At 41.8% G+C, this 72,089-nt stretch overlaps 2 protein-coding genes across 2 annotated transcripts; both read right to left on the reverse strand.

Annotated features, from left to right (window-relative positions):
* Positions 1-1,588: 1,588 nt before the first annotated feature.
* Positions 1,589-51,102, reverse strand: CYP4X1 (cytochrome P450 family 4 subfamily X member 1). Its single transcript, XM_003585903.6, has 12 exons — positions 50,703-51,102; positions 29,499-29,640; positions 28,274-28,318; positions 26,689-26,816; positions 23,645-23,772; positions 23,405-23,559; positions 11,750-11,856; positions 10,916-11,103; positions 5,593-5,726; positions 4,145-4,209; positions 3,308-3,387; positions 1,589-2,485 (listed from the first exon to the last, which is right to left on the reverse strand). Exons 1-12 carry the CDS (start codon positions 50,907-50,909, stop codon positions 2,317-2,319), a joined length of 1,548 nt encoding a protein of 515 aa, XP_003585951.3. The 5' UTR covers positions 50,910-51,102; the 3' UTR covers positions 1,589-2,316.
* Positions 31,285-32,747, reverse strand: LOC784358 (glutathione reductase-like). Its single transcript, XM_059885145.1, is given in 4 exon segments — positions 31,285-31,527; positions 31,529-31,599; positions 31,601-32,650; positions 32,652-32,747. Coding segments are annotated over 4 exon segments (1,443 nt in total). The 5' UTR covers positions 32,733-32,747; the 3' UTR covers positions 31,285-31,286.
* Positions 51,103-72,089: the final 20,987 nt, after the last annotated feature.

Raw genomic sequence — 72,089 nt, forward strand, 5'->3', positions numbered from 1 at the left:
AGACTGAAGGAGCCTGGATGCCTTGATGGTCTTGTAAAGCAAACCATGCTACCAACTCTGACCACTTGCCTCCCTGAGATTTTAATGTGAGAAAGAAAGAAATTTCTATCTGGTTTAGGTCCCTCTATTTGGGGACCTTCTTGTTAGAGTGGGTTATTACTGATGTGATCAGTGCTTTCTTTCCATTTACTGTCTACCCATATTGTCAAGAATACTAGTTTGCTTTTACTTGGCAGGGATCATGTTTAAGGGCTATTTAAACTGTCCATCTACTTGCCATAATTTTGCTGCTATGAGGCACTTGAGGAAAAGGAGGGCTAACTTCCATTACCATCCTTCAGGTTTCATCTTGTTTGTCACCTTCTCAAAGAAGATGTTCTAGACAACCCCATCTAAAGTAAATTCCCCTTAAAAGCAAATACCATATGACATCACTTACTGTGGAAACTAATATATGGCACAAATGAACCTGTCTACTACACAGAAACAGACTCACAGACAGAGAAACCAGACTTGTGGTTGCCAAGGGGAAGGGAGGGGGAGAGAGATGGACTGAGAGTTTGGGTTGGGTAGATGCAAGCTACTACATTTAGAATGGATCAACAAGGTCCTGCTGTATAGCACAGGGAATTATATCCAATCTCCTGGGATAACCTAACTGCCATCCCTTAATGACACCCCTACACAGCTTGAAGGGGCGTCCCTGGTAGCTCAGCTGGTAAAGAATTCATCTAAGATGCGGGAGACCCTGGTTCAATTCCTGGGTTGGAAAAATCCACTGGAGAAGGGATAGGCTACCCACTCCAGTATTCTTGGTCTTCCATGGTGGCTCGGCTGCTAAAGAAGCCGCTTGCAATGCAGGAGACCTGGGTTCAACCCCTGGGTTGGGAAGATCCCCTGGAGAAGGGAAAGGCTGCCCACTCCAGTATTCTTGCCTGAAGAATTCCATGGACTGGAGAAGTCCACGGGGTCACAAAGAGTTGGACATGCCTGAGCGACTTTCATTTCATTTTCCTGGGATAAACCTGGGAAAAGAATTTTAAAAATAATGTATATATGTGTAAAGCTGATATAGCAGAGATTGGCACATTGTAAATCAACTATACTTAAGTGAAAAAAAGTAAGTTCCACTGGATTACTGTCTAGCTCAACCACTCATTTCTTTCATGGCACTCAGTATTAATACAATTTGTATTTATCTATTTGGTATCCATTTTCCACTTTAGAAGCTCCATGAAGGCAGGGACCATGTATATTAATCCACTGAGTATCTAATATGTATCAAATATTTGGCACTTACACATCAAGTAAGTGGTGAATCTTGAAATCATTAAGAAATTCCTGTTCAGGCTTCACAAGAGTTGTTAGCATCAGGAAACTATATAGAATGTCTTGAAAATATTCCAAACAAAAGCCTTCTTATCCCAGACTCAAACCCCACAGACCACAAAGACAAGTTTACATACCTTACTTTGTGAAAATTTAGAAGTCCTGTATGATAAAAGACACCATAAATACAGTTTTCAAAAAGTAAAAGAATGGGGGGAAATTACAAAGAAAAGTTATAATCAAGGATTATTATCCACAATATGTAAAGAGCTTACATGAATCAATAAGAAAAAGATAACTTCATGGAAAAATAAACATAGATGACATATGCATTACAGAGAACAAAACAAAGATAAACATAAATGGCCAATAAGCATGTTTTGAAAACTAAAAGTAATGTCTCCAATAATAGGAAAAGAGCTAAAAAAATTATAGTATATTCACATTACAGAATTTCATGAAGTCATGATTAGAAATGAGATGTATTTTTATTGAGTGAAAAAAGGAAGAACAATACGGATATGATCCCATAGACAAGAATACGTACATACATATGCATATATGAAATGTACAGGAAAAAGTCTGAAAGAATGCATCCCAAGCTATTCTGTTTTTAGGAAAAGCAGTAGGATCGGGCAGGGAGGTGTGGCTATGTGAAATGGGATTTTTACTTCTTACTCCATAGCTTTTCTAGTGTTGTAAATCTTTTACCGTGAGCATACATTCATCTATTATGAGTGCAATTCTGAAAGAGATTTTAAAACAGCAGAAAATATATGGAAGCCACTTAGAAAATTCTTGATATTTGGCATTAGTAATAACCAGAATCAAACAGAAAAGATGAGAAAATCTCTGAATCATACAGAAACATATCAAGGTGACACCCTATGTCACCATACTTTGATTACTCTCTATTTTCCTGGACCTTGAGCTGAAATTTAACTTTAAAACAAAATGTATAAAATCATCATGTCCTAGGCTCTAACATTAGGGGAGTTTCTTCAGGTGCAAGTAGATCCCCTTCTTGGGTTTGATGAAAATGTAGGGCACGAAGACAACAGGCTTGGTGGGCTCTACTCTCATCTGGAAGCGGAGCAGAATCAAGGCAACAATCACCTTTATCTCAGCTATGGCAAAATTCTGCCCGATGCAGTTCCTGCAGACACCAAGAAAAAAGAGACTGGAAGAACTGATACTTCTTCTGATGCTTTAATAAGATACTAGAAAAACAAGTCTGATGTTAACAATACATTTGCACATGAAATTCCATACCAACTTTTGGACTTTGGACTTACCTTGTTCCCTGTAAGAATGTGAGCTGGAAGGTTCAAATTGATGCCCTTCCAAAACAGGGTGGCACTTGGAGCTGCTCACAGAATTGTTCCTCCCTCCACCCCCTCCCAACCCGCCATGAAGTTCTAATGTATAATAAAACATGATGACCATAGTTGGTAATACACTGTATTGTAGAACTGAAATTTGCTAAGAAAGAAGAACTTAAATGTCCTCTCACACACAAAAAAGGACAGGTATGTAAGCTGAAGAATATGTTAATGAACTACATGGGAAGGAATCTTCTCACAGTGTATATCGACTCATCATGATGCATATATCAAGTGTCTTACAATTTAAGATTCTAATATAAAGATGAAATAAAAGATGAAATAAATTGTTTTTCTGAAAAAGAATCATCTCATCTTTATTGGGAGTGAACCTGCATTGAACCCATGAGCAACAGCTTGCCTTGCTGTTTAGCCGTCTGAGCCATGGCTGTATAGGATGCCGTAGCAAACGGTGTTGCCCTTCGTGAAACTAATTGACACTTTCAGTGGCTCAAACAGGCACTAAGATCTACCTCATGGTCAGGTGAGAAGATAAGTTTCCATAGAAGAACTTATAGAGCTGGGGGGCTGAAGCGAGAAGGCTGTTTCCAGGTAAACATTTTTATGTGTTTTTAAAAACTTCAAATAGTCCTCACCTTGGTCCAGATGAGAATGGTAAGTAAGCATGGGAGTGTCTTTTATTACATTCCTGGGAGAACCTCAAGGGGTCAAAGACCTGAAATGAGAGGGTAACCCCACGACCATCCCCAAAACACCATTAACACATTTCTGAAGCTACTGATTAGCACTGATCAACAGAAATATCCATGCACCACATATGTAATTTCAAATGTTCTGGTATCCACATTTTTACAAGGGGTAATGAATTTTCTAATATAATTTATTTAACAGAAAATATGATCATTCCAACATGAATTCATATACATAATTACTTCAAGAAAATATTTCCTATTTTTTGTACTACAGCTGCAAAATTTTACTTTCCCAGCACATCTCAGTTCTAACCAGCCACATTTCAAGTGCTCCACACCACATGTGGTTAATGGCTACCACCCTGGACAGCACAACTGTAGACCTGGTGACCTTGTCTGGTCTCCCAGGTGATTAGTCTGCTACCCAGACTAGGAAAGAGGAAAGCAGAAATACCGTGGCTGGTGGTAGTATTTGCACTTTGAAGGTACAAGTGCATCTACTTAGAAGTCAAGCCAAGATGACCTACGTGATCAGTTGTCCAACTTGCCGTTACACATAACGGGTTTGAAACTAGCAGCGTATAAAAAAGGAAGTATCTGCACACGTGTTTAGAGTTTCAAGAGACTCAGGTATGCTCCAAACCTTCTTTTTGCCTCTTCAAATCCTTTCTCCTCCCTTTCCCACCTTGCTCTGGGCTCCAAACTGACCCACGGGGTTTCCTGTTGGGTTTGACCAATAAAAGGCATTGAAAGGAAATCTGGAGAGTGGGACAGTCATACCTCTGGGTTTTCCCAGACGGCGGGGTTGTGGTGGAGACCCCAGATACTGAGAACCACAGTCATTCCTGAGAAAGGAAGGAAATAAAAGAGATTGCAGAAAAAAGAGCAAGTTGTGAGCTCCTTTTATACTGCTCTTCAGTAACACTTTTCTTTTTGAAGGGAAAGACTTAGTTCCTGGCAGAGTTCTGTGGGCTGTAGCTGATGCCAGCCGTGAAGGACCCATAAAAAGATGGGGTCTGGTGGCACCTCAGTTTTCAAATCAATGATCTATTTAATACCTGATTCTATCTTAAGGCACTCTTGGTATCATGTCAAAATGATAGCCTATGTTTATGTTTTCCACTATCTCTAGAAATTGTTTATGCATCTATTCATGGACTATAAAGTATCCAGACACAACAGCTTAGGTACATTTAGGAACAGAATTGTACTTCCACTCTGCAGATCCAATGACAAGTTTCTGTTGGTGCAGGTCATACATGGAAGTAGGGAATTTTGGCAAATGTTCATGTAGTATGAGGATTTTAAAAAAGACAGAAGAAAAATAAATAAAATTTAAAAAACAAAAAAGGAAAAAAAGAGGTGAGATAATTTGAGGATTATTGGGTTATCAGAAATAATTTTGGTAAAGTAATTCTAGATCTGTCAACAAAGGGACAGTAAGTGACAGGCTGTTGGTACTGATACAAGCAATCCTGTTGGCTTGTTCCTAAGGGCAAGAGTTAATTGAACACTGAAGCAGATTAAGTGGAGCGTATCTCATGTGATCTCTCTGCCTCCCACTTGCCCTGCTCAGGTACTTGTGCTGTTCTGAAAAGCACTGGGCTCCAGACATGGAACCTCTGAGCAAGTTCTAGCTCTGCTCAATGCACTTTGGGATCCCCCAGTGGGTTTTTGGCTACACCAAAATTATCTGAAAGCGCTCTGTAAACTGCAAAACACATATAAGCATCTGCTAAGAGCGTGTTCCAAGATGAAAAAGATGAGATAATCTATTTGAAGGCTCTATGTAAACTTTTAAGTGCTGCATACTTACTAGGGTAATATTACTATGATGATGAAGACAAAGACCCTCTTTGGGTCTTCTAGATAAAGATAAAAGTGTTCATCTCCCATGAAGTCTTGCTGGGTGTCAAATGCAGCCAAGCCAGGATTATCTTAGAAACAACATCCCATAATGGAAGAAACCCTGAGTTGGGATTCTGGTGATATAGGTTCTGTTCATAGCTTTGCTTCAAATGACTATATACCTTTGGGAAAGTCTCAGAAACCCACATCTGGTCAAGGCATTACCCACTGAGAACTTAGCAGGTGCCCAACCCTAAGCCAGCTATCCCGAAGTTTGTCTTTTGACTCTTCCAAGAGTTGAGAATCCCTCTGGTCTTTTTCACTGTGGTCCCCAGGATTCAGTGATCTTTAGAAACTGCTTAGGAAAAGAATGCAAAGACCTGCAGGCAAAGACCGTCCATCTGGAAAGGTAATGGGCTTGCTGAGTTGTCTGGAAATGGACACGGCTGGAGGTGCCAAGCGGAGTGACTCCTTAATGCACATTGTGGTGTATGACATCTCGCTCAGTTGGTCCCTGTGAGTACAAGAGAGGGATCACAGGGAACTCAGACTCCATATTCAGTTTGTAAATACTGACGTATTTTTCTATTCAACCTTTGCTCCTGGTCAAAGTCCTTTTACCCATTGGTTTATGTAACAGAATGTTAAAAAGGAACACTTTCTGCCTCAGGATCAGCTGAGGTCCCAGAGGACAAGGGACCATATAGGAGCCACACATCCTCACCTTGAATGTGGAGAAAAGGGAGGGAACCTCCTATGCTTTGGTGGGAATGCAAACTGGCGTAGCCACTGTGGCAAACAGTATGGAGGTTCCTCAAAGAACTGAAAACAAAGCTACCATACACTCTTGCAATCTCATTCCTGGGTATATATCTGGAGAACTCTTATTTGAAAAGATACGTGCACCCCAATGTTCATAGAAGCATTATTTACAAGAGCCAAGAAATGCAAGCAACCTAAATATCCATCAACAGATGAGTGGATAAAGATGTGCTATATATACACAATGGAATACTACTTAGTCATAAAAAGAATGAAACAATGTCATTTGCAGCAACATGGATGGATCTAGAGATCATCATGCTAAGTGAAATAAGTCAGAAAGAGAAAGACAAATATTATATGATATCACTTACATGTGATATTTAAAATATGATATAAATGAACTTATTTGCAAAGCAGAGACAGACTCACAGTCAAAGAAAACAAATTTATGATTGTGCATGCTAAGTCGCTTCAGTCGTGTCCCATTCTTTGTGACCCTATGGACTGTGACCCAACAGGCTCCTCTGTCCAAGGGATTCTCCAGGCAAGAACACTGGAGTTTCTTGCTGTGCCCACCTCCAGGGCATCTTCCTGACACAGGGATCAAACCCGCGTCTCTTTACCTCTCCTGCACTGCAGGTGGGTTCTTTACCACTAGCACCATCAAAGAAAACAAAGTTATGGTTACCACAGGGGTTAGGTGAGGGGAAGAATATTAAAAAGTACAGTCACTTTGCTGTACACCAGAAACTAACACAACATTATAAATTAACTCTACTTGAAAAAAACCCCAAATATCCTCATAATAAAGTGAAGCACTAAACTACTGGTAAAGGATTTGCTGAGAAGATTCCTGAAAACATTTTGCAACATTTAGCTCATCATATAAATCAAGGAACGGCTAAGGAATGAAGAGAGGAGGCCTCCAAGTTTTGAGAGGGAAAAAAGATCCTTCCAAAGAACTGCTGGAATGCTGGAGTGCTGTGGAGAATGCTGGAGAGGGGGTTCCCTTCATATTTAGCAAAGAGGGGATTAAAGAAGATGTTCTGACATGTGCTCCTTAGAGGCTGGGAAGAACAGAACTAGTAGGAAAGGCCATGATTCACAATAGACAGAGAGGCAGGGAAAGGAGCAGGGACAAAGCAAGAAGCCTACAGTGAGTCCTATGGGCCAGTGAACCAGCAAGAAGGACAGCTTCTGAACCAGCTTGAAGGACACTCTAAGGACAGGAATTTCTTTGCCCCATGAATCATCATCATAAAGTCCCAGTGAGAGAATCTCCAGAAACCTCACTGAGAGTAAAAGGAAGCACCAAGTTTAAAGGGCAGGACGGCAACAGTACCAGCTGCCTCTCCTCATCCTCTCTCCCTCCTGGGACCATTTCTGGAAGGGTTGGTAAGCAGAAGCCAACAACAAGCCCCTCTTTATTTTCTTGGGCTCCAAAATGACTGTAGAGGGTGACTGCAGCCATGAAATTAAAAGATGCTTGCTTCTTGGAAGAAAAGTTATGATCAACCGAGACAGCATATTCAAAAGCAGAGACATTACTTTGCCAACAAAGGTCCGTCTAGTCAAAGCTATGGTTTTTCTAGTAGTCATGTATGGATGTGAGAGTTGGACTATAAACAAAGCTGAATGCTGAAGAATTGACGCTTTTGAACTATGATATTGGAGAAGACTCTTAAGAGTCCCTTGGACTGCAAGCAGATTCAACCAGCCCATCCTAAAGAAAATCAGTCCTGAATATTCATTGGAAGGACTGATGCTGAAGCTGAAACTCCTTTATTCTGGCCACCTGATGCGAAGAACTGACTCATTGGAAAAGACCCTGATGCTGGGAAAGATGGAAGGCAGGAGGAGAAGTGGATGACAGATGGTTGGATGGCATCATTTACTCAGTGGACATGAGTTTGAGCAAGTTCTGGGAATTGGTGACGGACAGGGAGGCCTGGTGTGCTGCAGTCCACGGGGTCACAAAGAGTCAGACATGACTGAGCAACTGAACTGAACTGAACTGACAACTGCTTCACCCACCTCTGGCTTCCAGACCCAGAGAAGTACTGAATTGGAATAGATGGAGATGCTCCAAGTGGATAACAATTTGAAGTTTTTATTATTACACTGGACCAGACAGCTTAATTATTGAAATGAGACTGCTCTTGTGATTTAAATGGATGGGAACACTATGAGATTCACTCAGAGCTTCACCCCAGTGATGAAAAGTACTTGCCCACACAAGTTTGAAGTATCAGCGGGAGAAGAGTAAAGTTTTTATTTGATCATAGATTGTCAGGTTGGTTCAGTAAAATGACAGCATACATTTGGTCTTTTTGCCTCAGGTATTTTTATTTGTCTTTCTGATTGTTTAGCAAGCTTTGGCCATTCGTTAATGTGAAATTTTAATTTTGAACTCTTTCCTCCTCAAGCTCATAATAAGAAGAGGAATTCTGCTTAGCCTAACACTTTACATACTTAAGAAAAATAATGCTGTCTATTTCAGCCCTGGTGCGAAAAGATGAGAGGCCTTTTAACCCAATGCAGAAATAGATTGACAAGGAAGCAAATGGAGATGTTGAACAACTTTCTAACTTTTTCAGAAATTTGCTCTTTGCGGTGTGGTTTTATTAGAATTATAAATTTGGGGACTGTTCTGTACAAATTTCATTAAATGTAATGAAAGGCCATTTTTTATTCTCTATAATATGGTTGCCATTTCTCTCATTAACATAAATGGTAGCGAAGAGATCCTCTAGAGCGTGTTTTATCACCTGGCAAAGATTTCCTTATCGTTTTGACATTTCACATGGGCCAAACAGGAATAAGAAAAGTCAATATTTGAATTGTGTATATACATGTACCCTAATTGAAGTTAAAATATCTGATTAATATTGGTGTGGGAGGTGATATACACTGTCTCTAAATTCAGTGAATGAATAAAAACTTACTAGTCAACACTGCATCTAGTGCTATATAGATTAGACCTTTGACTTATCGTAGGAAATGACTAGTGTTTTGTTATAAAAAGTAAGATCTCTGCTTCAGTTCAGTTCAGTTGCTCAGTCGTGTCTGACTCTGTGACCCCATGAACTGCAGCACACCAGGCCTCCCTGTCCATCACCAACTCCCGGAGTCCACCCAAACCCATGTCCATCGAGTCGGTGATGCCATCCAACCATCTCATCCTCTGTCATCCCCTTCTCCTCCTTCCCTCAATCTTTTCCCGCATCAGTGTCTTTTCAAATGAGTCAGCTCTTCGCATCAGGTGGCCAAAGTATTGGAGTTTCAGCTTCAACATCAGTCCTTCCAATGAACACCCAGGACTGATCTCCTTTAGGATGGACTGGTTGGATCTGCTTGCAGCCCAAGGGACTCTCAAGAGTCTTCTCCAACACCACAGTTCAAAAGCATCAATTCTTCGGCTCTGCTATATCTATATAAATTCATATTTTCCTTTACAAATGTTCTAATTGAGCTGACTTTTGCATTTGAAACATGGTATTTTCCCTCTAGTCACTGGGCTGGGTTGTTAGCATCTCTTTCTTTGATCAACAAAACAAATACAATGGCTGCATTTTCCTTGCAAACAGTGTATCTGAGGAGCACATCTATAACCTGGGCTTCACGAACAGAAAGATGTGCTCAAAGTCTAGCCAAATGGAGTCGAAGTTTTCCACCTGACTAACTCCTACCCATTCTGTAAGAGGCAGCTTACGTGTCAGATCTCCCAATAAGTCTTCCTGGGCCTCCCATGCTAAATCTCTGTGGCCACTAATGTGTATCTCTCTTTTTACCCTCACTATGTTATATTGCAATCAACTCTATGGGGATCAGACCTCCCTGGTGGTGCTGTGGATGAGCATCTGCCTGCCAGTGCAGGGGACACGGGTTTGATCCCTGGTTCAGGAAGATTCCATATGCCATGGATATGGAAGTTTTCATAAGCCCATGTGCGTCACAATGACTGAGCCAGTACTCTAGAGCCTGGGAGCAGCAACTTCCGGGTCAGCACAGCACAATGAAGAGTAGCCCTTGCCTGCTTCTGCAGAAAGTCCATGAATACCGAAGAAGACCTAGCGTAGCCAAAAAAAAAAAAAAAAAATATATATATATATATATATATATATATGGGGACCAGTCTTCCGTACTAGAGTATGAGCTCATTGAGGGCAGAACCCACATCAAATCTGGCACCTTTTTATAGTGGCTCAGTACTTAAAGCTTCCCTAGTAGCTCAGCTGGTAAAGAATCTGCCTGCAATGTGGGAGACTTGAGTTCAATCCCTGGGCTGGGAAGAACCCCTGGAGAAGAGAACAGCTACCCACTCCAGTATTCTGGGCTGGAGAATTCTATAGACTGTATAGTCCATGGGGTCACAAAGAGCTGGACTGAGCGACTTTCATTTTCACTTTCAGCACTTCAGTGGTACATACTGTACTTGAGTTGAACACATGTGGACTGAGTATGTTTATTATTTTGTTCTAAGTCCAAAGTCCATCCTGAGAAGTGAACAAGGGGATGGGAGAGAACGTCTCCATGAGGCTTAGAAACAGATGTTCACTCAGGTCTTTCAGAAGCACAGCCTCACTGGAGTCCTACCATTCAAGCTGTGGATGCAAATCTAGGGAGATCATATCCCCATTTCCAAAGCGCCAGGGCCTGAGTGAAAGAAAGAAATAGGACCTTTTACACACACACTGACTAAAAAAACAATGAAATAGAAAACTTACGGATAAGTGAGTGTAAAAGAGAAAGGGATAATTTTGGGCCTTGTAGAAAAAGAGAACAATAGTAGCCTGCCTCTTCTACTCATATATATATATATATGTGTGTATGTGTGTGTGTGTATGCATATGAAACACTATGATCACCAAGAGGAAAGAATAAAGCAAAATCCCAGGAGGAAAAGAAGGAGGAAATGTTTATAGATGCAGATCTTACCAGGTAATGGAAGACCCATCCCCCAGGATGGCTCTGATCTCCTCCCGGCATTTCTCCTGATGCTCAGGGTACAGAGCTAGGTGGTAGAGGAGCCAGGAAATGCCTGCTGATACAGAGTCATGCCCTGCCACCATGAATGTGTTCACCTCGGACCACAGGTCTGCATCTGTGAAGCTATCATTTTCAGCCTAGAAAGAATAGTAGAGATACTTTTATGCAGTGTCAGTTTACAGATGTTTGAAGCCCCAGTCAAAACAATGGTTTTAGGGGGAAAAACTAGCTATCAAATAAGAGTTTTCATTTTTATGCAGTTTAACAAATATATAGTTTGAGTCATGCTTTGCCCAGGGCATAAAGGAGAACCAAAGACAGATAAGAAAAGCAGGCCCCTGCCAATAACTTCCTGCAATCATTTTGTCAGATTTATCCAGACTTTTCAGCATCTCTTCCTCATTGGTTTATCAGCTCAATCTGATTCACTTTCCCGTGTTTCCCTGAACTACCATGTATCTTTATGATAATCACCAAATCCTGCTGAATTTGTAAAAAATTTAGTCTTATCTGACTCCCTCTAGTGACAGAATTGTAGAATTCAGTTTTTAATCTCAAACTGCAGCACCAACCATCAATTCAAAAGTACTGTTAAATTTAGTTGATCAGTTTTGCTTTTGTCTTCCCTCCTCCCACTCATCTAACTACCCACACAATTAACTAGATACATAAGCAGGCTCAGAATTTGAAAGATTTTGTTTCTTGTCTTCCCTCCTCCCTCTCTTCTAACTACCCACGCAATTAATTAGATACATGAGTAGGCTCAGAATTTGAAAGACTTACCTGAGCAGAAAGGACAATATCCAGGAAGTCCCGGTATTTCCTCTTCTGAGTGTTAGTCTGCTTATTCTCATCCTTGAGGGAATTCCTTCTATTCTTGACTATCTTGTCTAGGGTAGAATAAATATTCCCCATTACCAAAGTGACAGAAAAGTCAATCAAAGTAAAATAAATCACAGAAAAAGCCATGACCCCCCGGATAGTTTCAAATCTTGTCTAATTTCCTGAAGTTAGAGTGACTTCATTACATTTAAATAGATTTAACTTATGCAGAGGGGCTTCCCTGGTGACTCAGATGGTAAAGAATCCATCTGCAATGCAGGAGACCCAGGTTCAATCACTGGGTCAGGAATATCCCCCCCCTGGAGAAGGGAACGGCTACCCACTCCAGTATTCTTGCCTGGTGAATCCCATAGACAGAGGAGCCTGGTGGGCTACAGTCCATGGGGTCACAAAGAGTCGGACATGACTAACACTTAATTTATGCAGATGTGTATTTTCCCATCAAATGACAACTTTTGTTCAAAGTTCCAAAGGCAAACACAACAGATGAAAATATACTTTATATAACTAAGTAGGCAATATAATTAAAAAATTAAAAATGTAGGTGCAAGTAACCAATCATTCTTTTCTTTCTCAGTCTAATGTCTCATTTTCATGGAAAAATTATCACATGAAATGGAATGAAAAGAAAAAGACCAGCAAATAAATGCCAACCTATATATAACTGAAGGGGCTGAAAGGAAAAAAATATTGGATAGAATGTTTAAAATTATAATCCAAGAAAACTGTCTGGAAATAAGAGAAAAATTAAATCTACATATTAAAGGGCTCATACTATGTCTGGAAAAATTGCAACAGAATAACCAATTCCTATATATATATATATATCCTAATAAAACTACTTGACATTAAAGGCAGAGAAAAGGAAATTCTCAGAGATTCTAGACAAAAATATCAAATGACTTTTAATGATGATGAATTAAGCTAGCATCATACTTCTCGAGAACAATAAAAAAAAAATCAAGGCAAGGTTAGAGTATTAGGAAAACTCAAGGAAACAAAGTGTGAGGCAAAATTTTTATCCAGCAAAACTGTCCTTCATGTATCAAGCCTACCAAAAAACTGTTATAAACTTATATGAACTCAGAAAATGCTTTGCTCATGAAGCCCATACTGAGGAATCTATAGTGGATGAGTTTCATCCAACCAAGAAATTACTGGAAAAACTTCATTAAAATAACTGAGGTGTGCCTTTCAAAGACTTAATTCTAGATAACAGAATAAAATAAGGATAAAGATGTGGACAGAATAGTAACACATAAGCATTAAAAGTGAAAATAATGCTACTAAAAATAGGAGGAGTAGGGAGGGAAAAACCTGGCTTAAAATTCAACATTCAAAAAACTAAGATTATGGCATCCAGTCCCATCACTTCATGGCAAACAGATGGGGAAATAATGGAAACAGTGACAGACTTTATTTTCTTGAGCTCCAAAATCAATGCAGATGGTGACTGCAGCCATGAAATTGAAAGACACTTGCTCCTTGGAAGAAAAGCTATGACAAACCTAGACAGCATGTTAAAAAGCAGAGACATTACTTTGCCAACAAAGACCCGTATAGTCAAAGCTATGTTTTTTCCAGTAGTCATGTATGGATGTGAGAATTGGACCATAAAGAAGGTTGAGTGCCAAAGAATTTGTGTTTTTGAACTGTGGTGTTGGAGAAGACTATTGAGAGTCCCTTGGACTGCAAGGAGATCAAACTAGGCAATCCTAAATGAAATCAATCCTGAATATTCACTGGAAGGACTGATGCTGAAGTCGAAGCTCCAATACTTTGGCCACCTAATGCGAAGAGCCAACTCATTAGAAAAGACCCCGATGCTGGGAAAGACTGAAGGCAAGAGGAGAAGGGATGACAGAGGACAAGATAGTTGGATGGCATCACCGACTCAATGCACATGAATTTGAGCAAGCTCAGGGAGATGGTGAAGGACAGGGAAGCCTGGCGTGCTGGAGTCCATGGAGTCCATGTGCAAAGAGTCGGGCACGACTGAGTGACTGAACAACAAATATCAACAATCACTTTAAACATCAATGGTTTACTACACCAATTAAAAGACAAAGAAGGTCAGAATGCACCTAAAAAACAAGATCCAACTGTATGTTGTCTACAAGCCCTCCTTAAATATATAAAGATATACATAGATTATAAGTAAAGGGACAGAGAAAGATATACCATGCTAACTAATCAAAAGAAAGCTGGAGAAGCAATATTAGTTTCAAACAGAAGAGATTTCAGAGAAAAGAAAATATTAGGGGTAAAGAAGAGCATTACATAATGACAAAGGGGTCAATTATCCAAGAAGACAATGATCTTTAATGTGCATGTGCCTAACAAAGGAGTCTCAAAATGCATGAGCCAAAAAGTAATGGGACTCAAGAAGAAATAAATAAATCTACTATCATAGTTAGAGACTTCAATATCCCTCTATCATAATGGACAGATCCAGCAAGCAGAAAACAAGCAAGGATATAGTTGAACTGAACAATATCATCAATCAACTGGATCTATTTGACAACTATAAAATATCTCATTCAACATGAGAACACTGACCAACACAGACCATACTTAGGGCCATAAACCATAATCTAGACTTTAAAAAATAGAACTCATAGGATGTATGCTTTCAAACCACAGTGAAATAGAAATCAGTAATAGAAAGATAATTGGAAAACTCCAAATTATTTGGCAAGTAAACTACACACTTCTAAATAACACATGAGTCATAGAAGTAGTCTCAACTTAAAAAATATTTTGAATTAATGAAAATTCAAATACAATTAATCAAAATTGTGAGATACAGTGAAAGCAGTGCTTAAAGGGAAATTTATAGCATTAAAAGAATTATCAGAAAAGAAGAAAGATCTAAAATCAATAATCTAAGCTTCTCCCTTGGGAAACAGGAAAAGAAGAAAAAAATTAAGTCCAAATTAACTAAAGGAAAAGAAATAATAAAAATCTGAGCAGAAAGCAATAAACCTGAAATAAGAAATAAAGAGACAAAATCAATGAAACCAAAAGTTGGTTCTTAGAAAAGATCAATAAAGTTGATAAATCTCTAGCCAGGTTAACTAAGGAAAAAAGAGAAAAGACAAAATTGCTATTATTAGGTATAAGAGGAACCATCACTTCTGATCCTATGGATATTAAAAAGAGAATAAGGAAATATTATGAACAACTCCATGCTTACAATTTGATAACCTAGTTGAAATGGGTCAATTTCCTGAAAGACACAACCTACCAAAAGTCAAAAGAGAAGTAGCTAATCTGAATAGACCTCTATTTATAAAACAGTTTGAGTCAATAATTAATAACCTTCCAAACCAGAATGGACCAGACTTGGTTGATTTCCTTGGTGATTTCTACCAAACACTTAGGAAAGAAATCCTGCCAATTCTCTACAATCTCTTCCAGAAAAATAGACACAAAGGGAGTACTTCCTGACTTATTTTATGAGACCAGCCATTATTCTCACTCCTGAACTGAGACAGGCCTGGAATCTGGGACCCTTTGTTGCAGTGCTGAAAAGCTTGTACCTGGACACATCTCTTCTCAAGCTACAGTATACAAAGAAACTATATGGGACTAAAAATTATTGTGTGCATGTGCAGTTAGGGCAAACTCTAGACCAAAAGACATAAAATAGACAAACCAAAACCAAAACCCATCTGCTGTTTCTGAAGGACCTGGAGCAAAAACTGGGTGTCAGGAGCAAAAGCAGGGTGTTCCGCAGGGCTCCCTGCACTCAACAACACAAAGGATGGGCAAACCACCTAAACCGCCCTTCCAGACAGACCCCTGGACACACTCCTATCGTCACCCCACCTAAGAAGCAAGCTCAGCCACCCGCCTTGGGGCCCAAACCAGGGAGCTTGTCACTTGTTTCTGCTCCCTCCTGGAGCCCCAATGAAGGCTTGACTGAATTTCTTGTCTGGCTTCCAGTCAATTTCTATTGACTGGGGAAGACCAAGAACCCCGGTGGGTATCAAAACCAAATAAAGACATTACAATAAAGGGAACATTTTGGAGGATAATTTGGTGGATTCTTACAAAACTAAACTTATCCTTACCATGCCATCTCTAATCATCCTCCTTGGTTTTTACCCAAAGGAGCTGAAAACTTAAGTTCATACAAAAACCTGTGCACAAATGTTTATAGAGACTTTATTCAAAATTGTCGAAACTTTGCTTTTTGAAAGCAACTAAGCAAACTATTGTTTGCCTTCAATTGGTAAACAAACTGTGATACACTTAACAGTTTGTTAAGTGTATGTGTTTCACTTACACATAAGTGAAAGTGAAAGTCGCTCAGTTGTGTCTGACTCTTTGAAACCCCATGGACTTCACAGTCCATGGAATTCTCCAGGGCAGAATACTGGAGTGGGTAGCCTTTCCCTTCTCCAGGGATCTTCCTAACCCAGGGATCGAACTCAGGTCTCCCGCATTAGAGGTGGATTCTTTATCAGCTGAGCCAAAAGAGAAGCTCTTATACAATAAAATAGAATTGAACAATAAAAATAAATGCACTATCAAGCCATGAAAATACATGGAAGAACTTTAAATGCATATTGCTAAGTGAAAAAAACCAATCTAAAAAGGTTACATATAGTATGATTCCAGTTAATGACATGGAAGAGGCCAAACTATAGAGACAGTAAAAAAATTAGTGGTTGCCAGGGGTGTGGCACAAAGGAAGGAGGGCTAAGTAGGTGAAGCACAGGGGAGTTTTAAGGGCAGTGAAACTATGCTGTATGAGACTGTGATGGTGGAAACATATCATTACATATTTGTCAAAATCCAGAGAGTGTACCCATGAAGAGTGAACCCTACACTATGGACTTTAGTTAATAATAATGGCTCAAGAGGGCTTCCCTGGTGGCCCAGTGGTTAAGAATCTGCCTTGCAACACAGGGGACACCACTGGTCCAGAAAAATCCCACATGCCAGAGGCCAACTAAGCCCATGTGGCACAACCACTGACCCTGTGCTCTGGAGACCACCAGCCACAATTACTGAAGCCCATGTGCTTAGATCTTGTGTTTCTCAACAAGAGAAGCCACTGCAATGAGAAGCCCACGAAGCACAAGTAGAGAGTAGCCCCTGCTGGCCACAACTAGAGAAAGCCCATGTGCAGCAGTGAAGACTCAGTGCAGCCAAAAATAAATAAATACAATAAATAAATATGTATGTAAAATGATTTGGAGAGGGCAATGGCACACCGCTCCAGTACTCTTGCCTGGAAAATCCCATGGATGGAGGAGCCTGGTAGGCTGCAGTCCATGCTAAGGGTTGTACACGACTGAGCGACTTCACTTTCACTTTTCACTTTCATGCGTTGGAGAAGGAAATGGCAATCCACTCCAGTGTTCTTGCCTGGAGAATCCCAGGGACGGGGGAGCCTGGTGGGCTACCATCTATGGGGTCACACAGAGTCGGACACGACTGAAGTGACTTAGCAGCAGCAGTGTGTAAAATAATAATGGCTCACCCATTATAAGAAATACACCATACTTATACAAGATGTTAATAAGGGAAAGTATGTATATAGGGGGTGGTGAAGAAGTAGCAATATATGGGAACTCTGTGTTTTCTGCTCAATTTTTCTATAAGCCTAAAACCCCCTGAAAAATACCTTATTAATTAAAAAAAAATACTACAAAGTCTCTTCAATTGATTCAGTGTGATTTAGCACACAAATAGATAGACCAAGGATAGAAAAGAAAGTGAAGAAATAATAGGTCCAAGTACATTAGAATATGATAAAAGTGGTTACCTCAAACTGACTGGAAAAGATGGAACTTTTTAATAAATGGTGATAGGACAATTGATAATCATTTGGAAATATTAAAGCAACTCTGTCAAGAGTCCTACTATCATCAAGTGGGTTTATGTCAGGGAAACAGCTAAACATCCTACAATGCACTGGACAGCTCCTCACTGTCTGGATAACAAAGATTTAGCTAGCCCCATGGAGAAGGCAAGGGCACCCCACTCTCCAGTACTCTTGCCTGGAAAATCCCATGGACGGAGGGGCCTGGAGGGCTGCAGTCCATGGGGTCGCTAGGAGTCAGACACGACTGAGCGACTTCACTTTATTTTTTCACTTTCATGCATTGGAGAAGGAAATGGCAACCCACTCCAGTGTTCTTGCCTGGAGAATCCCAGGGACGGGGGAGCCTGGTGGGCTGCCATCTATGGGGTTGCACAGAGTCAGACACGACTGAAGCGACTTAGCAGCAACAGCAGCAGCAAATGTCATTAGTGCCATAATTGAGGTATTCTGGAATAGGGGAAGGTTTTAAACTATTGCTCAAAATCTAGATGCAGTAAAAGAAAATATAAATAAATTTGACTAATGGAAAATTTTGAAAAGTTTTTATTTTTGACCAATTTAACATTTCAGTTCAGTTCAGTTCAGTCACTCAGTCATGTCCAATTCTTTGCGACCCCATGAATCGCAGCACGCCAGGCCTCCTTGTCCATCACCAACTCCCGGAGTTTACCCAAACTCATGTCCATCGAGTCGGTGATGCCATCCAGCCATCTCATCCTCTGTTGTCCCCTTCTCCTCCTGCCCCTAATCCCTCCCAGCATCAGAGTCTTTTCCAATGAGTCAACTCTTCACATGAGGTGGCCAAAGTACTGGAGTTTCAGCTTTAGCATCATTCCCTCCAAAGAACACCTAGGGCTGATCTCCTTTAGAATGGACTGGTTGGATCTCCTTGCAGTCCAAGGGACTCTCAAGAGTCTTCTCCAACACCACAGTTCAAAAGCATCAATTCTTCGGCGCTCAGCTTTCTTCACAGTCCAACTCTCACATCCATACATGACCACTGGAAAAACTATAGCCTTGACTAGATGGACCTTTGTTGGCACAGTAATGTCTCTGTTTTTGAATATGCTATCTAGGTTGGTCATAACTTTCTTTCCAAGGCATAAGCATCTTTTAACTTCATGGCTGCAAGCACAATCTACAGTGATTTTGGAGCCCAAAAAAATAAAGTCTGACACTGTTTTCACTGTTTCCCCATCTATTTCCCATGAAAGGATGGGACCAGATGCCATGATCTTCGTTTTCTGAATGTTGAGGTTTAAGCCAACTTTTTCAGTCTCCTCTTTCACTTTCATCAAGAGGCTTTTTAGTTCCTCTTCACTTTCTGCCATAAGGGTGGTATCATCTGTATATCTGAGGTTATTGATATTTCTCCCGGCAATCTTGATTCCAGCTTGTGCATCATCCAGCCCAGCGTTTCTCGTGATGTACTCTGCATATAAGTTAAATAAACAGGGTGACAATATATGGCCTTGATGTATTCCTTTTCCTATTTGGAGCCAGTCTGTTGTTCCATGTCCAGTTCTAACTATTGCTTCCTGACCTGCATACAGGTTTCTCAAGAGGCAGGTCAGGTGGTCTGGTATTCCCATCTCTTTCAGAATTTTCCACAGTTTATTGTGATCCACACAGTCAAATGCTTTGGCATAGTCAATAAAGCAGAAATAGATGTTTTTCTGTAACTCTCTTGCTTTTTCACTGATCCAGCAGATGTTGGCAATTTGATCTCTGGTTCCTCTGCCTTTTCTAAAACCAGCTTGAACATCAGGAAGTTCATGGTTCACATATTGCTGAAGCCTGGCTTGGAGAATTTTAAGCATTACTTTACTAGCGTGTGAGATGAGTGCAAGTGTGTGGTAGTTTGAGCATTCTTTGGCATTGCCTTTCTTTGGGATTAGATTGAAAACTGACCTTTTCCAGTCCTGTGGCCACTGCTGAGTTTTCCAAATTTGCTGGCATATTGAGTGCAGCACTTTCACAGCATCATCTTTCAGGATTTGAAATAGCTCCACTGGAATTCCATCACCTCCACTAGCTTTGTTCGTAGTGATGCTCTCTAAGGCCCACTTGACATCACATTCCAGGATGTCTTGCTCTAGGTCAGTGATCACACCATCATGATTATCTGGGTTGTGAAGATTTTTTTTTTGTACAGTTCTTCTGTATATTCTTGCCACCTCTTCTTAATATCTTCTGCTTCTTTAGGCCCATACCATTTCTGTCCTTTATTGAGCCCATCTTTGCATGAAATGTTCCCTTAGTATCTCTAATTTTCTTGAAGAGATCTCTAGTCTTTCCCATTCTGTTGTTTTCCTGTATTTCTTTGCATTGATCACTGAGGAAGGCTTTCTGATCTCTCCTTGCTATTCTTTGGAACTCTGCATTCAGATGCTTATATCTTGCCTTTTCTCCTTTGCTTTCCGCTTCTCTTCTTTTCACAGCTATTCGTAAGGCCTCCGCAGACAGCCATTTTGCTTTTTTGCATTTCTTTTCCATGGGGTGCGGCGGCTGTGATGGACCGTGCAGAAGCGTGCGGAGAGGAGCTACCCCAAGCCCAAGGTCAGGGGCGGCGACCAAGAGCGCCAGGCTGCGACAGGGCAGGAGCAGCCAAGAGGAGCTACCCCATGTCCGAAGTCAGGGGCGGCGGCCAAGAGGAGCTACCCCATGCCCAAGGTCAGAGGCTGTGGCCAAGAGGAGCAACCCCTCATCCAAGGAGCAGTGGCTGCATGGGCCCCGGGGGGCCAAGAGGGGCTACTCCACATTCTTGGTCAGGAGGGGCAAGCTCGTCAAAGGTAAGGAGCAGCGGCTGCACTTTGCTGGAGCAGCCGTGAAGAGATACCTCACGTCCAAGGTAAGAGAAACCCAAGTAAGATGGTAGGTGTTGCGAGAGGGCATCAGAGGGCAGACACACTGAAACTATAATCACAGAAATCTAGTCAATCTGATCATATGGACCACAGCCTTGTCTAACTCAATGAAACTAAGCCATGCCATGTGGGGCCACCCAAGACGGGTCATGGTGGAGAGGTCTGACAGAATGTGGTCCACTGGAGAAGGGAATGGCAAACCACTTCAGTATTCTTGCCTTGAGAATCCCATGAACGGTATGAAAAGGCAAAAAGATAGGACACTGAAAGAGGAACTCCCCAGGTCGGTAGGTGCCCAACATGCTACTGGAGATCAGTGGAGAAATAACTCCAGAAAGAATGAAGGGATGGAGCCAAAGCAAAAACAATACCCAGTTGTGGATGTGACTGGTGATAGAAGCAAGGTCCGATGCTGTAAAGAGCAATATTGCATAGGAACCTGGAATGTTAGGTCCATGAATCAAGGCAAAATGGAAGTGGTCAAACAGGAGATGGCAAGAGTGAACATCGACATTCTAGGAATCAGCGAACTAAAATGGACTGGAATGGGTGAATTTAACTCTGATGACCATTACATCTACTACTGTGGGCAGGAATCTCTCAAAAGAAATGGAGTAGCCATCATGGTCAACAAAAGAGTCCGAAATGCAGTACTTGGATGCAATCTCAAAAAAGACAGAATGATCTTTGTTCGTTTCTAAGGCAAACCATTCAATATCACAGTAATCCAAGTCTATGCCCCAACCAGTAATGCTGAAGAAGCTGAAGTTGAACGGTTCTATGAAGACCTACAAGACCTTTTAGAACTAACACCCAAAAAAGATGTCCTTTTCATTATAGGGGACTGGAATGCAAAAGTAGGAAGTCAAGAAACACCTGGAATAACAGGCAAATTTGGCCTTGGAATACAGAATGAAGCAGGGCAAAGACTAATAGAGTTTTGCCAAGAGAATGCACTGGTCATAACAAACACCCTCTTCCAACAACACAAGAGAAAACTCTACACATGGACATCACCAGATGGTCAACATCGAAATCAGATTGATTATATTCTTTGCAGCCAAAGATGGAGAAGCTCTATACAGTCAGCAAAAACAAGACTGGGAGCTGACTGTGGCTCAGATCATGAGCTCCTTATTGCCAAATTCAGACTTAAATTGAAGAAAGTAGGAAAACCACTAGACCATTCAGGTATGACCTAAATCAAATCCCTTATGATTATACAGTGGAAGTGAGAAATAGATTTAAGGGACTAGATCTGATAGATAGAGTGCCTGATGAGCTATGGAATGAGGTTCGTGACATTGTACAGGAGACAGGGATCAAGACCATCCCCATGGAAAAGAAATGCAAAAAGCAAAATGGCTGTCTGAGGAGGCCTTACAAATAGCTGTGAAAAGAAGAGAAGTGAAAAGCAGGGGAGAAAAGGAAAGATGTAAGCATCTGAATGCAGAGTTCCAAAGAATAGCAAGGACAGATAAGAAATTTAACATTTAATTTCCCCCTAATGTTCTGCATTTTGTTTTTTCATCATAAATAGTCAATAGCAAGAGAATGTGAATAATTGTTTTCACTAAGTTCTGTGTAGATGCCTACAAATCCACTCCTGTTTCCTCTAATATTTAAATATTAATATTTTTGGTGTGGGCCATGATACAAACAGGTTTGATAACTACTGTTATACCGAAAGCTCATTTGTATCTTAGATGATTTCTAATCTGCTTATCTGTATGTCCTTATAATATCTATATTTATGTGTCTCCATACGTATGCATGTGTAGGTGTATCTTGCAAGTTTCTTGGAACAAATGTATTTTATATTTAACATTTATTCAGTTCCAGGGCCTGTCTTAAGTGCTTTACATATATTAACATATTTAATCATCATCACAAAACAATGAGATAGGTTTTTTTTTTAATCTTCATTTTACAGATAACCCTGAGACAGAACAGTAACTTGCCCAAAGTCATACTGCTACTCAGTGGTGGAGCTGAGGAAGGATTAATTCATGGCCTGATAAATATTCTCTGTTTTGATGTTCATGAAAAGTAGTGTTGAATTGCTTAAAAACTTAATCGATTTCAACTTTTGTTTATGTTTTGCTAAAACTATTTATTTTCGAATGAAGCTTCTTTTATTTTTTTATTGGGGTAAGAATACTTAACAAGATCTACCTAAAGCACAATGTCGTTCACTATAGGTACTGTGTTGTGCAGCAGATCTTTAGAACTTATTCATCTTGCATAACTACTTTATACCCATTGAACAGTCCCCCAGGGGGTCCTTTTTTTTTAAATGTATGTCCATGTTTACTCTGTTCCTCCATTTATTCCTATGTTACCTGAATATTTTTAGCTTGTCATTACTATGACAATCACTATGCAAAAAGCCATGCCAGGTATGCTATAAAATGTTAAGTGCCCACTTGCTATGTTATATTTGTATTAATAAAAACTGCATATAATAAAAATGGTGTAATATATAGAAAGGGCTTCTCTTGTGGCTCAGCTGGTAAAGAATCCGCCCGCAATGTGGGAGACCTGGGTTCAATCCCTGAGTTGGAAAGATCCCCTGGAGAAGGGAAAGGCCACCCACTCTAGTATTCTGGCCTGGAGAATTCCATGGACTGTATAGTCCATGAGGTCGCAAAGAGTCAGACACAACTGAGTGACTTTCACTTTCACCTATATAGAAAAATTCAGATAAGACTATTACTGTGGATATAGCAAACTCTTCTATAGGAATTGTTTCATTTGAGCCGTGTTCCTATAAAAGCTCCATTAAGAACAAGAATTCTTTCTCTTTTCACACTGAGACCTTTTCCTCTAGAGAGACAGAATACAACTGAGACAGTGTATGGACTTGGACAATCCGAACTCAAGAAATACCTGTATGATGATGCAATATCTTGTTTACCTCCCGCAGGCGGTGGCCCAGAGGACTTAATTTGAAAATTAGGTCATAGTGATAAAAGTAATTGAACAGGCGTTGCATAAGGATATTGCTGCCTTCACTTGTTGCTTTTACATAATTATCATGGGAGCTAGAAGAGGGAGTGGAGATAATATGTCAATAAACGGCTTAGATAATGCAAATGAAGTTTTTTGTTTACCCCTCCTGTAACTGACCTGTCTGTTTGGCAGTTGGTTTCCCAGCTGAAAATACATTTCATGAGTACGTCCAGGGTCATCAAGTTGATGTGCTCATAGATATCCAGAAGTGTATTCTGAGAGCCACAAATCTTCTCCCACTTATTCTGGCACAGGAGGTCAAGATCAACATCATCATCATCATCAAAATGCTTTTATCTGAAAGTTCCTCCCTGACACTTCTCTTACCATGTGACAGAGACAATTCTGACTTAGCAGGGGTCAAAGGTCATATAAGTAAATGTTAACCTGAAATAGCTGCCCCTTATTTCACCAGTAAAATGGGTTTATTTAGGCACAGCAAAGAATTGAAGTTCAGGACATGCAATCATGGTGCGTGTCTGCTCAGTTGTGTCCAACTCTTTGTGACCCCATGGACTGTAGCCCACCAGGCTCCTCTGTCCATGAGACTTCCCAGGCAAGAATACTGGAGTGGGTTGCCATTTCCTCCTCCAGGGGATCTTCCTGACTTCAGGGATCAAACCCTCGTCTCCTGCATCTCTTGCACTGTAGGTGGATTCTTTACCAGTGAGTCACCTGGGCAAGTCAGGAGAACAAAGGACAGGAACAGTTATAAGGAGAAGGAGGAGTTGGGGGAGCTGTTATAAACAAAGAGTCCATTGAAGGAAACTGGGAGATTAGAGTGCAGTGGTTTTTCATTGTCCAAGTTGTGTTAGTCTCATTAACCGGGCTGTTGTGGGTAAGGAGAAATTCTTCTTTTCTTTTGCTGGATAATAAAGTAGTAACCTTCTTCCTGTTGGACATGCAAAGGTAGGTTTCTTCCGATTGGATCTGCAGTTGACCTCTAGCGGTAGGACGTGAGAGCTCCCCTTCTGGCTTCCTGATTCCATTTTAAATGAGATTTCTGTTTACTAATTTTCACATAAATAAGCCAAGTGCTTACTTGGCATAAGGAAGGGAAAAACGCACCCAACTAAATGAGAAAAAGCATGGAACAAACCAGGTATCTGGTAAATGGCTGAGGTAAGTATTTTTGGCCTTCCAATTATTATCACAACTCTTGTTTTAGAACAGATCAGGGTTCCAGTAAAACAGATAATCTCACACAAACCCATAATTACAAGGGTTCTCCCCAGGGCTTCCTCCTTCTTCAGTCCCCAGATTGCTAGATACCCCACCTATCACTACTCTCAACCACTATAGCTACCCTTAAAAATAAATTTGGAATTAAAAAATAATTTTTTTTTGATTTAGAAGTGGGGAACAGAGATAAGCAGTGAATAGGAGCAGCTGCTGGGAGGTGGCTCTCAGCCAAGCACTGTCTGTGTCCACACTCCTTCTGCCCCCAAATGACCCACTTCCACTACCCAGGACGTTTTGTGCCTTAAACTGTCACAAAGTTCCCTGCTGAAAATGTATTCATCATAATAAGCATTCTTTGTGTAAAAACTACAAATAAATCTACATGTTTTAAGTTTAGATCAAGCTATATTTGTTGAGCACCCCTGCCTACAGCTGGGTGCTAAAGATTTGGAGGCCACAGAAAAAAAGGCAAAGAAATTGAAAAAAATCTTTTACCCAAGTGTGAATTGTTTAGTCAGTTGCTTTCATCCTGAGGGCTTCCCAGGTGGCACTAGTGGTAAAGAATCCGCCTGCCAATGCAGGAGATGCAAGAGACACGGGTTTGATCCCTGGGGTGGGAAGATTCACTGGAGTAGGAAATGGCAACCCTTTCCAGGATTCTTACCTGGAAAAGTCCATGGACAGAGAAGCCTGGTGGGCTATAGTCCAGGCGGCTGCAAAGAGTCGGACATGGCTGAGGACTACGTAAGTTTTACTGAGTACAAAAAGTGAGTTTGCTAATACAATATTGTTAATCAATTATATTTCAATGAGAATTCTATAAAAATAAATAAAATAAAATGAAACCTACAGGAATACCAAAAAAAGGGGGATCTAGAAGAAATGAGAACAAAAGAGGCTCTCCAGAGACACTTTGCAACAAAGCAGGGGAGGAGCTGTAAGAGGAGTCTTGGGAAAATATGCAACTGAGAAGCAAGAAAGATAGAAATGGTTCATCAAACTGTTGATAAACTCAAATATCACCACAGGCTGATTTGCAATTGTGCATAAAACTGCACAGCACCAGACTTGGAAAGCATGCCCTCTCTAGCCTGTACTTCTAGGTTTCTGCCTTGAGAAAGCACAATGAACATTTTAGTCACAATCCCAGTCAATTTCAGGTTAAATCCGCTTTTGTGAGCTTGGCTGAGGGCCCAGCCAACCAGGTAGTAACAGTGGTTCTCTCTTGGGAAAGGGATGGGTTTGCAGTTGTAGGTGGAGGGCAACTTTGGCTCTGTTTGTGGGGTTTGAAGCGTTATAATGAAACTGTATTAATGAATTACTTGTCTTATTTTCAAGTGTGTACAACTTAAAAATCAAAAATATGCCATGTACAAGTGGAATTTTGGACTAGAACTCATTTATAAATCAGGGACCACCCACAGGTATATTCTGCAACATCCTTCTGCCCCTTTGGCTGAGCATAGGTCAGCTCCTAATGATACTCCACTACCTCCAAGAGGATTCTTTCTAGGTCCTTTATGGCCTTCAGGCAAGTCTATTCCAACCTTCAAACTTTTACTCCTGCTAACTCATTGTGCCTAAAATGCCCTCATCCATATTATCCACATATTCAAGTCCAGCTCATATTTCATAGTAAATTTGAGTCTCCTCTGAATCTGAAGCTATTATAGCTGCTTCTAGTTTCCTTACTTGTCACCACAGCACTTATCATCTGAGTCTTACCACTTGGTACTTGGTTTATTGCCATAAGATCTCAAAATATACCTAAGATGGATGACCAGATCTTTATCCTCTTTTATCATCCAAAGAACGATAGCAAAGGCTTACATGGATTCTCATTGCTTGGTGGGTACTTGTACATTGGGTAATTTCTAGAAATCATCCTCATTTGACTTTCACTACCCACTAAACAGATATCTGATACATTCGCTGTAGCGTTTTGCAACACGCCAGAGCACTTTCATCCCTTCACTTACCAGCATGATGTTCACAGATTGAGCCATCACCTCGACAAACGATTTCAAGGTATTAAAATGGAATCCAGGAGTTAGTAGACGACGGTGCTGAGACCATTTGGGTCCACTCAAATTCACTAGTCCTTTTCCTTGAGAAATTAAAGGCACAAAACCACATGCCATTTTATTAGGTGAGATGGGGAAGGACAGCTGAGGAACATAGACATCATGGAGCGACTGTTGGTGCACAGACAGTGGTGACACAGTGGAATGTCAAAGCAGTGCTCGTACATTAAGGATGAAGTGAGTTTTGATGCTTACACCTGGGATGGATGTATTTAGCACTGTAAGAAAGACCCTGAGTTCTGAAGCTGGATAAGCATGCTAATCCTGAAATCACCAGTTACTACCTGGTAGTAATTAAGTTATGTAACCTCCCTGGAATTTGGTTTTCTCAATGTGAAACTGTGATAATAAATACCTACTTTACTGGGTCACTGTGCAGATTAAATGAAGGCATATACATAAGGTGACTAGCTTGGTCCCAGTAAAGGCACAACAAATATTTATCTCCTATCTATTCAAAACCAATCCATAAACTGCTGTCTGAAATTTTGCTGACACAAAATTCACAAACAACTAGATAAGAGGTTTAAGTCTGTCTTAGGCTACCTTCTCCTTCAGTGTTAGTCTGTGCTTCACACCTGTAAGTGATACAAAGCGAAAAGACTCGTCAACCCTAAGGCCTCATAATCTTCTGTTACCAGAAAAGTAAAGATTTGGCTTTAAAAGAACCTTAAAGTTTATAAATATATAATTGCCATCATTCATTGAGTGCTTATAACATGCCAGACTTGCAATAGATGCATGCTCCAACGCTGATAAAATGCCAGCCATTACACTAAAATGGCTAAAATGAAAATATGTGTTTCATTCAATCCACAATAGCTCAGAGATGTTATTCTCATCTTTATTTTCAAAGATGAGGAAACAGAGGCTTAGAGAAATTAGATGACTTCTCCAAGATCACTCAACTAGTTAGTGGGGATAGGGGAAGGGCAGAATTCAAATTCAAGTAGCTCTGAATCCAAAACCTATATTCTTTCATTTAAGTACTTTCTTGTCTAACATAAATGCCAATTATATAACTAAAAAGCTTAATTTGTAATTAAGCTTGGAATTTGTAATTAAGCATGGAATATTTTCAAACTGCAGTTTGAAGCAAAACTTTACTGATTTGCATATGGAAATACAGAAACTCCAAAAAGAAAAGGAAAGATCCGAGAAAACAAGAGAGAAGAAAGAATAAAATAAAGAATGTGGATGGTAAGGCTGCAGTTTTAAAGACAAGAGATGGGACAGATTTACAGACAGGCTGTCTTGCAAATGAGACTTTGGCAGAGAAATTGACAAGAAGGGTTCCTAGGAAGTTGCACTGTGCTGACCTTAGGACTTCCTCTTGACCTTCCCCCTAGAAAACTCCTAGTATAGATCTACCATATTCTCAATGCTTTTGAAGTCTAATTTGAGTTTTCTTGGCAAGCTCTACTATACAAATGGGGCTTCAATAAAGAGTGGATCACCTCCTTCATTTGCATATACATACCAACGCTTGCAGTCATGAACTTATACAGGAAGTTGGACTTGGGATCTGCAGAGTCAAGCAGAGGAAACAAAAGACAACATTAGAGGAAAATCACCAAAGTTGGGGAAGGTTCTCTTCATTTGCCGAAACTAAACACAAACAGTGAGCAAAAGGGAGCCCGGGGCTCACTCCCTACAGCCCTTGGCTGTCTTGGCTCAGGAAGCTGACAACAGCAGCTCCAGGAGGCAGACAGGTACACAAATCCAGATTCTTTCCTTGTTTCCACTTCCTCCAGCAGAAACAGATTGCCCAAAGGTTGCAAAGTGTCCAGGACAGGAGTTGGGACAATATATCACATCTTCTTTGGAAAGCAAATTAACTATTAGAGCCGGGACCTGCAGAACCCTTTCAGGAATTCTAGCATGAGGGTGTTTCACAGCTCTTGTCCTTTACAAGATGAATATGAGACAAATCAGAGCTCTGGGACTGGGAGACACAGGGGCTTTCAGGGAAAGGCTGCCTTTATAAGGTTTTACTAAGAGTAAGGGAGGTGATGGGGCTTCCCAGGTGGTGCTAGTGGTAAAGAACACACTTGGCAATGCAGGAGACTTAAGAGACGTGGATTCAATCCCTGGGTCGGGAAGATCCCCTGGAGAAGAACATGGCAACCCACTCTAGTATTCTTTCCTGGAGAATCCTGTGGACAGAGGAGCCTGGCAGGCTACAGTCCATGGGGTCACAAAGAGTCGGGCACGACTGAAGCGACTTAGCACATGCATGCATGCGAGGGAGGTAATAGCACAAAGAAGTTGAGCCTATCATTAGCTTTACAAAGTTGGGAGAGCAAAAACTGGACATTTGAATTTTGTGGTATGAGATAATCTACCCTGGGAACATTTCTCCTGAAGACTTTATACTCAAGAAATGGGCTGAGGTGGGGAGTATTACTGATGCTGAAGTCACAAAACCAAGAGAGGAAAGGAAGGCCCTGGAGATCCAATGGTACCTTCTAGGCTTTAAGATACACTGCCCTAAAACAGTCCAGGGAAGTCTGAACAAGACAAGGGACTAGGGGGACGTGGGAATCCCCTTCAGGATTGGTGGGAAACCTCTCCACACTTCCGCCAGTGTCTCTTAAAGGCCCAATACCAATCTTTGCTTCAGAATTCCTTTAGAAGCCTGCCTGTGGGTTGTGTCATATCACTCCTAGGAGGATTAGGACCCTGAGAGTCATCTCTTTTCTTACCTGTTCTGCTCAGAAATGTCTTTGCATAGTCTGGATCATAGATATATAAAAATGCCTGAAAGGGCCCAATCCAGCGAGGAAAGGCACAAGGGTATTTTTCTACAATCTTCTCAAGGATCTCCATTTTACCATCTTTAAATAACTGCAATGAATAAGTGAAAGAAATGAGAGAAGTCAGCCAGTCTGGACTCATCCCCCTCCATAGACATAAGTTGAGCTCAGGTCCTGGATGAGGTCCCACAGGTAGAGGGGTTTGACCATTTTTCTGGAAGTGAGTGAACACACTTTCCTTGGGATTTCTAAACCTAAAGTATAATTTTCTAACCAAACAGTATATTCATCTTTTCAATATAATATGTTGTATCACCAGACAGTGTTCCTGTTGAATGATATATATTGCGAACTGTTTCCCCAAGTGAGAAGGTGCAGTGAATAGAGTCATGCACTCTGCCTCACCTGCCAGTGTCACACACTTAGATTAGGAGTGGAGTCCGGAAGCTGAAAAAAGTGTTTTTAGGTGGGAAGGAAAAAACGTTAGTAGATTGAACATGACCCACCATCCAGCTCACCATTCTGTTTCTATAAATACTGATGACTGATTTTTTCTCATGACTTAATAGTAAATGCTCTCTAAAAATCTGCCAATCCCTTGTAATAGTAGAAGGCGCATATATATAGGTGTGTGAATCTTGCTGCTGCTGCTGCTGCTAAGTCGCTTCAGTCGTGTCCAACTCTGTGCGACCCCACAGATGGCAGCCCACCAGGCTCCCCCATCCCTGGGATTCTCCAGGCAAGAACACTGGAGTGGGTTGCCATTTCTTTCTCCAATGCATGAAAGTGAAAAGTGAAAGTGAAGGTGCTCAGTCGTGTCCAACTCCTAGCGACCCCATGGACTGCAGCCTACCAGGCTCCTCCGTCCATGGGATTTTCCAGCAAGAGTACTGGAGTGGGGTGCCATTGCTTTCTCAGGTATAAATCTTTTTTTTTTTTTTTTTTAAGAAGAAAAGACTGTGATTTTAGTTTCAGATTTTTGGAAATAGTTTTCAAAAAAATAAAATGACAAGAACACATACAAAAATTGCAACCATTCATTGAACTATGAGCTCTTAGCAGAGGAAAGGACTTTTGAAGTATTTGAGTTCCTCTCCTTCTGAAAGCCAGGATCACTTCTCAAATGTCCCTCATGCAACCAGCCTCCTCAAATCTTTCCCAAATTTGATGAACTTCATCTCTTAAAAGTTAACAGGAATCATTTAAAATCATTTAGAACAAAAGAAAGAATAAAATACAGGAGGTATGCCTCTTAAGTTATATGTTTTTAAGGAAAACTCACACCCTTGAAATAGCTTTGCAATATGCAGAGCAAGGTACTGGCTTCATAAAAAACAAAATGACTCTGTACTTGCATTCTTTAAATGTGAAGAGCAGCTGTCATCTTCCTCTATAAAAATTAGCAAGCAATATTCATTCAGGTACATTCATTTAACTGTACTTCATATAGTTTTATACTTGGGATGAGGCTAAAACAAAAACACAAAAACCAGCCAGCCTAGAGCTCTAATAAAACAAATAGTAATTACTGAGAGATGTGACCAAGTGAAAAATCAATCCTGAATAACAAAACAAATTTCTAATTACAGAAATAAGCTGACTGAAAATTTCCACACTTGGAAGATTCTGATTATGATAAAGAAATACGTAAAGTTGGAACAGTAAGTAAACGTGATGATTTGGTTCCTTCCTGAAGGTCTACTGGTCCAGCTGCCAGCCATACAAGTCTCTGGGTTCTCAGCGAAGTGTGACCAGTTCTTCTGAAGAGGTAGGATGAATAGCAACCATGTTACCAAAGTCGGATGTTGTTGCTCCCATTTTCAATGCAACTGCAAAGCCCTGCAGCATTTCATCACATCCAATTCCCTGCATATGAATTCCAACCACCTTTTCCTCTTGGTTGGCACAAACCATTTGCATCACACATTTTGTTTTCCTTTTGGTAACTGCATGATACATTGGGGTAAAGGTGGTTGAATGTCTTCAGATTTTCTTTTCCATATTTATAAATGGCTTCATCTTCTGTGAGTCCCACTGTCCTAATAGTGGGGGCGGGGGTGGCTGAAGACCACTGTGGGGATGTTGTCATAGTCTAATTTGGAATCTTCTTTGCACTCAAAAAGTCTATGGGCAAGTTTTCGGCCAGCAGCAATTGCAACTGGAGTAAGAAGAGCATGTCCACACACATCCCCAACTGCATAGACACCTTTTACGTTAGTATTCTGGAATTCATCTTCTATGATATGACCTTTGTCATCAGTTTGAACCCCCAGTTTGTTTAAATTCAGGCCCCAGGAGTTTGGATCCCACCCAATGGCCCAGAGCAGGCAGTCAACATCTGCAATAGTGGTGAAGGTGGGTTCCCTACCAGGAATCGAAGTAACCATGCGGAGTTCCAGGCCCGAAGAAGTTTTTTTAACTTCCCTGACCTGGGAGTACTTCAGCACCTCAATGCCAGCGTTCTCCAGCTCATCGGTACAGTTGGAACTGATTATTGAATCAAGAGTTCTAAGCACCTTATCATGCCGAATCATTATTGATGTCTTAGAACCCAGGGCAGACAGGATGCCAGCTATCTCCACAGCGATGTAACCAGCACCAACAATGACACTGCAGCGAGGCAACTCTTCCAGCTGAAAAAACCCATCACTGGTTATTCCTAGGCTGGCACCGGGGATCTGGCTCTCCTGAGGAACCGAGGGCACGCCGCCTGTGGCGATCAGGATGTGAGGAGCGGTGTATTTTCTCCTGTTGACCTCCACTGTGGGCTGGGGATCGCACGTGAATGCTGCATGGCCATGGATGATGTCTATGTGGGATTTGGTTAGATTATTTTGATAGATGGTGTTCAGACGGCTCACATAGGCATCCCGCTTTTCCTTTATAATCCGCCAATTGAATTTACTTTCACAACTTTGAAAGCCATAATCAACGTGGTCATGCATGAATTCAGAGTGGACAGCAGTGTTCCACATTACCTTTTTGGGTACACATCCGACATTCACACATGTGCCGCCCAGCTTGTGTCTCTCTACCACGGCCGCCCGGGCGCCCAGCTCCGCCGCCTGGCGCGCGCTGGCCAGCCCTCCCGAGCCACCTCCAGATCACCAGGTAGTCGTCCGAGATCTCGGCACCAGCGCGGAGCGGCGGGCACGGCGGCTGCGGCTCCTGCTTGTACGCCATGGCGCGGAAGAAGGCGCTGGCTGGCCCAGCCTGAGGTGGTGCGGAGTTGGGGAAGGCGTATGCCACCCACAGCCAGCAGTGTCCCACGCTCGCGATTAGAGTCCCGGCCAGCCTAAATCTTGAAGCAAGCTCATAAACAAAACTCTCAGCTTCCAACATTTATACATTAGTGTACAAATACTGCCATCAGAGATGAACTTTTTGCCTTGATAAGCAGATTACTATGGCTCGTTTAAATACTTTCCTGGTGGCTCAGACGGTAAAGCGTCTGTCTACAGTGTGGGAGACCTGGGTTCGATCCCTGGGTCAGGAAGATTCCCTGGAGAAGGAAACGGCAACCCACTCCAGTACTCTTGCCTAGAAACTCCCATGGACGGAGGAGCTTGGGGCAGGCTACTGTCCATGGGGTCGCAAAGAGTCGGGCACGACTGAGCCATTTCACTTCACTTCACTTCACTTCATTTCTGAGGTAGGAAGGTAGGTGGGCCTCGGGCTGAGCCACTGGAGCTTGTCTCTTGCTGACATTTCAGAGAAAAGACAGGGGCAGAGAGGAGCTGAGCTCTGCTAGAACAAAAAGATAAGATGACAACATATTTTTGGAATCAAGAAGATCTTCTAGACCACACATGTGCAGAAAAGATCCTCAGGGGTCAGGGAAGGGAGGAGGCACCAATCCTGCCAACCTCGCAGAGACTTTTGCGTGAATCCATCTTGGCTAAAAGATACGCATGCACATCTGAAGGACCCTGAATCAGACCAGATATGAGCAACAAGCAAGATGATTGGCCAGAGGAAACCTGGAAAATCCATGCCCTCATATAAGCAATTTAAGTCACCCCCAAAGCACGACTCTCTGAGCCCATCCATGTGTTCTTTTCACATGTACTCTGCTTCTAATAAACGCTTTACCCACCGTACTATCTTTTGCTCTTTGACGAATTCTTTCTTCAAAGAAGACAAGGACTGAGGTCCCATTTTAAGCCCATTGGCCCTCAGGGTCTAGTGGTTAAGGATTCAACACTCTAACCACCATGACCCAGATTCGATTCCTGGCCAAGGATCTAGGATCCTGCTTCAAGCTACTGCACCCCAGAGCCCCCCAGATCACTTCTAAATCACTGACAATAAGATTCATTTACATCTGCTTGTTGTATAAAGTGTGAGGGTAGAGAGGCACCTCTGTGTGTGTCTGGATGCGCCTAGCTATGCATTTGAGCACAATTGTGAGGGGCCTGACTTGCAAAGAAATCTTTAAAATTTTTAAAAAATTTTTTATTTATTTATCTAAGTTTTTGGCTGTGCTGGGTCTTCATGGCTACGTCCAAGATTTCTCTAGTTGCGGAGAGCAGGGGCTACTCTTCGTTGCATCGTGCAGGCTTCTCATTATGGTGCACTTGCTTCAGAGCATGGGCTCTAGGGTGTGCGGGCTTCAGTAGTTGTGGTACACAGGCTTAGTTAGCCCTCAGTATGTGGAATCATCCTAGAGGAGGGACTAGGGACTGAGTCCTTCCTCTGCATTGTGTCCCCTGCATTGACAGGTAGACTCTTAACCATCGTACCACCAGGGAAGTCCTGTAAAGAAATCTTAAAGCTGGCAAGTTCTTTCTTGTGTGACCAATCAGAATTTGCTGTGTGATTGTGAAAAGGTGGAAAACTTCAGCTCCCAATTTCCTGGTACCAGCTAGTAGCTCTAACCCATGAAATGTTCCCTGGATACTTTACAGGGAAAACATTTGAGAAAACATTTGAGACTCCTGAAATCTAGTTCCTGAAATATTGCAGACTCTATTTTGCTAACATTCCCACAATCCAGCCAGTGATAAGAGCCCACTGACAGTGCAAATGGTGTTTCCTAACAATGTAAATATTTATTCATTTGCAAACAATAAACAGATAAGTATTTATTAAGTGCCTATTATATGTGCCAGGTCATAGAGATGCAGAGAAATATAAAACAGGCAAGTTCTTTGCCCTGGTGGAAATTGCAACTTAATATGAGGATTATTTTTTTATATTTGAAATTGTCATGAACATCCTCAGCCATAAGCTTTCTGGTTGTACTTTTAGTAACTCTAGTCTGGGAAAAAAGGAAAGAAAGCTATTGTGAATTCTGTAATATATGAATTTATATTTTTTCATCCACAAATCTAAACACATTTGAGTTTATGTATCATATGTATTTAGGAAAGATGCTCAGAAATATTTAAAAAAGAGCTTAGTCCCCTGAGATATAGTAATAGCTAACATTTACTAAGCACTGTGATGAGCTAGGTGCTGCTGTCTACAGAAAAAAAAAAAAAAAAAAGCACAGCCTGAAAGTTGAGAATTATGTTTTATATGGTGGACAAAACTGAGGACTTAAGCCCAGGATGCAGCCTCTCAGATAGCTCTGAGAGACTGCTCTGAAGAGGTGAAGGAGAAGTCAGGATATATAGGAGTTTTTGCAACAAAGACCAGGTAGTCGAAACTTCAAAAGATTACTGTTAATTAAATAAAACCAGAAGGAATTTAGTGCTTTTCTATGCTTTATATTCCTTACTCTTTACATCACGAACCCTATAAAGCAGATACAGTTGCAATCCCATTTTACAGATGAGGAAATTGAGCCTTAGAGAAGTTAAGTAATCTCTTCCAGATTGTGTAAGAAATGGAACTTGAAGTGGTCCATTTTCAGAACCAAGTAGCTGGCCTTGGGTGGAAAATTATTAACAAACGGTTTCCCACTCAGAGCTAGCTAGTTTTGTCTTGAAAATTACTGGCAAGCTAGTCTTACCTAACCGGAGAAGGCAATGGCACCCCACTCCAGTACTCTTGCCTGGAAAATCCCATGGACAGCGGAGCCTGGTAGGCTGCAGTCCATGGGGTCGCTAAGAGTCGGACACGACTGAGTGACTTCCCTTTCACTTTTTACTTTCATGCATTGGAGAAGGAAATGGCAGCCCACTCCAGTGTTCCTGCCTGGAGAATCCCAGGGACGGGGGAGCCTGGTGGGCTTCAGGCTATGGGTTGCACAGAGTCAGACACAACTGAAGCGACTTAGCAGCAGCAGCAGCAGTCTTGTCTAACAGCTTACACCTGAAGAGTCCCTAAGCTAACAGGATGTCTGGGAAGGGATAAACAAAAATCTTTGTTGAGAACTGTGGACTTAGGATGCGAAGGGAGAAGAAAGAATACCCTATGAGACTTGGGCAATTCCAGGAAGACTGTAACCGCATCAGTTCAGTTCAGTCGCACAGTCTCACCTAATGAGGAACCAGGGAGGGATCTTCGAGCCAGAATAAGTGTTTGCTGTAACTGTCCTGGGTGTGCCTGCCCACCGGACACCCGATCTTGCAAGACTGTCATTATAAGTCTTGCTTTCACTGTGCTTCGTGTCTCTGAGTCCATCCCTTGGTTTTGGGCTGGTTGAGTGTGTTTCTCACATTGTATAGCCAGCCACTAGTAGTAAGGATTCAAACTTGCATTGAACTATGGAGCCCAATAACTACTTAGTTACACAGACTTTCCCTGAATTATGTATAAGGATACACACACACCCCCACATAAACTAGGGGTGTTTACCACATAAACACTAGGTCCTCCACACTGACTGGGATACACTGGTCTACTGAATAAATGTCAGTCTACCTAGTCGGTTCTTTATAGTCAACAGATCTTTGAATGAATCAATTTATTTAGCATCTAATACATGTGTGCATTCAACAAAGTAGTTTTTTAAAATTAAAGTATAGTTGATTTACAATGGTGTGTTAATTTCTGCTCTTTAGCCAAGTGACTCAGATATATATATATATATATATATATATATATATACTTTCTTTTTTCTGTTCTTTTCCATTGTAGTTTACCTTAGGATACTGAATATAGTTCCTTGTGCTATACAGTAGTACCCTGTTGCTTATCCATTCTGTATGTAATAGTTTGCATGCACTAAACCCAAACTCCCAGTCCATCCCTCCCCCACAGCAAACACAAGTATATTCTCTGTGTCTGAGTCTGTTTCTGTTCCATAGATAGGTTCGTTTGTGTCATTTTTTAGCTTCTACATACAAGTGATTCATATTTTATTGTCTTTCTCTTTCTGACTTACTTCACTTAGTATTATAACAAGGAAGAACAAAATCTGGCTCCATATTGGATCTGTTTCTTTTACTTTAACCTTTGCTTTCCATTGCTTTTGTTACTATAATCACTAAAAGGATGATATCCATAGCTATGAGCATACATAACACCTGCCTCAGGAACCCTGCCCTTCTGCCTGAATGCTAAACTAAAGTGCCTTTGTTGAGCTCACAGGGAAACAACCTGACCCTGCACACCTGTGAACAGCTGCAGGAAAGAAGAAATTTACACATCCCCTCCTGAGGCTGGCCAAACTAGGAGATATTTTGCAAGACTTGTGGCCATTTTACTTTACTTCTTCACCTCCTCCCCATCTCTGTTCTATAAAAGAGATAAGTATCCAGACCTCTATAAGATGGGACTCTAGAACTCTAGTCTGCCACCTTCTTGGACACACAGTTTTTCTACTACTCCTTGCCTCAGTGCCTTGCCTCCTGATTTATTGGCCTGTGTGTGGCGAGCAGACTGAACTAGGACTCGGTAACAGTATGATAATATCTTATTCCATCCGTGTTGCTGCAAATGGCTTTATTTCATTCTTTTTTTGTGGCTTTACTCCTTGGAAGGAAAGTTATGACCAACCTAGATAGCATATTCAAAAGCAGAGACATTGCTTTGCCAACAAAGGTCCGTCTAGTCAAGGCTATGGTTTTTCCAGTGGTCATGTATGGATGTGACAGTTGGACTGTGAAGAAAGCTGAGCGCCGAAGAATTGGTTTTTGAACTGTGGTGTTGGAGAAGACTCTTGAGAGTCCCTTGGACTGCAAGGACATCCAACCAGTCCATTCTAAAGGAGATCAGTCCTGGGTGTTCTTTGGAAGGACTGATGTTAAAGCTGAAACTCCAATACTTTGGCCACCTCATGCGAAGAGCTGACTCACTGGAAAAGACTCTGATGCTGGGAGGGATTGGGGGCAGGAGGAGAAGGGAACGACAGAGGATGAGATGGCTGGATGGCATCACCGACTTGATGGACATGAGTTTGGGTGAACTCTGGGAGTTGGTGATGGACAGGGGGGCCTAGCGTGCTGCAATTCATGGGGTCGCAAGGAGTCGGACACGACTGAGTGACTGAGCTGAACTGAACATGCTATTATATAATACACCACATATTCTTTATCCATTCATCTGTTGATGAACAATTAGATTGTTTCCATTCTTGACTATTGTGAATACTGCAGCTATGAACACAGGTGTGCATTATCATTTGGGATTATACTTTTGCTCGGATGTACACCCAGGAGTGGGATTGCTCAAACCTAGAGTAATTCTATTTTTAGTTTTTGGAGAACCCCCATACTGCTTTTTAAAAATTATTTATTTATTTAATTTTGGCAGTGTTGGGTCTTTGTTGCTGTGTGGGCTTCTCGTTACCCTGGCTTCCCTTGCTGTGCAGCATGGGTTCTAGGCATGTGGGCTCCAGTGGTTGTGGCACAGGGGCTCAGCAGTTGCAGTTCCTGGGCTCTAGAGCACAGGCTCAGTTTCTCTGGGGCATGTGGAATCTTCCCCTGCCCACCCCCACCCCCACACCCCAATACTGTTTACCATAGTGGCTGCAGCAACTCATGTTCTCACCAACAGTATAGGTGGGTTCCCTTTTCTCTATACCCTCTTCAGCAACAAAGTAGCTATTGAACACCTACTATCAGTCAAGAACTGGGTTTATAGTGGTGAGCAAAGACTCTCCTCTCACAGATCCTATATTCTAGTGGGGAGAAAGGGAATATGGATGAAAAATGTTGCCTGCCGTATCAACAAACAATGTTGCAGCCATCAAGCCATCAGTCACTACTGCTGCCCCACCCACCTCCCCCCAAACCGTGAGCCTGACTATTGGGAACTCAGGATGGGGAAGAACATGATATCAGCTGTAGATAGCTAAGGTGCACATCAAAGGAATAATTTCAATGAATCCAAACTCTTGCATTTTCCCATACACAGAAAAGCGCTAAACTCCTTATGTTGAGATACTTAGTTTTCTTCATTTTATTATTATTATTATTTTGGCCACATCACACAGCTTGTAAGATCTTAGTTCTCTGACCAGGGATGGAACCCATGCCCCTTGCAGTGGAAATGCAAAGTTCTAATCACTGGATTGCCAGGGAATTCCCCTGGTTTTCTTTAATTAATAGTAATCTTTTGATGTTCCAACTATGTGATTTTTACTGCAGAACCCCTTCATACCCTTGCTCCTTGCTTACCTTTTTGGAGCAGTCTCAAGGCAATGGCACCCCATTCCAGTACGCTTGTCTGGAAAATCTCATGGATGGAGGAGCCTGGTAGGCTGCAGTCCATGGGGTCGCTAAGAGTTGGACACAACTGAGCGACTTCACTTTCACTTTTCACTTTCACGAATTGGAGAAGGAAATGGCAACCCACTCCAGTGTTTTTGCCTGGAGAATCCCAGGGATGGGGGAGCCTGGTGGGCTGCCATCTATGGGGATGCACAGAGTCGGACACGACTGAAGCGACTTAGCAGCAGCAGCTCAGAGCTATGTGGCTTGAAGTCCTCATAAAGTCCAATAAATTAAACACATGGAACTTATATTTCATTTAACACTTACATAGCACTTACTAAGTGCCAGACATGGTCTCAGTTCTTTTCAAATATCTAATAAGTTTATCTTCTGAAAAAGTCAATAAAAATATTAGTAATTATATTATATGTAAATAACCTAATTATTTCAAGTAAAAGACGAAAGGTATAAGATTATATTTTTTAAAAGCCTAACTATACTACTGACAAAAGACACGAGACAAAAAGTTCAAAAACTTAAAAACAAAGGATTAAAAATGTACCATTTCAATACTAGCAAAAAAGTTTGCATAGTTACACTAGTATCAGATACAGTAAAATTTAAGACAAGAAGTCTTACTAGATATAAAAAGGGACAATTCTTGTATAAAAAGGATTAGTCTACCAGAAGATATAATAATTCAAAATCTCAAAAGCTTGAAAATTGATAAAACAGAAAAGGACATTAGAACTAAAATGAGAAATAAAGAAGTCCACAATAAGACTGGAAGACTTTACCACAATGCTACTCAAAGTATGATCCATAAACCAGTCCATGATGAGATACTTATAGAAACTGAGCACAGCCCTTCAGATTTTTATAACAATTTCACATTGCTGAAATTTCTTACTTTTTAAAAAAAATGAAAACAATTGTCTACAACAGATCAGGAAAAAAAATGGCTTTTCACCACAAATGCTTTGAGAAGCACTATGTTAATATATCATTCTTAATAGCTGGTAGAACAGATGTCTTGGGCCATTTTTAGTTTTCCCAATTTCTGATTGACAGTGCCTTCTCAATTTTGGTTTGTGGACGGTGTAGAGGTGAAAATTAAACTCTAACGAGAAACAAAGGAAATGGAAGTTGAGGATGAACAGTTTAAAAAAAGTTAAACAGGTTAAATGAAAAAAAAAAAATCTAGATATAGAGCAATAACTTAAAGGCTGGTTCAACCCCAAATCTCTGCTCTCTCTCCATGTCACACCCCCTTAGGTCCCACAACAGATCAGAGCTTTTGTTTTCTAGAAAAACTAAACCAGAGAGACTCCAAGACTTGAAGAAACCAGACACTGTGGAGGGCAGGGATGAATCAGTGGACTAAAAATAGAGGGATTCAGTGAAAGACTGCATAACAAATGATTAGATCCCCAGCTCCCTTCCTTTTTCTGCTCCTAGAATGCCAGGAGTCACCTGGCAATCTAAGTAACAGAAAGGTAGATTCATCTCCAAGAAACTGAAAAATGAACAAATAGATACTGACAGGTTGAGTCCTCCAACAGGTTTGCTCTCATGGAAAGTTCTTGCTGTGTACACAAGACTTCAAACATCTTTAGAGCCTCACTCTAGAAAATGAAAAGACAGCCAAAGACCATCTCTCAGTTTTGGAGACAGCCTCCAAGAAAGGCATAAAGCAAAACTAACAAACTGTGGTAGCCAGCCTCCAAAATGGTCTCCAATCATCCCCCACCTTTTTATATTGTCCCTTCCTACATTGTACACACATTTGGCAATGTGACTGATTGCTTACAGTAGAAATGATGGAATAAAAGTTTCAAGATTAGGTTATGAAAGACTGCAGTTTCCATCTTAGATTCTCTAATTCTCACTCTTGCTCTCTCATATCTTACTCTGAGGGAAACAAACGGCCATGTTGAGAGTAGGGTGACTAATCTTTCCAGCTTGCCTGACTGAATGGGTTGCCAGATGCAAAACCTTCAGAACTAAAATCAGGGGTCAACCAGGAAACCTGGAATGAGTTGGTCACCCTACTTGTGAGCAACCTTATGGAAAGGTCCATGGGGGAAAGAACTGATGCCTCTGGTTAATAGCCAATGAGAAACTGTGGCCTGTAAACAACTGTGTAAGTGAGCTTAAGAGTGGATTCCCTAGCCCCAGTGGAGCCTTGAGATGACTATCGCCCCAGCCAATCCCATGCAACCTTGGAGGAGATCCTGAGTCTCTCACAGAGAGATTCTCAAAAACTTCACAGATTGTGTGAGATAAAAACATATGTTGTTTTAAGTTGCTAAGCTTGAAGGTAATTTGCTGGGCTTTAATAGATAACTAATACACAACAGAAGAAAAAAAAACTGAAAAAGTTAGTACTTCCAAAAAAGATATGTATAGTATTTCAAGACCAGGATTCTGTAACAAAGCAGAATGTGTTAAATTGACTATAGGAATGGCCTCAATTTGTTAAAGCCTCCCTGCACTCAACACTTTGATTGTCAGTTCTCTCACACTGATTTGGCCATGTGTCTTGCTTTGGGAGAGTAGCAAGCATGACTCAGAGACTTAAAAAGCACCTGCACATTGAGACTTGCTCTCTTGCTATTCTTGAGACCCTGATACCACGTGGGCAAAGCTAGCCTAACCAGCTGAAGGATAATAAACCAGATGGAAGAGAATGAAGGCACCCAAGAGGACAGTCAGCCTTTATCTGCCCCAGTAGCTGACTGTAGTTGCATCAGTGAGCCAAACTGAAGTCAGTTGAGACTGGCTATAAGAGTAGAACCTCATAGCCTAGTTTAGCTCAAATTGCTGACCCACAGAATCATGAACTAAATAGCTGGCTGTCATCTTAAGCCACTAAGCTTCAGCTTTAGAGTGTTTTTTAAGTTAATTTATTTTTGGCTGTGATGGGTCTTCATCACTGTGTGTGGCTTTTCTCTAGTTGCAGCAAGCAGGGGCTACTCTGTTGCGGGTCACAGGCTTCTCATTACTGTGGCTTCTGTGTTGCAGAGCACAGGCTCTAGGATACACAGGCTTCAGTAGTTGTGGCTCGTGGGCTCTAGAGTGCACGCTCAGTAGTTGTGGAACATGTGGTTAGTTGCCCCACAGCATGAGTATTCTTCCTGGATCAGGGATAGAACCCATGTCCCCTGCATTGGCAGGCAGATTCCCAACCTCTGGGCCACCCAGAGACGCTCCTTAGGGAGGTTTTTTTTTTTTTAATGCATCATAAGGTAATTGATGCAATAATGGATGAAGAATAAGACAGAGCTCTTGGTGTTTGGCAAAACTAATACAATTATGTAAAGTTAAAAAAAAAAAAAAAGACAGAGCTCTTGGAAATAAAAATCATGACAGTCAAAATTTTTCAACATTTTAGTAGAAATTCTAGGAAGATAAAATCAAGAAGAAAAGATTTAAAAAAAATAGATCTAGAAGGTTTATATCCAACCAATAGGAGTTCCAGAAAGAGAGAAAAGAGAAATGGAGAGAGGTGGGGGATGTGTTGAAGAAATTGTAGTATTCACTGTAAATCTCCTGTTCCTAATTCATCATCCTTACCACCTTAATATATACCATAATTAGCACCTGCATTTATTAACCTAAGGGTTTTTCCCCTGGGCATTTGATCCTGCTTTGATGCTTGACTATCAGAGAAAAATTAATAACTTAGGAAGTGAAACCTCCTCCTTTCCAAGTATTGGAATTATGTATTTCCAAACAAAAGTGGAAGACTTATTCAGTGAAAATTATAAATCATGTTGAAAGAAATTTCAAAAGGCATAAAGAGCCTCCTGATGAAAGTGAAAGAGGAGAGTGAAAAAGTTGGCTTAAAACTCAACATTCAGAAAACTGAGATCACGGTATCTGGTCCCATCCCCAAATAGATGGGGAAACAATGGAAACAGTGAGAAACCCAATTTTCTTGGGCTCCAAAATCACTGCAGGTGGTGACTGCAGCCATGAAATTAAAAGATGCTTGCTCCTTGGAAGAAAAGTTATGACCCACCTAGACAGCATATTAAAAAGCAGAGACATTACTTTGCCAACAAAGGTCCATCTAATCAAAGCTATGGTTTTTCCACTAGTCATGTATGGATATGAGAGTTGGACTATAAAGAAAGCTGAGTGCTGAAGAATTGATGCTTTTTAACTGTGGTGTTGGAGAAGACTCTTGAGAGTCCTTTGGACTTCAAGGAGATCCAACCTGTCAATCAGTCAGTCAGTCCTGAATATTCATTGGAAGGACTGACGCTGAAGCTGAAACTTCAATACTTTGGCCACCTGATGCAAAGAGATGACTCATTTGAAAAGACCCTGATGTTGGGAAAGAATGAAGGTGGGAGGAGAAGGGGATGACAGAGGATGAGATAGTTTGATGGCATCACTGAGTTGATGGACATGAGCTTGAGCAAGCTCTGGGAGTTGGTGATGGACAGGAAAGCCTGGCGTGCTGCAGTCCATGGGATCGCAAAGAGTAGGACATGACTGAGCAACTGAATTTACTGAGGTGGAAACATATCCCATGTTTATGGATTGGAAGATTTAAGATGTGAATACTACCCAAAGCAATCTACAGATTCAATGCAATCTCTATCAAAATCCCAATGATGTTTTTGCAGAAATAGAAAAATTCTAGAAAATTCATTCTAAAACTCATGTGGGATAACAAAGGATTGTGAATAGCCCAAACAGTCTTCAATAGGAACAAAGCTGGATGACTCAATGTTTTTTGATTTCAAAATTCACTACAAAAGTATACTAATCAAAACAGTATGGTTCTGGTTTAAAAACAGACATATAGACAAACAGAAAAGGATAGAAAGACCAGAAATAAACCCTTCAAAATATGGTTAAATGATTTATGACAAAGGTGCCAGGACCATTACATGGGAAAATGTGCTGGAAAAATTAGATATTCACATGCAACAGAATGAAGTTGTACCCTTACCTAAAATACAAAAGATAACCCAAAATAGATCAAAGACTTCAGTTTAGTTCAGTTCAGTCACTCAGTCATGTCCTACTCTTTGCAACCCCATGAACCGTAGCACGCCAGGCCTCCCTGTCCATCACCAACTCCTGGAGTTTACCCAAACTCATGTCCATTGAGTCGATGATGCCATCCAACCATCGAATCCTCTGTCATCCCCTTCTCCTCCTGCCCTCAATCTTTCCCAGCATCAGGGTTTTTTCAAAAGAGTCAGCTCTTCACATCAGGTAGCCAAAGGATTGGAGTTTCAGCTTCAACATCAGTCCTTCCAATGAATATTAAGGACTGGTTGGATCTCCTTGCTGTCCAAGAGAGTCTCAAGAGTCTTCTCTGAGAGAAGACTTAAAACTATAAAATTCTTAAAAGGAAACATAGGACGAAAGCTTCACAATTTTGGATCTGGCAATAATAATCTTGGATATGACATCAAAGGCATAAGCAACAACAAAAAAAATAAATGGAACTTAATGAAATTAAAAAATTTTTGTACATGAAGAGACAGTATCAACAGAGTAAAAAGGCAACCCAAAGATTGAGAGGCAATATTAGCAATCATACATATGGGATTAATAGAATATATAGAGAACCCCTAAAACTCAACAATAAAAAAACAACCTGATTCAAAATCAACAAAGGACTAAATAGACATTTTTCCAAAGAGGAAATGAAGATGGCCAACAGGTACATGGATGCTCAACATGACTAATCATCAGAGAAATGCAAATCAAAACCACAGTGAGAGATCAAGCACCACATGCCTACCAGAATAGCTATCATCAAAAAGAACAAATAACAAATGTTGGCAAGGATATGGAGAAACCCAGAGAGTCCTCATGGCAAGAGGAGTCTGGTGGGCTACAGTCCATGGGGTCACAACGCGTCTGTCATGACTGAGCAACTAAGAACACCACAGCACAGCAAACAGTGTACCCTCACATACTGTTGGTGGGAACTGTAAATTAGTGTAGCAATTGTGAAAAACGGTATGGAAGCTTCTCAAAAAACTAAAAATACAACTACTGTATGACTTTTCCACTCCTGGGTATATAGCCAAAAAAACCCAAAAACACTAATTCAAAAAGATACATGCACTCTGATGTTCATAGTAACATTATTTACAACAGCTAGGGTATGGAGAAGCAATGGCACCCCACTCCAGTACTCCTGCCTGGAAAATCCCATGGACGGAGGAGCCTGGTAGGCTGCAGTCCATGGGGTTGCTATGAGTCAGACACGACTGAGCACCTTCACTTTCACTTTTCACTTTCATGCATTGGAGGAGGAAATGGCAACCCACTCCAGTGTTCTTGCCTGGAGAATCCCAGGGACAGCGGGGCCTGGCCGGCTGCCGTCTATGGGGTCGCACAGAGTCGGACACAACTGAAGTGACTTAGCAGCAGCAGCAGCAGGGTATGGAAGCAACTTGTGTCCATCAACAGAAGAATGGATAAAGATGTGGTGTGCATATATATAATGAAATACTACTCAGCCATAAAAAGATGAACTTTTGCCATTTGCAACAGCACAAATGGCCTTGGAGGGCATTAAGCAAAGTGAAATAAGTCGGTCAGAGAAAGACTATTGTACAATACCATTTAAATGTGGACTCTAAAGAATACAACAAACTAGTGAATAAAACAAAAAAGAAGCAGATTCACAGATATAGAGAAGAAACTAGTGTTTACCAGAGGGGAGAAAAAAAAGGGGGATGGGAAATACAGGGGTAGGAGGAAAAAAGGGTTATTATGGATTATATGAAATTATATGTATGAAACTTTTGAAAATTGTAAAGCACTACAGAATTTTAAAATTGTAAAGCACCCCTTCATGGATCATTGCCTTGTTGTGGCGAAGGGGCTCATGTAACTCAATGAAACTATGAGCCATGCCATGTAAGGCCACCCAAGGTGGAAGGGTCATAGCAGAAGGTTCTAACAAAACACGATTCACCGGAGGTGGAACTGACAAACCACCTCAATTTACTTGCCATTGAGAACTTCATAAATTGTATATAAAGGACAAAAAGATATAACCCCAAAAGATGAATGTTCCCAGGTCCGAAGGTGTCCAATATGCTACTGGGGAAGAGTGGAGGAGAACTACTATTAGCACCAAAAAGAATGAAGTGGCTGGGCCAAAATGGAAACAACGCTCAGTTGTGGATTTGTCTGGTGATGAAAGTATTGCATAGGAACCTGGAATGTTAGGTAAATTACCATGGATCAAGGTAAATTGGACATGATCAAGCAGGAGATGGTAAGAATAAACATCAACATCTTAGGAATCAGTGAACTAAAATGGATGGGAATGGGTGAATTTAATTCAGACCATTATATCTATTACTGTGGGCAGGAATCCTGTAGAAGAAATGGAATAGCTCTCAAATCAACAAAAGAGTCCAATGCAGTAGTTGGGTGCAACTTCAAACATGACAGAATGATCTGGGTTCATTTCCAAGGCAAACCAATCAACATCACAGTAACCCAAGTCTATGCCCCTACCAACGATGCTGAAGAAGCTGAAGATCATCAGTTCTATGATGACCTAGAAGACCTCCTAGAACTAACACCAAAATAAGATGTTCTATTCATCATTGGCAATTGGAATGCAAAAGTAGGAAGTCAAGAGATAACTGGAATAACAGGCAAGTTTGGCCTTGGAGAACAAAATGAAGCAAGGCAAAGGGTAACTGAATTCTGTCAAGAGAATGCATTGGTCATAGCAAATGTCCTTTTTCAATGACACAAGAGACAACTTTATACATGAACATCACCAAATGGCTAATATGAAAATCAAATTGATTACACTCTTTGTAGCTGAAGATGGAGAAGCTGTATACAGTCAGCAAAAACAAAACTTGGAGCTGACTGTAGCTCAGATCATCAGCTTCTCATAGCAAAATTCAGGCTTAAACGAAAAAACGTGGGGAAAACCACCAGGAGAGCCAGGTATGATTTAAATCAAATCCCCTATGAACATGCAGTGGAGGTAATGAATAGATTCAAGGGATTAGAACTTGTAAACAGTGTGCTTGAAGAATTATGGATGAAGGTCCATAATATTGTACAGGAAGCAGTGAACAAAACCATCTCAAAGATAAAGAAAAGCAAGAAGGCAAAGTGGTTATCTTAGGAGGCCTTACAAATAGCTAAAAAAAGAAGAGACGTGGAACGCGAGGGAGAAAGGGAAAGGTATACCCAATTAAATGCAGATTTCCAAAGAACAGCATGGAGGGACAAGAAGGCCTTCTTCAGTGAACAGTGTATAAAACTAGCAAAAAACAACAGAAGGGGAAGACTAGACATCTATTCAGGGAAATTGGAGATATCAAGGGGACATTTTGCCCAAAGATGGGCACAATAAAGGACAGAGACGGAAGAGACCTTATAGACAATGAAGAGATCAAGAATAAGTGGAAAGAATACACAGAAGAGCTGTATAAAAAAGATACAGATGGACTGGGTGACTATGATGGTATAGTCAGCCACCCAGAGCCAGACATTCTGGAGAGTAAAAGTCAAGTGGGCCTTAGGAAGCTCTGCTGTTAATAAAGCTAGTAGATGTGATGGAATTTCAGCAGAACTATTCAAAATCCTAAAGGATGATGCCATTAAGGTGTTGCATTCAATATGTCAGCAAATCTGGAAGACCCAGCAGTGGCCACAGGACTGGAAAAGTTCAATCCTCATTCCAATTCCCAAGAAGGGTAGTACTAAAGAATGTGCTAACCATCAGACAATTACACTCATCTCCTATGCTAGTAAAGTCATGTTTAAAATCTTGTATGCTAGGCTTCAGCATTATGCAAACCAAGAACTTCCAGATGTCTGAGGTGGATTTAGAAAAGGAAGAGGAACCAGAGATCAAATTGCCAGCATTTGCTGGATCATAGAGAACGCTAGGGAATTCCAAAAAAAAAAAATCTACCTCTGTGTCATTGACTATGCCAAAACCTTTGACTGTGTGGATCATAATAAACTGTGGAAAGCTCTTAAAGAAATGGGAATACCAGACCATCTTACCTATTTCCTGAGAAACCTATATGCAGGTCAAGAAGCAACCTGTATGCAAAAGCAAACCTTGTATGAAACAACTGATTGGTTCAGGATTGAGAAAGGAATACAGCAGGGCTGTCTGCTGTCACCTGTTGGTTTAATCTACATGCTGAGCACATCATGAAAAATGTCAGGCTGGATGAGTTACGAGCTGGAATCAAGATAGGCAGGAGAAATATCAACAACTTCAGATATGCGGATGATACCACTCTAATGGTAGAAAGTGAAGAGGAACTAAAGAACCTCTTGATGAGTGTGAAGGATGAGAGTGAAAAAGAGCCAGCTTAAAACTAAATGTTAAAAAAAACTCCTAAGATCATGACATCTGGCCCCATTAACTCATGGCAAATAGAAGGGGAAAAGGTGGAAGTAGTGACAGATTTCCTCTTCTTGGGCTCTAAAATCACTGAGGATAGTGACTGCAGCCATGAAATCAGATGTTTGCATCTTGCAAGAAAGCTATGACAAACCTAGACGGTGTGTTGAAAAGCAGAGACATTACTCTGCTGAGAAAGGTCCTTTTAGTCAAGGCTATGGTCTTCCCAGTGGTCATGTACAGTTGTGAGAGCTGGACTGTAAAGAAGACGGAGCGCCAAAGAATTAAAGCCTTTGAACTATGGTGCTGGAGAAGACTCCTAAGAGTCCCTTGGACAGCAAGGAGATCAAACCAGTCAATCTTAAGGGAAATCAACCCTGAATACTCATTGGAAGGATGCTGAAGCTGAAACTCTAGTATTTTGCTCATTTAATGTGAACAGCTGACTCATTGGAAAAGTCCCTGATGTTGTGAAAGATTGAGGGCAGGAGAAGATGGTGTCAGAGGGTGAGATGGCTGGATGGCATCACCAATGCAATGGACATGAACTTGGGCAAACTTTGGAGAGAGTGACGGACAGAGAGGCCTGGTGTGTTGCAGTCCATGGGGTTGCAAAGAGTCAGACACGACTGGGTAACTGAACAACAACAATGGATTATATGAAATCATATGTATGTAACTTCTGAAAATTGTAAAGCACTATAGAATTTAAAGAATCTTTCTTTCAGTAAAACTTTTTAAGTTAAAAAAAAGAACAAAAGACTTAAATAGACATTTCTCCAAGTAAGATATACAAATGGAAATAAGCACATGAAAAGATGTTCAGCGATGCATTAGGGATCATTGCTGCTGCTGCTGCTAAGTTGCTTCAGTCGTGTCCGACTCTGTGCGACCCCATAGACAGCAGCCTACCAGGCCCTGCCGTCCCTGGGATTCTCCAGGCAAGAACACTGGAGTGGGTTGCCATTTCCTCCTCCAATGCGATCATTAGGGAAATGCAAATCAAAATTATGAGATACTACCTCACATCCACTAGGATGGCTGCCATTCAAAAAAAGAACAGAAAATAACAAGTTTTGGCAAGAATGTTGAGAAACTGGAACTCCTGTGCACTTCTGGTGAAAATGTAAAATGGTATTGCCACTGTGGAAAACAGTACAGTGGTTCCTCAAAAAACTAAAAATAGAATTACCATATGATCCAGCAATTCCATTTCTTCACATTTACCCAAAAGAATTGAAAGCAAGGTCTCAAAGAGATATTTGTACACTCGTGTTCACAACTGCTAAAATGTGGAAACAACCCAAGCATCCGCCAGCGAATGAATGGATAAAGAAAATGTGGTATATAAATACAATAGGATATTATTCAGCCTTAAAAAGGAAGGAAATTCTGACATATGCTATGATATGGATGATGTGATATGATTGGGAATTTGTGTGCCAATGCAGGGGACAACGGTTTGATCCCTGGTCTGGGAAGATTTCACTTGCTGCGGGGCAGCTAAACCCCCGTGCCACAACTACTGAGCCTAGGCGCAGCAACTACGGAAGCCCCCAGGCCCTAGAGCTCTTGGTTTGTGACAAGAAAAGCCACCGCAATCAGAAGTCTGTGCAGGGTACAACTAGAGAGCAGCCCCTGCTCACTGCAAATAGAAAAAGCCTATGTACATCAGTGAAGACCCAGCACAGCCAAAAATAAAGAAATAATAAATTTAAAAAAATTTAAGTAAAAAAACATGTTCTTTAGACTATTTTTTAGCAATGTATGTGGAAGGCTTTTAAAAACGTGTACATAAATCCAAGAGATGAGCGAAGCAATTTAGACAGACCTGAATTACACCACAGCTTTCTTTTTCCATATTGTCTCTTTACATATCCCCCCTCCAACTCCCACCCCACCTAAATATCCCTTCTAGTGGCATGCATTGGAGAAGGAAATGGCAACCCGCTCCAGTGTTCTTGCCTGGAGAATCCCAGGGAAGGTGGAGCCTGATGGGCTGCCGTCTATGGGGTCGCACAGAGTCGGACACGACTGAAGCGACTTAGTAGCAGCAGCAGCAGCAGTGGCTCTAGGGTGTTTCATGGAGTAATGTAAATGCGGGAGCCACAGGCTGGCAGGAGAGGTCGGTGCAGGACTGAGGGATGGGAGGAAAAGAAGGAAGCAGCCGCTTCTCTGCGCGATCGGATTTCCAGCATCCTCCTTCACCCCTCCCTCCGATGTGTCTACCTTGCTATGCCCGTAGAGCCAGTGAGTGGGGGGCGAGGGGAAGAGGCGCAGGTCTCGGAGCAGCCTCTGCCTCTGCAGGTAGAGCTTGATGGCCTGCAGCAGCCCTAGGGCCAAGCAGAACACCAACGTCAGGTAAAAGGGCCTTGCCCAGTGCGTCTCAAGCCAGGAGGACTCCATCCAGGAGGACTCCATCCAGGAGGACTCCATCGCTTTGCGCTACGAGGAGTGACTTACCGGCGGGGAGCTTTGTGTAGCCGCTCTTGCGGGAGGATCCACCCACTCACTCCAGGGCAAAGCCCGCCCACTGTTTCTCTGTGCCCTCCCGCAAGATCCCCGCTCCCTCACCCTGCTTCCCTCTCCGATCGCCAAGGGTGCTAAGGAAGAGCCGTGGGAGGGGAAGTTACCGCTTAGGGGGAGGAAGCAGGCACGAGTTCCCGGATTTCTTGCCCTTTATCAATGGATGCAAACCTGCATTCAGGACGACTTCTCATGGAGTGTCATAGTTCATGTGTGACAGCTTTCAGTCACAGAAGATCTGAATTTTAGGTTTTGAAATAATGCCAAAGCTAACGTCGTTGGTTTTCCTCTTTGCCACAAAGCATTTATAAACTGCGCTGAAAAAGAGAACTTGTTCCCCACTGAAATGCTATCAAAACCCACAAGAGTCTGGGGGCTGGTAATGCGTGAGTAGGATTATTAACCTTATATAGGTACCCTATCCAGTGGTGTGCTAGTAATGTCTTACAGCTGGTTCTCACTCTGATTACTGGTGCTTGCCAGTGTCCAGCAAGTCCTATTTCAAGTCTGCCAGCAGAGGACCCTGAACACTGAGTTGGGAAGAGATGCAAAGTTGCTACCATCATATAGTATTTCCACCACACAGATTCAGATGGGGCCAGTTACAGGATTTGTGGATCCAGGTGCAAGATGAAAATATGGGGTTTCTTGTTAAAACTTTATTAAAAATTTCAAGATGATGACAGCAGAGCATTAAACCAAGCACACACCCTTTTGAGTGCAGGGCTTAGATCTCAGGCCCATGAAGCCAGCCCTGGATACAAGAGACATCAGTTCAGTTCAGTCGCGTCTGACTCTTTGTGACCCAATGGACTGCAGGACGCCAGGCTTCCCTGTCCATCACCAACTCCCAGAGCTTACTCAAACTCATGTCCATTGAGTCAGTGATGCCATCCAACCATGTCATCCTCTGTTGTCCCCTTCTCCTCCTGCCTTCAATCATTCCCAGCCTCAGGGTCTTTTCAAATGAGTCAACTCTTCGCATGAGGTGGCCAAAGGATTGGAGTTTCAGCTTCAGCATCAGTCCTTCCAATGAACACCCAGGACTGATCTCCTTTAGGATGGACTGGTTGGATCTCCTTGCAGTCCAAGGGACTCTCAGGAGTCTTCTCCAACACCACAGTTCAAAAGCATCAATTCTTCAGTGCTCAGCTTTCTTTTTAGTCCAACTCTCACATCCATACATGACCACTGGAAAAACCATAGCTTTGACTAGACAGACCTTTGTTGGCAAAGTAATGTCTTTGCTTTATAATATGCTGTCTAGGTTGGTCATAACTTTTCTTCCAAGGAACAAGCATCTTTTAATTTCATGGCTGCAGTGATTTTGGAGCCCCCCAAAATAGTCTGTCACTGTTTCCATTGTTTCCCCATCTATTTGCCATGAAGTGATAGTACCAGATGCCATGATCTTAGTTTTCTGAATGTTGAGCTTTAAGCCAACTTTTTGACTCTCTTTTTTCACTTTCAAGAGACATAATTATTAATAATCTCAAAAGCATAGACAATAGTATAGTAAAATTTTAAAAGTATGCATTTTAAATACATATTAATCATCAGATATGGGCTTCATTGGTGGTTCAAAATCCACCTGCCAATGTAGGAGAGGCAGGTTTGATCCCTGGGTTGGGAAGATGCCCTGGAGAAGGAAACGGCAATCCTCTCCAGTATTCTTGCTTGGGAAATGCCATGGATAGAAGTGCCTGGTGGGCTACAATCCATGGGGTTGCAAAGAGTCAAACACAACTGGGCGACTAACACAATGACAACAGCAAAACCATCAGGTGGTGAATTTGGATTCAAGAGGCCTAATTTCTCAAGCTGCTGTTCCTCACATCTAGCCTTCTTTTATACATACATTTATTTATGTTTTAGCATAATAATGCTAAAACATAAATAAATGTAAGGTGTTGGATTCACAGCCCAGAATAATAAACCCAGTCTCCGCTGCAACTCCCTACTCCCCTCTCCTCAGTACCGCCCACTCCTCAGGCTCCCACCCGTCTCTGGAGCCAGGTTTTACTTGGCAAGGTAAGGGTTAGGACAGACTCCAGTGAAGGCAATTTCACCTGGACCGAGTGCCGGCCCCTCAGATCCATTGTGCACCACACATGAAGTGTTTCAGTTGCCTCTTCTCAGACCTTACCACCTCCCGCCTATCTCTGTCTCTCAACTAGAGACTGCTATTTAACAGTGTATCAGAATCTTCTGGTTTACAGTCTCTCCTGGGAGATTCATGGCATTTTTATTTTTCCGATTCTTTCTCTGTGTCCTGCTCTTTCCCTAGATCATGGTAAGTGTACGGTGGCCTTCATAAGACTGCATCACAGTGGTCTGGCTGAAGACCTCAGATTCACACCTAGGTCCTGGGTGGCCTCAGCTTTGTGAGATCTAGTCTGGTCCTTGGGTTGGTGAACTTCTAGTTAGTTCTCTCAGCAGGGTCAGCGCCTGAGGACACCTTAGCTGACCCAGTCCCACCCAGGCTCTTGCTGGAAGTGTTAGCTCTCTGAGACCTGGCCAGCCTATTTTCTGCATTCCATGTCCTTCCTTGCAGAACAAAGGAACTTTGGGCTTTTTACCAATATACCCTAAGAGGCATGAGGGTGCTAGCTCAGGCCTTCTTTCTCCTTCACTGCCATTTTCATTCTGCTTCCTCCCAAAAAGGAACTCTTGTGCTATCAACTTTTCTGTCATCTATCCAAAACTTGCCTTCCCTTGATTTTAGCCTAGATGGGAGAAATCAGTTACTCTCCTGACCACTGGCTTCCTGACCTCTGCTCATTCTTTCCCCAGCCCAGTAGGTTGGAAGAGGTGGCTTCTCCACAACCTCCATTTCATGTAGGAACAACTTTCCTTATGATATTGCCTGTGTTCTGTCTACCTCCAATTGAGAGTGAAGATCTACCATTCACTCCAAAAGTGGGGAAATAGAGAAATTTAGAAATTTATTCTGGCTAAAGACTGGCTTTCCATACTTACTGCCACTCAAAAATCCCATTTGGGGGGAGCAGTCCCTTCCTTCTCTTGGCATTCTTATGCAAATAGCCACTGAATTAAATTTCCTCAGCTGCACTACACGGGACAGAGGTCATTGAAAAAGCCCCAGCAACACAGATAATGATGCTTGGCAGGTCCAAGTAAGTAAGGACTTCAGGCTTTACCTAGGACATAAGAGTCCACTGAAGGGATTTAAGATGGAAAGTTACATGGATTAGGTAGTAGAGCTCTCTGATGACTGTTTGGATGAAAATAGGTAAATATTTATTGTGTGCTTACTAAGTGCCAGGTACTATTCTAAAGTGATTTAGAAGTAGTAGCTTATTTAATTATCAAATTAAAAATTTGAGATTGGTATTAGCATTTTACATATCCTCATTTTATGTATACAGAAACTGGGACACAGACAGATTATGCAATTTGCCCAAGGACACTAGAGGGTAAGGAGGCAATCTCAAGAATTCAGGTTTCAGGATCTTAACATTTATGGGGGCAAATTATATGTGTATATGAAGGATATGGGTTTCCCAGGTGGCTCAGTGGTAAAGAATCCTCCTGCCAATGCAAGAGACACAAGAGATGCAGGTTCAATCCCTGGGTCAAGAAGATGCTCTGGAGAAGGAAATGGCAACCCACTCCAATGCCCTTGCCTGGTAAGTCCCATGGACAGGAGCCTGGTGGGCTCTAGTCCATGAGGCTGTGAGAGTTGGACACAACTTAGGGGCTAAACCACTAAAATAGAGGGATATAGGACCTGAACTAGGAGAATGGTTCAAATGCTATTGTTGTGTTCAGGTAAGATGTGAAAATGGCCTGAACTGCCAGTATCATGGGACAGAGAGGCAGAATGAGTAGGAGAAATACTGATGTATTTTTTATGGGAATTGGTAACTGACTGGATGTGGGCACAGTAGGGAAGAAATCTAGGATGATCCTTATGTTTCTGTTCTTGAGATAGACAAATCAAGAAGAATTAATATTCCGTAACATCCCTCTTCCTGGACACCCCCCAATCCTTGTCCCGTGTGTCTTGTGCTCTTCTCAAACTCGTCTTCAAGATTCACTGCCTCTATAAATGCTTCTCTAACCAGCCCCAGCCCATGGGAATCTATCCTGTGAATAATCAACACATTCAATTTTATTTTTATTTATTTTTTTATTTGTCTTCATTGCTGCATGCAGACTTTCTCTAGTTGCAGTGAGCGAGGTCTACTCTTCAGGCTTTTCATAGGCTTTTCATTGCAGTGGCTTGTTGTGGAGGACAGGCTCTAGGTACATGGGCTTCAGTAGTTGTAGCACATGGGCTCAGTAGTTGTGTCTCTCAGGCTCTAGAGTGTGGGCTCAGTAGTTGTGGTGCACAACCCCACAGCTCCACACCATGTGGAATCTTCCTGGACCAGGGATTGAACCCATGTCCCCTTCATTGGCAAGTGGATTCCTGTCCACTGTACCACCAGGGACATCCCAACACATTTTTATAGCTCTCATTTGACACTTTGCTCATGCTTTCATTTATTATTCATATCACAATCACCAATCTTATGCAGCCTCATTATGTATGTCTCATTATGTACCTCTTTATATATGCAACTTGCTTTCCTAATTAGGTTTTGAAACTCTATAGTGGTTCAAATATTGTTTTTTTCATCTCTTGGATTCTCTTAGAGCCCGACTTTGGGCTAGACACACAGTAGATGTTTTCAAAATAGTTCTTTAATTCACTTGAACTAAGGAGACATGTGGTGGGGGGGAGATTTAGGAAAGAGCAGAATGAGGAATATAGAATAATGATCTCCAAAACAAATGGAAGACAAAGAACTGGAGACTTCCCAGGTCAAATAGTTTGTATACTAAGAGAATAAGCATAACATAGGGAGTAGGGAAGGGAGTTAAGAAGAGGAAGAATAAGTTAAAATGACAGTTATTTTCATGACAGGGAGCCTGGTGCTTGTTCATAACGGACATGGCGTTGCAAAGTGCTAAGAGAGGGGTAATAAGAGAAAAAATAGGTCCAGGGGATGAATGGGGCATTGAATAGAATGAATGAGCTGGTGGGATGTGGCTCAGAAACTTCGTAGATGGATATTTTCATGAAAATATTGAGGCTGGGTAGAAATCACTGCGTTCTGCTCTTAATTTAACACAGAAGTTATAGTTTTTGAAGGGGTGCTACTGGGAAGAAATGTGAGACGTGTGAGAGGTGAGAAACAGGGAGGGAGTGGCTAGATTAGATTTCTGATGCCAAATAACCTCAATTTTCTTAAAGGAGTCTGAGGCATTGTTTGCCCTGGCAAGGACAGGGAGGATTGAGTGCCTGAGCAGAGTGGTGATTTGGAACAGCCACCATGGTTAATGTGAGGACATAGGCACATAAGATGTGAAAAGACAGGAACCAGTGGAATTTACATAGCAAGTTCCATGTAGAGGGCCAAGGACACAGAGTTCCATTACTTCCTTCCACAAGAGCCTGGAGGTAAGAGAATGGAAATGTTCAGGTTGGAAACATAGACCCATTCCCCACAGGCATTGTTGCCTCCTGTACACCAGCCAATGCTGAGCGATGCCAGGATACAAAGATGGATCAAGGGGAGGCCTTGCCCTGGCAAAGTTCACAATCTGGTGGTGGGGGGGACAGATTGATAAGCAAAGAGATATAGTACAGTGGGTAAATGCCACAATTGGAAGGATCCATATGGATTGTCTACACCTTGTCCTGTCTTTGGAATAAGGAAATTAAATCCAAAAAAGGGGAAGGGGCTTGCCCTCAGCCCCTTATCACCAGACTGAGAATTTTAAGGTCCTTTCTCCTTTTCTTTTTGTCTCCTGTGTGACACAGCAGTTGCACTGGTCTCCCCAGTCCCTTTGAATGATACAACCAGTGAACTGGGGAGACCTTTCAGCCCAGTTCAGTTCAGTTGGTCAGTCATGTCCAACTCTGCAACCCCATGAACCACAGCATGCCAGGCCTCCTTGTCCACCATCAACTCCTGGAGTCCACCCAAACCCATGTCCATTGTGTCGGTGATGCCATCCAACCATCTCATCCTCCATCGTCCCCTTCTCCTCCTGCCCTCAATCTTTCCCAGCAGTAGGGTCTTTTCAAATGAGTCAGCTCTTCGCATCAGGTGGCCAAAGTATTGGAGTTTCAGCTTCAACAACAGTCCTTCCAATGAACACCCAGGACTGATCCTGGTTGGATCTCCTTGCAGTCCAAGGGACTCTCAAGAGTCTTCTCCAACACCACAGTTCAAAAGCATCAATTCTTTGGTGCTCAGCTTTCTTTATAGTCCAACTTTCACATCCATACATGACCACTGGAAAAACCATAACCTTGACTAGACAGACCTTTGTTGACAAAGTAATGTCTCTGCTTTTTAATATGCTGTCTAGGTTGGTCATAACTTTCCTTCCAAGGAGTAAGTGTCTTTTAATTTCATGGCTACAATCACCATCTGCAGTGATTTTGAAGCCCAGAAAAATAAAGTCAGCCACTGTTTCCACTGTTTTCCCATCTATTTGCCATGAAGTGGTGGGACCGGATGCCATGATCTTAGTTTTCTGAATGTTGAGCTTTAAGCCAACTTTTTGACTCTCCTCTTTCACTTTCATCAAGAGGCTCTCTAGTTCTTCTTCACTTTCTGCCATAAGGGGAGACCTTTGAATATGTCTAATCATGTTACTCTGTTACTGTGACTAATACCAATATTTCAAAAACTGGATAAGAAGTGTGAGGCTCCAGAGGAGGAAAAGGAGCCACAGAGAAGTATGAGGGAAATTAGGAGCACTCTCCACAAGGAGAGAGTTTCACAACACAAGAAATGAAAGATGGATGCTGGGCACATGAGACAATGAGGACCAAACATAAAATGTGGGTCTTGGGGTTAGCATCATGGAAGTCAGTATTAACTGTAAGAAGAGATATTGAAATTATAGAAGCCAAAATAATGTGGGTCAAGAAGTGAATATGATGGCAATTCATTGAGACAGGGGAGAAAGCATTAACCACCCTGAAAAGTCTGGCTCTGAGAGGGAAAAAATTAAGATGTTACCCATGAGTAGGGGTGGGGGGCTTCCCAGGTGATTCAGTGGTAAAGAATCTGCCTGCAATGCAGGAGACACCAGAGACATGGGTTCGATCCCTGGATTGGGAAGATCCCCTGGAGGAGGAAATGGCAACCCACTCCTGTATACCAGCCAGTGCTGAGCGATGCCAGGATACAAAGATGGATCAAGGCGAGGCCTTGCCCTGGCAGAGCTCACAATCTGGAGGTTGGGGGGGACAGAGAATCCCATGGGAAGAGGAGTCTGGCGGGTTACAGTCCATAGTGTGACAAAGAGTAAGACATGACTGAGCACACACTCAGCCACATGGGGATTTGAGACAGGAAGTTAAGGTCTCCCCACTACCCCGGTTCCTAGAAGAGAGAGGGGTTGGGATCCTTGGTGCAATCAGTAGCCTTGAACTAGAAAGAAGGAAAGGTTAGGGTAGATGCAAAGTTTCACATTTTGTGTTGTTTCAAACCGCAACAGAGAGCAGCACAAAATGTAAATCTCATAAAAATCCCATATCAGATCCCCAGATCTCCAGATCATGGATAGTTTTGAATTATATCCATATCACTAAATTTTACAGTTTCAAGATCCAGTCTCTATCTCCTTTTAAAAAAAAACATAAATGTTGACATAATTTCAAAACTATTTTAAATTCAAAATACTTGAATTTCAGAGTATATTGAAGTCATCTGATCAAAAGTATACTTGCATAATATACTTAGCAAGTACACTTGCATAAATAAGCTGCTGCTGTCAACAGTAAGTTAAACAAATGCCTTCAGCAATCCTTCATATTTGTTTAAACTGGGTACACTTCAAAAATATTAATTTTATTTGTGCAATTATATGAGTAACATAACTATAGGGCATAACAGCCTATGCCAGGATAGACTCTCACCTGGAATAATAATAATATAAAATAATATTGAACTATACTTCTTGCCAGATATTTTATATGCACTCTCCATTCTCCCAAGCAGGTCTGACTTACCATCCCTACTTTCAGTTCAGTTCAGTTCAGTTCAGTCGCTCAGTCGTGGCCGACTTTTTGCGACCCCATGAATCACAGCACGCCAGGCCTCCCTGTCCATCAACAACTCCCAGACTTCATTCAGACTCACGTCCATTGAGTCAGTGATGCCATCCAGCCATCTCATCCTCTGTCGTTCCCTTCTCCTCCTGCCCTCAATCCCTCCCAGCATCAGAGTCTTTTCCAATGAGTCAATTCTTCACATGAGGTGGCCAAAGTACTGGAGTTTCAGCTTTAGCATCATTCCTTCCAAAGAAATCCCAGGGCTGATCTTCAGAATGGACTGGTTGGATCTCCTTGCAGTCCAAGGGACTCTCAAGAGTCTTCTCCAACACCACACTTCAAAAGCATCAATTCTTCTGCGCTCAGCTTTCTTCACAGTCCAACTCTCACATCCATACATGACCACTGGAAAAACCATAGCATTGACTAGACGGACTTTTGTTGGCAAAGTAATGTCTCTGCTTTTCAATATGCTATCTAGTTGGTCATAACTTTCCTTCCAAGGAGTAACCGTCTTTTAATTTCATGGCTGCAATCACCATCTGCAGTGATTTTGGAGCCCCCAAATATAAAGTCTGACACTGTTTCCACTGTTTCCCCATCTATTTCCCATGAAGTGATGGGAACAGATGCCATGATCTTCGTTTTCTGAATGTTGAGCTTTAAGCCAACTTTTTGACTCTCCTCTTTCACTTTCATCAACAGGCTTTTTAATTCCTCTTCACTTTCTGCCATAGGGGTGGTGTCATCTGCATATCTGAGGTTCTTGATATTTCTCCTGGCAATCTTGATTCCAGCTTGTGCTTCTTCCAGCCCACCGTTTCTCATGATGTACTCTGCATATAAGTTAAATAAGCAGGGTGACAATATACAGCCTTGACGTACTCCTTTTCCTATTTGGAACCAGTCTGTTGTTCCATGTCCAGTTCTAACTGTTTCTTCCTGACGTGCATATAGGTTTCTCAAGAGACAGGTCAGGTGGTCTGGTATTCCCATCTCTTTCAGAATTTTCCACAGTTTATTGTGATCCACACAATCAAAAGCTTTGGCATAGTCAATAAAGAGAGCTTATTTTTCTATAAGTAAACATCATATAACTTTATTCATAAAATGGTATCCATTTTGATAAACAAAACCACTATATAAGCAAATATAGAATCTTAAAACTTTAAGGAAAAACTTGATGAAGGCTGAAGATTTTGTTTTTACAAGAAAATTTAAAATTTTTAATAAGCTTAAAATATTCTACCTTGTAATCTGACATTAGCAAAATTATAAACATGTTACTGCTTCCATTTTTCAATTGCTTTAGTTTCCATGGTTAATAGCAGTAGCTCTATTAATCATGGCTATCCCATTGTGTTACTTAAATGGCTTTTAATTTTTAAGATGGAGAAAGACATTCTACTGTAGAGACAAAGATAGAAATTGTCAAAATAAAATTAATTAAGAACCTATTCTGTAAAACTTGCACATGTATTAATGATAATGATCTCAGCAGATGTACAGAAAGATTTTTTTCCAATTTCATTTTTAATGATTTTATTCAAAGCCTTCATTATATTGGCAAAACTTGTGATGGGTCACTTGATTTTTTTTTTTTTTACAATCTTTATATTTTTTACAATAGATTTTCCTCCACTTGAAATAATTGGGTTGGAGGAAGAAATGTAAGTATGTTAGCATCAGTAGGTTAGTTCTTGAAATATTAAAATTGCTGAGCAATCATTGCATCAATTGTGTAACAAAAATGATGCTTTATAATCCTGTTGCCTAACAGTCTGCTCAGAGTTAGAAACATGGCATCTGGCTCTCACACAGTGGAAAACAAAGCAAGAGAAGAAATCAGCCTGCCTGCCTTGCATTAAACCTTCCCCAGGACAAGAAATAACCGAGGCAGCAAATGGGAGCAGGAAAAAGGGATAGGAGGATTCACGTCTCCAAAAATTACCCTGCTTTGTGTCGGTCTATTTACAGATCAAATTCTGACCCACTTCCTGCAAAGCACTGTTCTATGGATGAAACATAACTCCTGGACTCACATGGTACTTAAACCAGTAGCAACTTCTCTAAGCCTCAGTTTCCCCAACTGTAAAACATGGCAGTGATGATAGCACCTACCGCTGTCAGTTACTGTAAGAATTAAACGCACAGCATGGAGCACTGCACTGGAGCAGTGGGTTACACATGTGTTTTTAAATACTATGACTATCAGAGAAACCAGGGCTCTAGCTAGGGAGTGTTGGGGGCCAGCGTGAGGCACTCCGCCCGTGGCAAAGGTCATGAGGAAGGAGGCTCAACATACGCAAAGGTGGGATCGAGCCTCAGGAGTCCCCCTGGAAATCCTTGAGCATCTACCCCCATAACCAGAGCCTGCCTACTTCACTACTTTGTGCTCTCACCTACACCTCTGACTTTACGGGGGGCTGTCCCCCACCACCTCTTTCGGAGAAGGAGTTAACTTAGAGCTCCAGTTAATAATAATTCCTGGGCATGATAGGAGTGTTTCAACCTACAAACTCCTCTGAAGGTTCTCTAGCCTGCCTGACAGGCTTGTCCGGCCACATGTGATTGCTCACAGCCTCCCAACCGTGAGAGGCACAAGATACTTTAAACCTTCTAAAAACAGGTTCTTTAGAAAAGTTAGAAAACCATTAGTATAAGTATAGTGGGCTGATTAGAAATTGTGTTGGTGAAGGGTTTTTCATTTGTTGAGCCAATGTTTGTTGGTAAGTCTCCACATCCCCTGTCCTTATACACATTAATGAATATATAGAAGAAATAAGTATTAACCTTTGATATAAATCACATTAGACCTTAGGCCAAGTAAATTCTTTCCTTAACTAAAACCCACTACACCCTCATCCTATAGGAATGTAACTTTATTTGGGTGGCGTCTGTTTTAAGAATAATCACCCCTGGAGAAATAAGTGTTGACTGACCGCTGTCACAAGGAAAGGGTCATAAATTGTCAGCAGGCCCCCCTGGCCAGAAGATGATGTAACACCCCTAAGACCTCTGTATACATTTGTATGAAGCACCTGACTTTAATAAAAGTCAGGACTGCTGTCCCCGCATGACTTTTGTATAACATCTCGGTGTATAAAAACAGACCCTGGAAAATAAAGAATTGGGATCAGTTCCTCAAAAGACTGGTCTCCCCATGTCTCTCTCTCTCTCAAATTCTGGCTGATTCTCCATCTGGAGCACGGAGCCTGCCATGCTTACTAATTATGCCTGGGCTTCTAAGATCCGACCAGGGAGGCCTCAGTGTCTCCTCTCCTTCGGGAGAATGGAAGGATGCCTGAGGCCTACGTAAGTGGTGCAAGCTTCTTGTCTTGAAGTTTTATTGGTTTCCCACGTAAACCAAGCTACTCAGCCTCTTTTCTCCACTGAATTTTCCTACTGAGCTATCCTCATTCTATTACTCTTATATCTCTAATTAATATCTAATTGAAGCTATTGTATCCTGATCCTCGCCAACGCCGTCCCCACTTCGAACTCCCTGGATCAGCCGGGGCAGGACCCCGGCAGAGACCTAAAGAAGTGAAGGAAGGAGTATGTCATTCAGCCATTAAACACACGTATGTTAAACAAATAATATGTATACTAAACAAACATATCCCATCAATAAATAAATATGCAGGCAGATTCTTTACCACTAAACCACCTGGGAAGCCCTTTTAGTCGACACTGCCTCACATTTCAACCACTGTGCCTCAAAGCACTACACCAGGGAAAGCTATTAGAACCAGCCACAAACCAAGGCAAAAATCATTCCTTCCCTTAAAAAAATCCTAGGGCCTCATGTTGAATGTAGTGCCTAGTCTAGAACATCCCTTTGCATAAGGTAGTTTAATTTTAATGGACTCACTGTCATCCGCTGCCACTGAGATTGCCAGGATCATGTTGATCCTCCCAAATCTCCCTCGCTTGCCATTATGCAGCCAAGGAAGGAGTGTTTGTCACTTCTGTACCTGTCTGTGTAAACAACTTTGACTCAGAGACACAGTTCTTGTCAAATCCCATAAAAGAAAGGACCCACAAACACCTACCTCATAGATATAGAGAAGAAACTAGCTGTTAGCAGTGGGGAGAGTGGAGTGGGGGAGGACAAGATTGGGGTAGAAGTTTATGAGGTACAAACTGCTATGAATAAAATAAACTACAAGGAATGTAGCCAATATTTTATAACAAATATAAATGGAGTATAGTCTTTCAGTTCAGTTCAGTCACTCAGTCGTGTCCGACTCTTTTCGACCCCATGAATCCCAGCACGCCGGGCCTCCCTGTCCATCACCAACTTCCGGGGTTCATCGAGACTCACATCCATCGAGTCAGTGATGCCATCCAGTCATCTCATCCTCTTTCATCCCCTTCTCCGCCTGCCCCTAATCCCTCCCAGCATCAGAGTCTTTTCCAGTGAGTCAACTCTTTGCATGAGGTGGCCAAAGTACTGGAGTTTCAGCTTTAGCATCATTCCTTCCAAAGAACACCCAGGACTGATCTCCTTCAGAATGGACTGGTTGGATCTCCTTGAAGTCCAAGGGACTCTCAAGAGTCTTCTCCAACACCACAGTTCAGAAGCATCAGTTCTTCGGCGCTCAGTTTTCTTCACAGTCCGACTCTCACATCCATACATGACCACTGGAAAAACCATAGCCTTGACTAGACGGACCTTTGGTGGCAAAGTAATGTCTCTGCTTTTGAATACGTTATCTAGGTTGGTCATAACTTTCCTTCCAAGGAGTAACCGTCTTTTAATTTCATGGCTGCAATCACGATCTGCAGTGATTTTGGAGCCCAAAAGAATAAAGTTTGACACTGTTTCCACTGTTTCCCCATCTATTTCCCATGAAGGGATGGGACCAGATGCCATGATCTTCGTTTTCTGAATGTTGAGCTTTAAGCCAACTTTTTGACTCTCCTCTTTCACTTTCATCAAGAGGCTTTTGAGTTCCTCTTCACTTTCTGCCATAAGGGTGGTGTCATCTGCATATCTGAGGTTATTGATATTTCTCCCGACAATCTTGATTCCAGCTTGTGCTTCTTCCAGCCCAGCATTTCTCATGATGTACTCTGCATATTGTCAATTACTATGTTGTACATCTGAAACATGTAATATTGTGGATCAACTGTACCTCAGTAAAAATTAATTAATTAAATAAAAGAAAAGCCAAGATGAGAGGTGGAGAGAAAGTGGCCTACTTGGAATCTCTAACTCCAGGCCTATGGCATCTCATGTCTTGGTTATATTAATCAGTAAAGTCTCAAGTTAGGTTTCTACTACTTTTCACTAAAACATAAACAAACAACAACAATAAAACTCCCAATTAATGTATAAGATTCTCACTAAAAATGGCACTTTGTAGTTTTATGTACTAGTTCTGAGGATAAGAACATGGGCATACTTGGAGGGGTAGTTATTCTGCCTATCACAGAAAATAATCCAAAAGTTAACTAGGGGCTTTGTCCAAGGGACTAAGCAGGTTTTTGAAACTGAGATATTTGGCAAACACACTCATGAAATATAATGCAACATGTTGCTTAAGACTTCTGGCACAATATTCAGAACAAACCAGTTTTGAATATTGGGTCACTATTTGCTATCTCTGTTGCCTTGAGCAAGTTATTTTACTGCTTTGGAGACTATCATAAAATGGGCATTTTTCCAGTATTTATTTATAGGGCTTGCCGCAAAAGCCCTGGTTCACCTTGAAGATCCCCCTGCAGAATCAAGGCACTCATTCCTCTAGTTCCTTGGTGTGTTGGCTGCTAAGGGATCAAAGATGCATCCTTTTTATGGCTGAGTAATATTTCATTGTGTATACATATCACAACTTCTTTGTCCATTTATCTGTTGATGGACACCTAGGTTGTTTCCATGTCCTGGCTATTATTGTAAGTAGTGTGGCAATGAACATTGCGGTACTTGTGTTTGTTTGAATTATGTTTTCTCAGGGTATACACCCAATAGCAGGATTGCTGGTTCATGTGGTAATTTTAGTCCTAGTTTTTAAAGGAATCTTCATACTGTCAGTTGAACTGAGGTGAGTGAACCCAGAGCCTGTTAAACAGAATGAAGTAAGTCAAAAGGAGAAAAAAAAAACAAATATATTAACACAGATATATGGAATCTAGAAAAAAGATACTAATGAATCTATCTGCAGGGCAGAATAGAGACATGGATGTAACAGAATGGACTCGTGGACACAGTGAGGGAAAAAGAGCCTGAAATGAATTGAGAGAGTAGCATTGAAACATATACATTACCATGTGTAAAATAATAGCCAGTGGGAAGTATAACTCAGGGACCCCAGCCTGGAACTCTGTGATGACTTAGAGGGGTGGGACTAGGGGTAGGTCGGAGGGAGGTTCAAGAGGGAGGGGATACATGTATACTTATGGCTGAATTACATTGTTGTACATAAGAAACCAACACAACATTGTAAAGCAGTTATTTCAATTAAAAATAAATTTTAGAAAAGATGCATCATTTTCTAGTGATTGCCCTGCGGCAGCCAAAGAACAGAAAGGACTGCAGATCAGCTCTAGGACTTAATTCTAAGAAGAGCAAACTTCAGAGGAGATTAAACTTTCAACTTCAACAGGATTGCCACAACAAAGTCAGGGTAGCAATTGGGAAGAATGGAACCCTAATACATGAGATAGAACATCTGAGTCAACACACTTAACAATCTGAGTCCCCAACCTCCCTTGAATGATTCCAGCCATTTGAAAATCAATTCTTGTCATACTACTGTGCCCAAGTGGAGATAGGGTACCTAATCATGGAGCATGAGTGACCTTGTAGTCACAAACATTTGTTTGAGTCGGTTTTGTCAGACCTATTAAGTCATAAGTTTGGGCAGGCGCAGCAGCAATAGATCACAAGATGGAAGTGGTACACCCAGGATCAGGTGCAACTAGGACCAGAGAAAACAAATAAGTTATATGAGCTTTATTTTATGCATGAGCTAAGTCAATGGACATGAGTTTGGGCAAACTCCGGAAGATGGTAAAGGACAGGGAAGCCTGGTATGCTGCAGCCCATGGGGTTGCAAAAAGTTGGACACAAATGAGTGACTGAATATCATCACCAAGTGGCTCAAACCTTCATGTTGTCAGACCTCCCTGGTGTTCTGGTGGTAAGGCCAATGCAAGGGACATGGGTTTGATCCCTGGTGCAGGAGGATTCCACATGCCATGGGACAAATCAATCCCATCTGTCACAACTGCTGTGCCCACACTACAGCATGTGCTCCACAACAAGAGAAGCCACCACAGTTTGAAGCTTGAGCACCGCAGGTAGAGAGTAACCCCTGCTCACCACAACTAGAGAAAGTCTGTGCAATGAAGACCCAGCATGGTCAAATGAGTAAACAAGAAATGAAAGAAAAAGACCTTCACGTTGTCCACCTATGTCACCTAGGAAACCTTCCATCAGTTCATACCAAGGCTGCAGGTCTGGTCCTTTATGACTCACTGAAGGAAGAGAAAAAAGGCTGAGTGTGGAGCACGTATGGATTGGTTCAATCTGTGAGTGCTAATTGATAATGGACTGCTGCTGCTCTCCAGCCCCTTTCAGGAGCAAGTTCTGAAGTGCAGTAGTGAGAAGAAATCTTTCCAATGGACAGAGATTTAGGAAGTGCATCTGATCATCCTTTTGATGAGAAATAGGATAAAAGTTTATAGAGTCATGAACAGTGGCGAATGGCTTGGTGGTTTGACTGGGACCTAGAAGGAGAAAGATTAGAAAATAGGAGACAAGAAAGTCTGGGAAACAGACATGTGGATGGAAAAGTGGCAGTGGGCATGAGGTGTGAAGACCTTTGTATTGCACCCTAATATCCACCCAAGAGTTTCTATCACAAATGAGGCATGGGAAAACTGGTAGACAAAGTGACTCAATCAGTTGACATCAGCCAGCCTCCTGCATCATGTGTTCTAGTACTGGCACAAAGGGTACATGAGCAGGGTAGCCATAGTAACAGGGAAGGAAGCTATGAATGGGCCCAGTAACATGGACTCCCTCCTACTCATGAAGTTTGACCTAGCTACTGCCACTGTGAAACATTCAGTTCAGTTCAGTCACTCACTCATGTCTGACTCTTTGCAACCCCATGGACTGCAGCACACCAGGCTTCTCTGTCCATCACCCACTCCCAGAGTTTACTCAAACTCATGTCCATTGAGTCAGTGTTGCCATCCAACCATCTCATCCTCTGTCATCCCCTTCTCCTCCCACCTTCAACCTTTTCCAGCATCAGGGTCTTTTCAAATGAGACAGCCCTTTGCATCAGGTGGCCAAAGTATTGGAGTTTCAGCTTCAGCATCAGCCCTTCCAATGAATAGTCAGGACTGATTTCCTTTAGGATGGACTGGTTGGATCTCCTTGCAGTCCAAGGGACTCTCAAGAGTCTTCAACAACATAGTTCAAAAGCATCAATTCTTTGGCACTCATTTTTCTTTATGGCTGAGCAGGTGAAACATTTATAGCTTTATAGCTGGCAGGTAAACATTCAACCTGACAACAAAAGAGATCAATGCTAAGCCCCTCAGGTCATCCTCTGAGAAGACAAACGCATTGGATGTCTTGCATCCTGAAAGAGACACAATTGAACTTAACAGGATTTGGCCAAGTTCCACTTATTGGTTTACCATTCTTGCCTGCTGGAAAGATTAAAGGCAGGAGGAGAAGGGGACAACAGAGGATGAAATGGTTGGATGGCATTGACTCAAAGGAATTGAGTTTGAGCAAACTCCAGGAGATGGTGAAGGACAGGGAAGCCTGGCATGCTGCAGTCCATAGGGTAGTAAAGAGTCGGACATGACTGAATGATTGAATAACAATACCACTGTCCAAAGGCTTACACAGGGTTTGACCCACTAATACAAGATCTCACACAACATCACCTTGAACTCTGAGGTGCTCCCCAACCCCCCTTTACAGGAAAGGAAGTATGGTAGTGTTCATAGAACCACAGGATCCACCATAAACTGCCAGTCAAAAGGCTTGTCCTGAACAGGCAATGAAATGGCCTTTTGAAAGCAGAGCTAAGTCTCCAACTTGGAGACAATATCTTGGGAAGATGGGGCTCCATGGATGTTATACACAATCTACTCAGACCTGATACAGACCTGTATGTGCTAAGTCCTAATGGTTCTGTATTTTCATGAATCTACTTGAATCTAGAAACCAAAGGGTGGAAGAAAAATTGACTCTGCTCACTATTACTCTCAGTGGTTCAGTTTTGGGAATTAGTGCTCCCCTTATGCACAACAATAGGCTCTGTGAAGCTAAAGACTTGTTTTCCAAGGGGGAGATATTTCTACCAGAGGCACAACAAAAGTCCCATTAAACACTAAGCTATGGCTTCCACCCAGTTACTTCACGTTCCTTTTTACCAACAGACAAGCAGGCAAGAAAAAGAATCCCATCTCTGTAAAGGGTAATTGACCCTGATCACTAGCAGGAAGTATAGCTTCTATTCCCAATGGAAGCAGGGTAATTACTTTGGTACCTGGGCATTCCCCTACACAATTATGACCATAGACAATGCATCCTGAGATGATCATGGTGATCAAGGGCTCAGTCCCTCAGGGATAAGGAGCTGGATCACCCCATCTAGACCAGGAGAGATACCAGCTGAAGAGAGGAAAATTTAGGAGTAGAGGAGGAAGATGGTGAATATCATTTGTGACTTTGAGGCCGCAAATGGTCATATCATTAGCCTTCTAAGTTTCCCAAGGAAGTCACTACATGAAGCAAGTGGATCCAGGAAGTGAACAGTGTAGATTATAAAGCAGATTATGGCACTCTATAGAGTTCCCCTTTTAGGAATGAGGTACATATTACCCCAGCTGCTAGAAGCATTAGCTACTGATGGCTCACACCTGTGTTCCTCTCTGGGCATTTCCTGGGCCACATGATTCTGCTTGCTCAAGGCAAGCTTCCTCCTTTAGGGGTAGTCTGCAACCAATGACTGGATGGTATGAAAGTACAATGGTTATTCCCCTCACCTCCTTTCAGAACAACTCTAAAGGACACCCTAGACTCGGTGCTTACCATGAGATTGCCTGAGACAACTATTTCAAGTGCATCACAGTTCATATTCTCTCCCTGACAATCCCTGCTGCCCTTGCTTCCTCATAGGTGTTGTTCCATGGAGAACTTCCCCAAAACCACCTTACAGGATAATATAAGTATTAAGGAACCTAGTTTAGTACAATGCTGAGAATATAGTATTGTGCAAAAGAAATGATACGCAGGTAGTAGCAAAACTGGAGTTAGAAATCTGAGGTGTGGGTCCTGTTGTTGTTGTTTAGTCGCTAAGTTGTGTCCAACTCTTAGGGTGTCAACCCTATGCTCTACAGCCCTCAAGGCTCCTCTGTTCTCCACTCTGTCCCAGGGTTTTCTCAAATGTGGGTCCTGACTCCTACACAAACTTGCTTTGCAACCTTGAGAAAGTCAATTGATATCTCTTGGCTTGAGTTTTCTTATCTGTAAAATCAGGTTAATAATACCTGATAAATTGAGGAGTAGACGCAACTATGCCTTCAGAAAGCTTAAGGACTAGGTAAAAGAGGAGTATATTTTTAAAAATTTCCTGCTCTACTATGTGCCAGCACTATATTAGGTAATGAGGAAAGAAAATCTCACTAACTTAGAATTTGCCTCTGACTCTCATTCCAGGCAGAAACTGGTGATAACATTCTCAGTTGAAGACAAACTTGAAAGTTCCATGCTTTGCTTTGGAAAGGAATATTAGAAGGCCCTATTCCAGAATGACATAGGAAAGATGGCAATGTAGGAAACCTCAGGAATTCATATCTACACTGAAACACTTCAACTAGCAGGAGCTGTCTTAAGAAACTGTTTTGGAACTCTGAGTCTGGTAGAATAATTGAAGCATCTAAGGGAAAGCTTGATGAAGGGGCTGGTAAATTTCAGTCAGTTTCAGCTTTCTTGCATTAGAGACTACTATCTCCAGGACAGGCAGCTGTGGGGACAGTGGCATGTGTTTCCAGGGCAACTTGCTAGAGCTAGTTAGGAAATAAGGCATTGTCCTCCCAAGGCTGGAGTTGAGTATTTCAGTTGCTGATTTGTTGCTTTTCATCATTAAGGGGCCAACACAAATTGTTCTGGCTCCCACAGGTTGAAATGGCTTCACAGATAAGAGAGAATTTAAAGTGATAGCTTCTTTTTTCTGGTTCAATATGGCAGAGTGGACACGTGGTCATCTCCTCCTGTGAAAGCACCAAAATCACAACTGGTTGTTCAACAATCATCGAAAGGAGGATGCGGGAACCTACCAAAAAAGATACCCTATGTCCAAAGACAAAGAAGAAACTGCAGCGAGGGGCACAATCACAATAAAATAAAATTCCATAACTACTGGGTTCAGTTCAGTTCAATTCAGTCGCTCAGTCATGTCTGACTCTTTGCGATCCCATGAACTGCAGCACGCCAGGCCTCCCTGTCCATCACCAACTCCCGGAGTTCACTCAAACTCATGTCCATCGAGTCGGTGATGCCATCCAGCCATCTCATCCTCTGTTGTCCCCTTCTCCTCCTTTGCCCAATCCCTCCCAGCATCAGAGTCTTTTCCAATGAGTCAACTCTTCACATGAGGTGGTCAAAGTACTGGAGTTTCAGCTTTAGCATCATTCCTTCCAAAGAACACCCAGGGCTGATCTCCTTTAGAATGGACTGGTTGGATCTCCTTGCAGTCCAAGGGACTCTCAAGAGTCTTCTCCAATACCACAGTTCAAAAGCATCAATTCTTCGGTGCTCAGCTTTCCTCACAATCCAACTCTCATATCTATACATGACCACTGGAAAAACCATAGCCTTGACTAGATGGACCTTTGTTGGCAAAGTAATATCTCTGCTTTTGAATATGCTATCTCAGATCAGATTAGTCGCTCAGTCGTGTCCAACTCTTTGTGACCCCATGAATCACAGCACGCTAGGCCTCCCTGTCCATCACCAACTCCCAGAGTTCACTCAGACTCATGTCCATCGAGTCAGTGATGCCATCCAGCCATCTCATCCTCTGTCGTCCCCTTCTCCTCCTGCCCCTAATCCCTCCCAGCATCAGAGTCTTTTCCAATGAGTCAACTCTTCACATGAGGTGGCCAAAGTACTGGATTTCAGCTTTAGCATCTAGGTTGCTCATAACTTTCTTTCCAAGGAGTAACCGTCTTTTAATTTCATGGCTGCAATCACCATCTGCAGTGATTTTGGAGCCCAAAAAATTAAAGTCTGACACTGTTTCCACTGTTTCCCAATTATTTCCCATGAAGTTATGGGACCAGATGCCATGATCTTCGTTTTCTCAATGTTGAGCTTTAAGCCAACTTTTTCACTCTCCTCTTTCACTTTCATCAAGAGGCTTTTTAGTTCCTCTTCACTTTCTGCCATAAGGGTGGTGTCATCTGCATATCTGAGGTTCTTGATATTTCTCCCGGCAATCTTGATTCCAGCTTGTGCATCTTCCAGCCCAGGGTTTCTCATGATGTACTCTGCATATAACCACTGAGTGGGTGACCCATGAAATGGAGAACAATGACACCAAAGAAGTTCTCCTACTGTTGTGAAGGTTCTGAACTCCACATCAGGCTTCCCAGCCTGGGGATCTGACAAAGGGACTGGGAATCCCCAGGGAATCTGACCTTGAAAACCAGTGGGATTTGATTATAAGACTTCCAAACAACTGGGGCAAACAGAGACTCCAGTCTTAGAGAGCACAAACAAAACTTTTCATGCACCAAGACTCAGACAAAAGGAGCAGTGTACCCACAGGAGATCAAATCAAAACTACCTGCTAGTGTGGGAGGATCTCCTGTGGAGATGTGTCAGCAGGGGCTCGCCACAGGGATAGGGACATTGGCAGCTGCAGATTGGGAAGATCCCCCTTGGTGTAAACCTCCTTGGAGCTTACCATTAACCCAACCATAGAGCCTGTAGACCTGAAGGCTGTGTTGCTTCAGGCCAAAAAAGT

Source organism: Bos taurus, chromosome 3 (genome assembly GCF_002263795.3).
Source record: "Bos taurus isolate L1 Dominette 01449 registration number 42190680 breed Hereford chromosome 3, ARS-UCD2.0, whole genome shotgun sequence".
In the NCBI taxonomy this organism is placed as follows: domain Eukaryota; kingdom Metazoa; phylum Chordata; class Mammalia; order Artiodactyla; family Bovidae; genus Bos; species Bos taurus.

Bases quoted from the DNA above. Each gene is read 5' to 3' on its own strand.
- CYP4X1 (XM_003585903.6), bottom strand. From the start codon at position 50,909: ATGGAGTCCTCCTGGATGGAGTCCTCCTGGATGGAGTCCTCCTGGCTT. The intron at 28,319-29,498 runs GTAAGAAAAGAG...TTGACTCTGCAG, and splicing joins GACATTTCTGAGCAGAACAG to ATCCCAAGTCCAACTTCCTG. The intron at 23,773-26,688 runs GTAAGTGAAGGG...CTCCTGTGCCAG, and splicing joins AATCTGTGAACATCATGCTG to AATAAGTGGGAGAAGATTTG.